General features: G+C 54.3%; 1 protein-coding gene and 1 long non-coding RNA gene across 5 annotated transcripts; both read right to left on the reverse strand.

Annotated features, from left to right (window-relative positions):
- Positions 1 to 1,099: 1,099 nt before the first annotated feature.
- ATOH8 (atonal bHLH transcription factor 8) lies at positions 1,100 to 36,107 on the reverse strand. 4 transcript variants are annotated; one of them, XR_010934404.1, is made up of 5 exons: positions 34,544 to 36,045; positions 24,787 to 24,978; positions 17,466 to 20,489; positions 16,549 to 16,716; positions 1,100 to 2,166 (listed from the first exon to the last, which is right to left on the reverse strand). XR_010934404.1 is itself a non-coding variant. In XM_067704493.1 (3 exons), the coding sequence occupies exons 1-3, from the start codon at positions 35,297 to 35,299 to the stop codon at positions 2,161 to 2,163; spliced, it is 954 nt and encodes a 317-aa protein (XP_067560594.1). In that variant the 5' UTR covers positions 35,300 to 36,024; the 3' UTR covers positions 1,100 to 2,160. The 4 variants fall into 4 exon arrangements, 2 of the variants coding, with proteins under 2 accessions (XP_067560594.1, XP_067560595.1); XR_010934403.1 differs by having other exon boundaries at positions 16,549 to 20,489; XM_067704493.1 differs by lacking the exons at positions 16,549 to 16,716; positions 17,466 to 20,489 and having other exon boundaries at positions 34,544 to 36,024.
- An 8,098-nt stretch (positions 36,108 to 44,205) lies between these two features.
- LOC137205997 (uncharacterized) lies at positions 44,206 to 55,421 on the reverse strand. Its single transcript, XR_010934405.1, has 3 exons — positions 55,167 to 55,421; positions 51,188 to 51,289; positions 44,206 to 44,384 (listed from the first exon to the last, which is right to left on the reverse strand). It is a non-coding gene; the product is annotated as an uncharacterized lncRNA (long non-coding RNA).
- Positions 55,422 to 60,327: the final 4,906 nt, after the last annotated feature.

Raw genomic sequence — 60,327 nt, forward strand, 5'->3', positions numbered from 1 at the left:
ATAGATGCTTCAGAATGGAAGGGAAGTACGTAATGAAGGCCTTGAGCAGGAGAGGGGTGGGGAGTAGAGACCATTATTGTTTCTGGGTAGAAAGGCCACAGGTCTGCTCCCTTGTCAGCAGGATGGGGGTATCTCCCCAAACCGTTTGTAACAGGGTCCTCTTATGTCAACAAGTTTGATGCAGGTTGGTCCACATTTCCTGCTTCCCTAGGAAATGCCACCAGTGTTACTCAGAGGCTCAGAGGGACACCAGAGTGAGTCTGTCATCTGTGCCTAGAGGCCTGGGGTGACTGTGACCACCTCCCCCCCACTCCAAGCCCACTCTACCTGGCCTGTTTCCAGGGCACTGTTGCTCTGAGGAGCTCCATGAGCAGCCTGTGGCCCCTGCTTCTGCCCCAGATCCAGGACCAGCCCACACAGCTCGGTCCTTGGCCAGAGCCATGTCTGGAAAACACTGGTGCAAGAGGAGGCGCAGACACTGCAGCTCCAGCCCAGGAGCCCGGGAGTAGACAAGAGAGGGTGACACTGGGCGGAACCATGGGACAGGTGTGTATTCTGCAAGGGCACAGCCTCCTTCCCTCATCACCTCCCCTCTCCTGGGGCAGCCCTGCCCCTCCTACACAGCCCTCTGGCCTGACAGTCCTTTCCTTGTCCTCTTATTAACCCTCCCCCATCCCCACTGAACCATTATTGCCCCATCTTAGGCCAAGGCCACACAAAGACTTCGGGCACGAGCTGGCCTATGGGGCTGGAGAGGCACTAAGAGCACAGGCAGTGGAGTGAGGCCGCCCTGATGTGAGAACTGTTTCTGTCACTGCCTGGCCCTGTCTCCTCCCCGCCTCAGGTTCCTCATCTGTACAATGGGATTAAAACTTCAGTCCCCACCTTATAAACTCACAGTCTGGAGTGAACGAGGCACGTTCCTGACCTGGCCTCCTGGTCACTAGTCCAGGCCGAGGCCATGGCGAGGGCCCCACCCCCTTACACACATACAGCTCACTTCCCGAAGGGCTCTCAACCTCTCCCTCCCCCCACAGCCCTCTCCAACTGACCGGCCAAAGTCCTGGTCACCCACGGAGTCCATCAACACAAGCAAGTGTTTTCGTTACATGTTGGGGCTTTTACTTCAATTTGAAGCAGATGGTTGAGCACAGATGTGAACAGCTTTGGCCTTGTGCACAAGGAAGGAACAGGCCTTGACTTTGAACATGCCCGCCTCCCCACATACTGGCCCATTCCCCTGGTCCCTTCCTCCCCTCCGCCCCCCTGCACAGCCATCACAGCCCGCCGGCCCCCAGGCAGGGTGCCATCTTGTGTGCCCAGTCAGGAGGGCGGGGCCCTGGCAAGGAGTGGCTGGCTGGACCGGCTGGGGGTCACCTTGGGGCAAGTCCCTGGGGTGAGGTACGGGTGGTCAGTATTGCCCCCCACCCTCCCATTCACTTCTCACGATGCTTAGGGCCCAAGAAGGAGCCTGCGCCCAGGGAACATGGGAAAATCAGGGTCAGAGGCCTGGGCAGCCAGTGGGAAGGAGAGGGGGGCCGGGATCTCAGACCTCACTCCCCACAGGTGCCCCCAGCCTCCCTGTCACAGCCTCCCTATCACCGATAAGCCAGAAGGCTTATCTGCGTCCAGCCAGCTCGGGGCCCAGCTGTAGAAAGGGAGTTCCGGGTCAGAGGGTCAAGCGCTTCCAACAGTCACCAAACGTCCATCCTTTCCACGAGTTCCTAGTGGAACTGCTGACTCTTCTTTGGCGTGAGATGGGACCCGGGCAACAGGAGGAGTAAACATCACAGAGCAACAGTGTGGCTTTTCACTATGGGGTCTTCTCACCCCATTTTGTTCAGTGTCTCTGTCGAATCTTTGGCAATGAATTTCTGCAGCCAGACGGTGGGCCTCAGGCCCGGGCAAGGGGAAGGCTTTGCTCTCCCCGTCCCACCAGGCAGAGAGCAAAGTGCAAAGTCACTGTGGAGTGGTTGCGGGGTGGGGCGGGGGGAGAGGGCGAGAGGGGGCAGGCAAGCTTCTGTCCTGAGAGGTGGTGGTCTGAGCATCCGGTGGCAACTTAGAGAGGACGACAAGGCTGGACTTGGCGAGCTCACCTTCTCCTCAAGCTTGACTGGAAAGAGGGCCCACAGCAGCGTCCTTGGACAAGCCCATGGCCGGTCACTCCTGAAAGAAACAACCAATGGGAGGAGAGGGAGAAATTAGGAGGTTGGGATTAACATATACACACTACTGTATCTAAAACAGACAATCAACAAGGACCTACCGTAGAGCACCGGGAACTCTACTCAATACTCTGTCATAACCTATATGGGAAAATAATCTGAAAAAGAATAGATATCTGTATATATCTATATATAAAACTGAATCACTTTGCTGTACACCTGAAACTAACACAACATTATAAATCAAATATACTCCAATATAAAAAAATAAACTAAAGAAATAAAGAAACAGCAGCTAAGACCCGGCACAGCCAAATAAATAAATAAATAAATGTTTTTTAAAAATAAAGAAACAAACAAAAAATAAAATAAATAAGCTAAAAGGATATGTTGTATAGCACAGGCATTAGAGCCAATATTTTATACTAACTTTAAATGGAATATAATCTATAAAAATTTTGAATCCCTATATTATATACCTGAAACTAATATAATATTGTAAACCAACTATACGTCAATAAACAAGCAAACAAACAAAAAGAAGGGCTTCCCCGGTGGCGCAGTGGTTACGGATCCGCCTGCCAACGCAGAGGACACGGGTTCAAGCCCTGGTCCCGGAAGATCCCACATGCCGCGGAGCAACTAAGCCCGTGCGCCACAACTACTGAAGCCCACAAGCCTAGAGCCCACGAGCCACAGCTACTGAAGCCCATGAGCCCGTGCTCCGCAACAAGAGAAGCCACCACAATGAGAATCCACAAGAGAAACCACCGCAATGAGAAGCCCGCGCACCGCAAGGAAGAGTAGCTCCCGCCCGCCACAACTAGAGAAAGCCCGTGCGCAGCAACAAAGACCCAACGCAGCCAAAAATAAAAATTAAATAAATAAAAATTTTTAAAAAGCCAAAAAACAAACAAACGAAAACCAACCAATGGTCAGAAGTAGCCCCTACTGGTCCTGACTCCACAAGGCCGACCTGTACCAGGTGCCGGTGCCCATGGTACCTCCTCTTACTCGATCCTCGCGGCTGCCCGGGGAGGGGCTCGGGAGGGACTCGTATGGCCCAGGCAGGGACTGAATCTTGAAAGGTTCGGTAAGGGATGGAGCCAGGATCTGGACCCAGGACCGGCTGCTGCCAGAGCCCACGTCGTCCCCTTACTCCCCACCCCTACCTTGCTGCATTTCAGAGCCACTGCTGATTTTGCTGGTTTGGGGGATGGGCGGGGTTGTAGAGGAAGCTCAGGGACCCCTGATCCTGATACCACAGTCCGCCAGGTCACACCTCTGAGGGATATCAGAGTCAGCCCTGTCCCCCCACGGGAATGGCATCCTTACCTCCTTCTCCCTACACCAGGGGTCCCCAACCCCCGGGACCCCTGTACCGGTCTGCGGCCTGTTAGGAACCGGGCTGCGCAGCAGGAGGTGAGCGGTGGCCGAGCCAGCTAAGCTTCGTCTGCCGCTGCCCATCGCTCCCATCACCGCCTGAACCCTCCCCTCCCCCATGGTCCGTGGAAAATCTGTCTTCCACGAAACCGGGCCCTGCTGCCAAAAAGGTTGGGGACCGCTGCCCTACACCCTTCAGACAAGACACTACACCGGCAGCCAGGAGGCTGACTCTAGGTGCAGCCCATCCCCCCGCCAGCTGGGCCTCAGTGGTCTCATCTATAAAATGACAGTGTCTTCATCTATAAGAGGACAGTGTCCTCAGCTGTAGTAGAAATGAAGTCTGACCTGGGAATTCGAACCCAGAAAACAGATGAACACGGTTCTAGTCTATTTGGATCGGGAGAGTACAGGGGACACAGAGAGAGGGGAGCCCAGAGTCTACAGTATTCCTTCCAACGTGGAGCCTGGGGTGGCTGTGAGAACCCAGGTGCTCTGGGGCAAATTGGGAAACCCCTAGGTTAGACCGTCTTTCAGTTCCTTGCAGTCCTGACCTTCGGAAACTTCACACTGGCAGCTGAACTTGGTGTTGCTCATGAGAAAACTGACCAGAGGCATGATTTTGCTACAGGAAGGGACAGGAGATGCGAAAAGGTCCTGGGGCTGCCGGGCTTTAGCTTTGGAGGAGGTCAGAGCTGGTGGGGAGGCTCTTCAGGGGCTCCCAGTCCACCCAGAAGACGCAGGAGAATAACAGCCATCCGCTAACTGGGCACAGCACAGCCCTAATACCGCAGTTCCAAATCCTTCTCTCCCGTTTCCTGCAACAACCCTGAACAAACAGCTAAGCACTTATTTTTGCAGCAAAACATCTGTCAGGCACCTCTGACATGCCAGGGCGCTTCTCACGTCCCCAGCTCAGAGGTAAGTGCTACGAGTTGGCAGCACCACGATTCGAATCCAGATCGGCAGTGTTTATTCTACCACAAGGAGCCTGCTCCTGCTGAAAGGGAGGCTCGGGGAGCCGGGCTGCAGCCAAACCACGAGGCTGGAGGGGCTGCTAACCACAGGCCCTAGTGAGCCTCAGGCCTGGGCGGCGCTGGGCAGGCAGCCAAGGTGCGAGGCCCGGGCAAGGCTGGAAGTGGGGTCCAGGGAGGGCGAGGGAGCCCAGCCAGGAGGAGGGAGTGTCCTCCAGCTAACAGAGGCTAAGAAGGGGAAAAGGAAAAGTGAGAGGAGGTAGCATCTTGATGTGGTGAATCCAGGCTCACATTCTCCGAGCCCATGGTGCGTGGCTGGCCCCAGCAGGAATCTGCTTTTTGTTACCGAGTCTGAGGAGGATTAAGAAGCGGAAAGGAAACCCGTGGGGATGGCACTGGGTCTGTGGTCCACGGGGTGATTTACAGCCGCGTCATCCCGGCGCTGGCTGCCTGGGCGGGCCCTGCGGAGGACTGGCCCGGAGTTCCTCCCTTGTTCAGTCTGCCTGCGGTCAGGGAAGGCACGGAAGGCTGGGGCAGCTGAAGCCATCCCACTGGCTGCCCTGTAAAGGCGGCCGCCTGGCCGGGCCCAGCCCCAAGCCCTCCGTCGGCTCTCAGACTCCACTGAAGCCATGGCTACCACCCAAGAGCAAGGGAGACAGGGGTTTCTCTCGCCAAGGCCCGACCTGCAATTCTCAACCCCACCCTTTCCCTAACGTCTACACTGGACCTGCGTTCCCACCACCCACCTTGGTCCAGGAATGCCAGCACATGCATCATCCGTCCAAGGAAGCCTTATGTCAACTGGAGCGTGGTGGGAAGAACACTGGGAGGCCTTAGGTGCCACGACCTTTTTTTGCAATTAACCAACTGTGTGACCTTGGGGAACTGACTCTCCCTCTCTGTGCTTTAATTCCTTCACCTGTGCGGCAAGTGCACGCACGTGGATTAGCGCTCCCCAAAGGGTGCTCTTCAGAATACTAGCCAGGTGAGGTATATCCCATGAGTTTGGGAAACATCACAGACCTTGGCCCGACTTTGGAAAGTCACCGTGTATATGAACATATTAAAGTCTCTGAAAAGTCCTACAGTAAAGAAACTCGTGTGGCTTTACTTACCCAGTGTTTCCCCAACCCATTTGATTGTGTGACTGCAACCGCATTGTGAGGAGTAGAAACTCCCTCTACTCTTCCCGTTATTTAAGGCTGCACAAGGGCATTTCAGAGGGGCTGGGGGAAAGTCTCAGGAAAGCTTGTTGAACTACGGTAGGGGCAAGCTATGGCCCTTCCCTCCAGGTACCTGCCAACATCACTCAGCCACCTCCAGGCTCTGCTTCTTTCTTGCCTGTCTGCCCATTGGCCCAATCTCTCAGCATCCCAACCCCGAAGACCCAGTGAAGGCAGTCAGTTGGTCCAGCCTCGGTCAGATTCCTTCCCCTAGACCAATCTGGTGTGGCTGAGAGACAGGAGACAAACCTACCTATGCCATCCCTTCAGAAGAGGTGGGGTATGTGTGTGTGTGTGCATGCGCGCGCGTGTACGTAAGTGTAGGTGTGGATGTGTGTGCACGCACACATGCAAGCATAACTGCAAATACAGGGGAGAGGGCTGGACACACTCCCCACTGTGACAACCACACCACAGACCCCCTTCTCATGTAACTCCTGGCAACATCCTGCTTGGGTCCATGTGAGAAGCACAGCTTGAAAGGGCCTCTTGCGTCCCCTCTGGCTCTGGCCTTCTGTGGGTGGTGTTCCCACTGCGGCCAAGCCTCTGATTATGGCTGGGTAAGGCTCTCACCGTCCTGAGGAGCCCCCTGCAGCGTGACCCCTCCACACAAAAGATGTCCTTTAAACACAGGTCTTGCTGCTCACTAATACAAACTTTAAAAATGACTAGACAAGATGCCTCCCAGGTCCCTTTCAGCAGGTCTGACGTGCTGAGTCCGACTGAAGTGATTTGGTCAGGGTGACAAAGTGTCTGGGTTTATCACATTCAGAAATCATCTTTTTTTCTTTTTTGGCCACAGTATGGCATTCAGGATCTTAGTTCCCCAACCAGGGATCAAACCGTGCCCTCGGCAGTGAAAGTGCAGAGTCCTAACCACTGGACCGCCAGGGAATTCCCAGAAATCATCTTTTTATCTGCTCACTCATTTGTGGTCAGAACGTCAGCTCCACAATGGCAGGGACATGGTCGTTTTGTTCGCTGCTATAGCCCCAGAGCCTAGAACAGTCTGGACACACAGTAGCATCTCAATAAATATTTGTTATTTGTCGGACGTCTGAATATTTCCAGTTACCAGGCATTTTATTTACTGTAGCATTTAAGTACCACCAGATACGTTTCCTATTTCAAATGTAACACTGAGCATTTTTGTAACTGTGCCTATGTTTTAGGGGAACTTTTGGTAATTGTTGTGAACCCAGGAACAATGTTGTATCTGTCTGGTTTTGTTCACTTCCAGTTTTTAAATTTCTAATTATACCTCCTCTGCTTACTAAGTTTGTCCCTGGCTTTAAGTGGATTGGTTTCCTCTCCTCGTCATTTCTATGTGCTTCAGGGTAATTTTATCACTTGAGGGCATTTTTAAAAAAACGATTATTTCTGCCTATAAGTTATTTTACCTTTTAAGTTCATTTTCAGTCACTTCACCTATTTAACCTTTTTGTTTGTTTGTTTGTTTTTTGTTTTTCTGCGGGACGCGGGCCTCTCACTGTCGTGGCCTCTCCCGTTGCGGAGCACAGGCTCCGGACGCGCAGGCTCAGCGGCCATGGCTCACGGGCCCAGCCGCTCCGCGGCATGTGGGATCTTCCCAGACCGGGGCATGAACCCGTGTCCCCTGCATCGGCAGGCGGACTCTCAACCACTGCGCCACCAGGGAAGCCCTATTTAACCATTTTTGACTGTTTTCAAATCATACATCTTTCTGTTTTTAAGCAATTTGTATAGAGCCTTCTATGTGTAGAAAAAGACGTCAAATGGGATTGAAATCCTGAGTTTTTTGCTTTTTATGGTTTGTCCTAAAAGGAGCAGTCAGATTGCAATGTTACTTTAAAACTAAAATATGAAAGACAAGCAGGGAGGGCATGGGAGAAGTATTCTTCAAGCCCCACACTATCAGGCATTAATTTACATTTCACTTTTACGTACACCAATATATGGGCTAGAAAGGGTTTGGTTCTAAATGCTGACCGCTAGGGTTCATCTTGGCCCCAAAGTCAGCGGGACTCTGGGGCCCTGGGCAGGCTGGTTGATCTCTCAAAGCCTCAGTTTACTCATCTTTAAAATGAGCACAGGGGAGGGATAAACTGTGAGATCGGGATTGACATATACACCTATTATATATAAAATAGGTAACTAATAAGGACCTACTGTACAGCACAGGAAACTCTACTCAGTCCTCTGTAATGACCTATATGGGAAAAGAATCGGAAAAAAAGTGGATATATGTATATGTATAACTGATTCACTTTTCTGTACACCTGAAACTAACACAACACTGCAAATCAACTATACTCCAGTAAAAATTAAAAAGATAAAATGAGCACAGTAATAGTATCCACTTTCTAGCTCAGTTGCAAAGAATCAATGGGACGAGAGAGCCACACTCCCAGCAGGGCCTGGCACACAGTGTAAGCACCAGCTCCCATTCCTGCAAAGAGCTGGGTCCTTGGTGTGATTCACTGGTGTTTGAAAACATAAAATGGCATCACAGGCTGAAAGGTCTCAAAAGAAGTAACCAGAAATAGTCATATGGAACCAACTGTCATCTCGGCCAATCTGCTTTAGACGAATTCTTTTTTAAAAATAAGCACAACTTTTAAATTACTTAAGTCACATCCATGACGAATGAATAACCAAAGTGTGGTATATTCATACAATGGAATATTATTCAGCCATAAAAAGGAATGAAGTACTGACATATGACAGAACTTGGATGAACCTTGAAAACAGTACGCTAGGTGAAAGGAGCCAGGCACAAAAGCCCACGTATTACAGGATTCCATTCCCATGAAATGTCCAGAACAGGGAAACCCATAGATTAGTGGTTGCCTAGGGCTGGGAGGGAGGAGGTTGCTAAAGCATATGGGGTTTCTTTGGGGGCTGATGAAAATGCTCTAAAATTGACTGTGGTGATGGCCACATTTTAGTGAAAAAACTAAAAAATCATTGAATTGTACATTTTAAATGGGTAAACTATAATCTCAATAAAAATGTTAAAGATTTTGGGACTTCCCTGGTGGCACAGTGGTTAAGAATCCGCCTGCCAATGCAGGGGACACGGGTTCAATCCCTGGTCCGGGAAGATCCCACACGCGGCGGAGCAACTAAGCCCGTGCACCACAACTGCTGAGCCTGTGTGCCACAACTGCTGAAGCCCACGCACCTAGATCCTGTGCTCCACAACAAGAGAAGCCATCGCAACGAGAAGCCCGCGCACCGCAATGAAGAGTCGTCCCCGCTCGCCACAACTAGAGAAAGCCCGCGCACAGCAACGAAGACCCAACGCAGCCAAAAATAAATAAATTAATTTATAATTTAAAAAACTGTTAAAATTTTTGTAAACGCCTAAGTAGTATATGTTAATTATAGAAAAGTTAGAAAACACAGAAGAGTGAACAGAAGAAAACCATTTAAATCACCTCCATCTCCCCACCGAGAGAAACCATGATAGTGCTGGGTGATTGCTGTTCCACATACTTTTCCTTTTTTTTTTCCTAGTTGATACACAATGCTGTGTTGGTTTCAAGTGCACAGCAAAGTGATTCCGTTATATATATATATATATATATATATATATATATATATATATACACACACATATATGTACATATATATATATATTTTTTTAGATTCTTTTCGATTATAGGTTACTACAAGACATTGACTATAGTTCCCTGTGCTATACAGTAGGTCCTCACTGTTTATCTCTTTTATATGTAGTAGTGCGTATTTGTTAATTCCAAACTCCTAATTTATCCCTTCCCACCCTTTTCCCCTTCGGTAACCATGAGTTCGTTTTCTATGCCTTTGAGTCTGTTTTTGTTGTGTAAATAAATTCGCTTGTATCATTTTTAAGATTCTACCGATAAGTGATATCATATGGTATTTGTCTTTCTCTGTCTGACTTGCTTCACTTAGTATGATCATCTCTAGGCCCATCCATCCACATACTTTTCCTATGCGTAGGCAGACCTATGTTGGATTTCATGGAGTGAAATCAGCTTGTGCAAACTGCACGGCAAGCTGGTGTTTGTGTTTTCTCCAACACTCCAGCCCATACATCTTTGCATCTGGCAGATCTGCTTCCACCTCTCCAAGGGCCAGGCTCTGCTGAGGTTATTCTGGGCACGAGCATAGGCCTGGGCTTCTGGCCTCCAAACTTCCCAGGGAACTGGAAGCAGGTATGGACCAGCCCACCCCCAGCGCCTCCCGCCTCGCCTGGCCTGGGCGCCACGGGTGACAGGCAGGAAATTTATGAGCAGTTGGAGCTGGCGGCCCTTTGCTAAGGGCAGGAACACGGTGTGAATCAACGACCACACTGTGTCCAGGCTGGGAGGGCTCTCCAGGTGCCAGGATCTAAGAGCTGCAAAGTTATAGCCAGAGCCCCTTGTGAGCCAGGAGAATCCGCCTGGGGACCATGAACTGGGGGAAAACTTCATTCAGTCATCAAAGATTTATTGAGTTCCTCCTGTCAGCTCTGTGACAGGCGTCAGGGTTGGAGGCCCTGCCCTGCAGCAGCTTACAGTCTAACCCCAGGGCAGAGCAGAAACCACCAAAATGCTATCCTGGTAGATGCTGTCGAGTCACCTCTTCCCCCTACCCCCCGCTGTGTCCCTCCAGGCCACTCATCAGAGAAGTGAATATGATTGCCAGGAGCTCCCGGCTACGGGGTGCAGATAGCTTCCTGTGATGCTAGGAGGACGTCCTGCCCTGCCGGTCCAGGTCAGGAGCAACAGTGGGTCCAGCAGTCTAAACCGCTCGCTGACTGGGGCCAACATTTATGTTCAAACCTCAGGGTCAGTCAAGGACATACAGAAGAACTTTCCTAGCTGTAGGAAACAACCACTGAGTAACACTGGGGACCCCTCCTGTGCTAAGATGCTGGAGCTGAAGCTGGGACCCAGGCACCCGGGCCAGCACTGAGAGCACCGTCCAGTCCCGGGCGTCCCCTCTGTTCCAGTACAGCCTTGCGCGGAGTACTTCCACCCACGGGAACGGAGGCTCCAGGAGGGCAGGGTTCTGCTGGCTGTGTCCCTGCTGTGTCCCCAGTCCAGGACAATGAGGCCTCCAGTCCAGCTGCCTGCCCCGAAACCCACCTCACTGCAGTCTGGGGAAATGTGTTTCCCCTCTGAAGCCTCCAAGCACTTCATACCGACTCCTCCTACACCCCTCTGTGCTCGAGTTATGGCTGCTGCAGCTGCCATCGCCCACTTGCTCCCCCCACACGGCTCCACCACGGGCTCCTGAGACAGGGGGCCAGGTCATCCTCCCAGGCCTGGGGACAGTAGTCCGTGAATCGGCTGAGGGCGGCCTCGTCCGGAGCCCAACACACTCCTTTGCATGTGCGGTTGTACAGTCCTTGGGAGGTGCTGTCGCTGCTTCCATTTTGCAGATGGGGAAATGGAGGCCCTCGGTCACACGCTAGGATGCAGCAGAGCAAGGCAGACCCCTCAGTCCCTAGAGGATTCAGCTTCTTCACTGGCAATCGGGACTAGAAAGTCCTCAAGCCACCCCCCCAGCTGCCACCTCTCTTGGTGCTAAGAAAGCCTCAGTCTTCATCCCCTGGGGCCTAAGGGAAGGTGGGAGGCCCGGCGCTTGCAGAGCCGGGCCAGAGCTCAGAGGGAGAACCCACGCCTGCAGGGGACGGGCAGGGAGACCCCAGGGGCCGCCGGGCCGACCCTTCTCGGGCTGCAGGCTGACCATCTCTGCTTCTCTCTCCGTGCTCCCGCCGCGTCTCTCTGTGCCAGCTCTCTCTTGGCCTCCCCTCTACTTCTCTCTCCACGTCTGTCAGCCTATCTGCCTTTCTTGGTCCCCACCTCACCCCACCCACAGCACAGGGCACGGCAAGGGCCGAGCTGGCCTGGGTGAGGCCTGAGGCCCAGCTGCTGCAGCTTCCCATCTGCTCCCCGTCCTGTGAGGTTGTCCAGCCAATTCCACTTCGCTGCACGCTGCCCTTCCAGATCCCAGAAGCTCAAGGAGCTCCTGCCCTTGCCCCATAGCCAGAGAAGGCACCCGGGCTGGAGGGCAGCAGATAGCTGGGCAGACACGTGGCCCAGCCAGGTGAGGAAGGCCCTGCTCCCTGGAAGCGTCCCTAGGGCCCCGACTCATGACCCTCACACACGCCCCCCACCCCCCGCCAACACTACCCATATACACACACCCCCAACCACAGTGTCGGGGGTCCCCGGGGGCCCCATCATGCTTCTGCATATCTCCGTGCCTCCCCTCTCCCCAATCGTTTTTTTTATTTAATTTATTTTGGCTGCATCAGGTCTTGGTTGTGTCACACAGGATCTTCGCTGCAGCACGCGGGATCTTTAGTGCTGGCCCGTGGGATCTAGTTCCCTGACCAGGGATCGAACCTAGGCCCCCTGCACTGGGAGCGCGGAGCCTTAGCCACTGGACCACCAGGGAAGTCCCTCCCCTCCCCTCCCCAATCCTTATAGCAAAGCGACAGCAGGAGGGAGGGGGCATCAACCAGACAAGCCAATTCATGCTAAAGTGCCGGCCCACAAGCCTTTGCAAAGCCCACAGCATGTCTTCAGGAGACCCCCAGTCAGAGTCTAGCTGTGGATAGTTCAGGATCAGTGGAGGCGATAATGGGGTGGCTGGGAGAGGCCACCAGGCCCCTGGACAAATGATTTCTGAAAAAACAGTGTGCAAACCCCCCCTCTGGCCCCTCCCATCGTCCCTAAGCCCCTCATAGCCAGACTCTGGAGATACCGTGGGATGCAGGAAAGGGTAGGACATCTCTGATCAGGGCTCTTCACTCACCACCACCCTGACCGTCAGTGACACCACAACAGTACTGGGAAGAGAAACGGATCTTTCACCCACACACACACTTAAGTGCACGTACATACGCTCCCTGACGCACAAGCACCCTCACGGACGCAGTGCAGCGGAGTGGCTAAAGGTGCCGGCTGTGGCATCACACAGCCTCTGTTTGAATCCTGACTTCCCCATTCCACCAGCCGTGGGACCTGGAGCACTGACGTCACCTCTCTGTGCCTCGGTTTCTCCACCTATAAAATGGCAATAATAGTAGTCTACTGTCTGAGGCTGAAGAGAGGATCAAAGGTCACAAAGGCTGCGAAGCCAAGCACTCAGGGTGAGGCAGCCACATGTCAGTACACACACGTGTGTATGTATGTGTGTGTGGGGGGTCTCCCCCCATTTGCATGTCAGCTCCTCAAGGCAGGAACTGTGTCTCCCCATCAGGTGGCCAGGGCCCCACTGGGGACACGGCAGAGAGGAGCTAGCTGCCCATGAGATAGTGTGGAAGGCAGCTAGAAACACCTCACTTGCTTGGGCTTTCACGCTTCCATTCATTCGGCAAGCACGTACTGAGTGTTCAGACTGTGCCCGGCTCCATTCGGAGCACGGGGGGCCCCCCCACCGTGAGCAAAACAGACAAGGACCCTGACCCGCCCAGCGCTGCCCCCGCAGGAGAACAAGCCCCTGAGCAGGAGTGACTTTCCCTAGAGAAAGGAAGCCGTGTGTTTTCTGTGCCCAAACAGCTTGGACAGGTCCCAGTTCCCAATAATTGATGCACTTCCCTGCATTCTCCGTCAGACGCTACTGGATGAACTTCAGCTTCCCCTTGACAACTCAAGGTCAAGCCTGGGAACGTCAGTCTACAGAGGACTCCCCAGGTCCTTGAGGCTCCCGGGGCCCCTCACCCCGACACTAAATGGCTCCAATCCCTTGGCTTTTCTGAGCCCCTGGTGTTGCCCTCTTTGTTCTCTGTTTCCTCCCACGCCATCAGGCCACTGGCTGTGATTCTGGGGGCTGTCACTGCACCTGCTCCAGGAGCTGGTCTCCTGGTTGTTTCTGCTCAGCTGCTCTGACCCGAGCCTCCAGGGAGGCAGGCTTGTAAGAACTGTGCACAGAGCTAAGCACAGTGGGCTGCGAACAAGGTCCTGCAGGGCTCTCCTGTGAGCTTTCCTGCCCGGGCTTTGTGTCGTTCAGCCTGAGTTCCAAAGGGTGGGGCCTTTGTTTTGTTCTCCAGAGTGACCCAGCACCTAAAACAATGCCTGGCACATAGTAAACACTCAAAACTGTTTATTCTTAAATAAACGTACAGCGTCCTTCGAGCTTAATTCATCTTTTTCTGCTTCTGTTGAATAAACGAACCACCACTGCGTGTAAACGTGGAGGGGGTGGGTGGGTGCCAAAGTGGATCCTGACCCCTGGGGGAGAGGGGAAGCTCTGAAACCCTTGAAGACCTCCGGGCACCTCCCCAGTGCCAGACACTCAGTCCACCATGTGGGAGGCCCTCCGTCTGATCCTGGCAGACAGTGCCTACAGATGCCCCAACAAACCTGTGCACATACACACACACACACACACACACACACACACACACACACACACACACGCAGCAGAAGGACGGACTCGGTGTCTGCTGCCTGGCAACAGAGTCAAGTCCACCCAGTCTAAGTCCCTGGGTGGGGAGGGGACACTCAAGGTCCCTCTTCCCACCTTCCGTATGGACAGCAGTGTCCTCCAGGAGCCCCAGTGACTGCGTAGTGCAGCCAGTTGACGTAGCCCTTTCATGGCCATCATTTCCTTGAACCCTCCTCACCCATGGACATTTCTATCCACGTCTCATGAGGAAAGCGAAGCTTGGAGAAGGCAAGTGCTCGAGCTGACAGAGCTCATGAGTGGCTGTGCTGAGACAGACCCGCGTCACTGCTAGACCCCCTCACCTTGGGAGAACAGAGGGCAGTGATGGTCTAGATTCAGAAGCGCTTGTTTCACGGGGCTGGATGAGCCTAGGTCCTGCCCGGCCCCACCCAGCTGTGTGGCACTGAGTGACTTCACCCCCCGGGTCCCAGCCTCCTCGTCTAGCTCCCATGGTTAGTGACGTGGATCTCAGGAGGTCACTGCAAAACTCAAGAGGATAAGAGGCATGAGAAGGCTCTGCAAACTGAAAAGCACTGTGCAGAGGAACCAGGTCACCAGTGGCCTAGTCACCTAGGTTCCCTGAACCTCAGTGCTGTCAACTAAAACAGGGCTACTGGCCCTCACTTTGCGGGGCTGGGGGGAGGAGTAGGCAAACTCGCAGAGATGGGGTTCTGACACTGTGGTTGAGGTTATGATGACATCCGTCAGCCCCATTGGGAAGAAAACCACTCTGTCAAAAATCAGGGTCAACTTTCCAGGGATGAGCCACGTGGCCGTTTACCCTACTGTCCTCCCAGATGAGAGGCCCCAATGTCCTCCTCAGTTTCAGGGAGAGCACCCCTTCTTCCAGGGCAGGTAGGGGATGGCTGGACAGGACTGACTGAACTGGTGAGGAGAAACGCTCTTCCCAGCAAGGCCCTGCCCTGCCTTGGATGTAGCGTGTGGATGAAGTACTCAGTGCTGTGGCAGCCACTGTGCAGTCATGAGGTAAAGACCAAGAAAGAAGCCCGAAGCCTTAGCATCACCAGAGCCTTGGAGCCAGGGAACAGTCTCCTCACTTCACCTTTCCTAACTGTGAGAAACAGGAGCCCTGTTAGTTTAAGCTGCTGCTAGAGGCGTTTCTGTGATCTGAAATGCAAAGCTTTCTGCACTGATTCAAGGCAACAAGAGCCCAAACTCCCCAAACAGGAGCCTGGGGGAGCCCAGGGGCACTTCCCTGTCTGTGTCCTAAAGCCCCTAGTTCACGCTTCCCTAGAGTCTTTGCCTTCAGCTCAGGAATATTCAGCCCCAGCGTGTGTGGATTTTCGTGGAAGGAACGCTGTGCATTACTTCGCAGCCTCCTCTGTGCCAGGAGCTGGGACACAAAGATGAAAGGGCTGACAGTCTAGCTAGAGAGGTGTCCTAAACACACATTGTGTGACATAAGGTAATGTAGTACAGAGTTTTAATATCACATAATTTATCAGGTAACATATCACCTAAAAATACAATAAAATGAGCTCTCAAATATCACATAATGGAGTATCACATAATATATCATGACTTCATACTGTATCATAGGATGCTCTCCTGAATTAGACTCTACACCCCCCTATGGTAAGGGCAGGGAGGTGGCCATGCTATGGGGCCCTGCGGTGGAGGCCGGGGTAGGGGTCAGGGAGGGCTTCCAGGAGCAGGACTTAGCCAGACAGACAGGGTAGAAGGGCATTCCAGGCAGAAGGGACGGCGTGAGCACAGAGGCCAAAAATAGCCCCTCTGGGCGAGGAGTTCTGCGTTGATGGAGTGTAAATTGGGACACCGGGAGTGACCGGCTGGAGCCAGGTCACTTAGGGGGAGGGGCAGGTGCCCTGTAAGGGAGTCTGGCCTCTACCCTTGGCCTGTGGAGAGCCCCTGAGGGGTCCTGAGCAGGGGGAGTGAGGCAGTCAGACCTGGCTTTCAGCAGAGCTGCTGGGAGGGGCGCAGGTGGGTATGAACTGAGCCAGGGAGCAGCTGGGCGGCAGGGCCAGGCCCCAGGTGGCCGTGAAGTCTGGGCAGAGAACTAAGCACCGTGAAGGCAGGAAAGGCTCCTGCTTCGCCCTCTAGAAACGTTTATACTAGGAGGTCAGGAAGGCAGGGATTTATACCTTCCCCTAGAACCAGCCTCCAGTCTGCAGGGGGAGGTAGAAAAAGGACAACCAGGGCCTGCTGGCGCCCCCTGTGCCAGGCGATCCACTGTGCCAGGGGCAGGGGCTCAAGAATGGGCAGTGGGAGGGCAGCCCTGCCCTCCATTCTCCTCCCACTGCTCCTCTGGAAGCTCCAGGTCTGGAAAGCAAGTTCTGGTCACTGGTCGGACCCCACGTCATCACCAGGGGCCTGGGGCCAGCGGCCACGCCTCCTTCCCCAGGCCCTCCTCACCTTCGGCTCCACGGGGACCAGCTTCTCAGGCAGCAGACACGGGAGGGAGGACAGAGTTCACAAAACAGTTTCACATCCTTTGTGCCACTGACCCCTGGATAGGTGGGCAGTCAGGCTGGCATCTCCCGGATACAACACTTGAGCAAGGCCACCCAGCTACGCAGGCCCCTGGGCAGAGACGAGACCAGCCTCAGAGTCCAGATAGGTAGCTGCCCACCCAGGCCTTAGCAGGGAGGGGGGACCTCGGCCCATGCCCAGCCCTGCAGACGGGGAGACGAATGGCCCTGAAATTGTGATAAACTTATATATATTTTGTCCTGCCAGAGCTGCCACTTCTCCAACCGAAACTGGGAAGAGAGGAGAAAGGAGTGAAGTACGGCGCCTGAGTAAAGCGCAGAAGAAACGCCCTCCGTAGCCCGAGCCTCAGCGTGTGAGGACCGGCCACCCGCGGCGATGTGGACGACAGGCTTTTTCCACTGCCGGGGTGAGGGGCAGCCGAGCTGCTGGGTCTCACGGGACAGCGCTGGGGCAGGCAGTGAAAAAGGGGTGCCGGCACTGAGAAAGGAAAGGGGAAGCCCCCAGTCCCCTGCCCCTGCCCCGTGACCCCCCCATGAGGTCACGCCCATCTGACACCTGGGAGGTGTCCCTCTCCCCACCTCCACCTGGCAGCCCTGGGCCTGACTCTCAGCTCCCCCTCAGGGGTCCAGGGGGTGTGAGGAAGGTGGCCAGGCCTTGCCCTCCCCTCCCCACCGCCGCCAATGCTGGCCTCCCAGCTGCCAGCCCTGCCCCAGCACAGCCCAAGGGCCCCACTCAGGCCACCCGGGGACTGCTCCCAGGAGGTGCCCAGATTCCAGGCAGACGTCTCCCAGAAGTTTCTGGCGGTGGCGGCGGTTCTTAAAAAAGGCTTCCTGTCATACTGCAATCAGCTGGGGCGCCAGGCGCTGAGCGTTTCATTAATGCCACTGCTCTCCCAGAGCGTCTCCGTGTTGCCTTCCGATGTGTTGATGGCAGTCTCCGCGCTCTCTCTGCCCCCGACCCTCCCTCGGGTTGACGACTTTCTGCTGCCCTGCCCACACTGTGCCCTCCCGGGCACCTTCTTTCTGCCCCGTCTCCTCCAGCCCGGGTTTTATGACAACAGTCACTTCTAACCGCCTCCCGTTTTAAGAACTTTGGGAAGGAAAAACAGTTCGGCAGCGTCCAGGATACCTAATTAGGTGGCCTTCAGGCACCTTAGAGGAGGAAGAAAAGTCACAACTGGTGCAAGAAGGGGAAGAAACACCATTAAAAGAAAACAAGGGGAAACCAAATAAAGAGCAGAGATAAAGAGTCGGGAGAAAACAGCGGCGCCTGAGAAACACGGATTCCAGCCGCCAACTTTTACGGCGTCCAGCCCTGTTATTCATAAGCGAGTTTCCTCTCTCACAAAGGACCTTTTGCACGGTTTTCCCTGCTGCCTCCAAACCAGCTGCTTGTGCTGTTGTATCCTGAGTGATGATGAGGCTCTGAAAGGGTTTTTTGGGAACAGATGGCCAGGGGAGAGCTGGGGAATGTGCCAGCAGAGCGCTGGGCGGGCTGCCAGGGCCTGCGGTGACTGAGTGCTTGGGCTTCCAGCTCGCGTGCTTTCCCTGCCCTCTGCCCTCCGTGGCGCCAGCAGGCCTTCCCAGCGAGCGCTCGGAACATCTGGAGTCTGGGGCTGCCAGGAGGGGGGGCCGCGGCGGCCGGGCGGGGGACCCTCTGTTCCAGCGGAGCTCCCAGGGCCTCGCCACCAGGCCCGCCTTGTGGAACAGCTAATCAAAACCACAGCGCCCGAATGGGAACCAGGCGCGCTCCCAGCTGCAGCCAGAGGCCGCCAGGGCAACTTAACCCCGTGTCAGGCCTCGCTGGCGGCGGCACTGGGGGCGGGGGGCTGCTGACACCACCACCCCCACCGGCCCGGCCCACCCCTTGCCACCCCCAGCGGTCTGTGGGCTCCCCGCGGCTCAATGGAGCCTGCAAGCGCCACAGCCTGGCTGCTTACATAAGAGCTGCTGCTCCTGACAAGGCCCTGCACCCGCATTTGCTGGGGGTCTCCGGGCTCAGGCCACCCTGCTGGGCGGTATGTGAGCTTCAGGGCCCGGGCGCGGCTGAAGAGCTCGGAGTTTGGAACCAAAGAGACACGGGCTCAAAGCAGCTCCACCACTTCCTCGCTGCATGGCCTTGGGCAAGCTACTGCCCTTCTCTTGGCCTCAGTTTCCCCTCCGTGCAATGGGGAAGTGGTGCTAACTTGTGGGGTCAGCATAAAGGGTAGAGATAAAGTATGGGAGGTGCTCGGCACGCAATGGGCACCCCCCGCTCGGTCAGCACGACTGTTGGTGAGAGTCTGTTTATTAGCATTATTACCACGTACAACCACACGTTATGCATGTTCTTTGGTATGAATCCGTGAACTTTGAAAGCCCAGGGATTTCTGGACTGGCTAGGTGCTCGCCCCCCTTTAAGGATGCAGGGCCAGGGGGTTTGCCCCGAACGCCGGACAAACAGGAGTCCCCCATTCAGAATTATTTGCCCTTATCTGCCCTTTGTCTGGTCATTCATCCATTCCAGGCACTGCCCTTTGCTGAGATGATCCTTCCTGGGATTCCATATGAAGTTGTTACCTTGTGGCTGTAAATTCCTGAGATTTCCCTCTGGCACTGAGAAAAGGCCAGCCCTTTCTCATACTGGATCTCCTTTAATCCTTCCAGCAAGGTGGCGAGGAAGGTTTATAAGCTCACACTTTACACACGAGAGAACGGGGGATCAGAGAAGTTAGGTAACACACCCAAGGTCACATGGGTAGGAAGTACCAGTGCCATGATTCAAACCCAGGTCTCCAGCACCAAAGCCTACACTTCCCCTACTTCGTGGTCTTGCCAAGGGTCTCCCTGTTGTATGTGCCTTAAAGTTAAATGACAGCACCAGAGAGAACTGAAAGGAACTATAGGGTTCTCTCAACTCAACACCCACCTGTAGCATCCTGGACCACTGAGCCTCTGAAGGGGTTTCCAGAGGGGCACTGGCTCGAAGAGATGCCCTGGAGGTTAGAGCATCAGAGGGGACTTTGCACGTCTCTGACTTTCTGAGCAGGAGAGGTTGGTCCCTTCTCACTGTCCGAGACCCCAAGTTTTCATTCATACACAGCACGGTGGGGAGAAGGGTGGGGTCTGTGAGTGCGTGTCAGCGGGGGAGAGGAGGAAGAGGTGAAGACAGTGTGAAAGGAGAGGGGAAAGCAGTGCCCCAGTCTCTCCCCCACCTCGGGACCACCCGGCGAACAGCAGAGGGCCAAGTTCTGCGTTCCAAGGAAGCTAGCCTGGGGGGCTCCCCAGCCCACGACCCCTCCATCCCAGTCCCTGCCAGCCGTGTGGACTAACGGTGTCAACCGAGAGAGGAGAAACGGCAGCTGAGAGAACACTCCGTGTTAGAACAAACAGCTGGCGACAAACGTCTATGTAATTGGAATGCCAGAAAAAATAAATTGCATCCACTTTTATGACAAGAAGGGAATTTAATGGTGGTTTCCCACCCACCCCCCTTCTCTCCCAGCATAGACGGACTCCATGGGCTTTGAAAGCACATGGTATTTAACTCAGTAACATGGCTCGGAGGATGTGGAAACAGGACCTCCTCTCACCACCCCATTTCCATGCGGGGGGCGGGACAGGGAAGTGATAGGAGCCCCGGGCACCTCTCCTACTGGCCAGTTCCTCGGGCCTCTGAGCCTAAGATTCATTGTTCCTGGGACAACGTCAGGATCCACCTTGAAGGGGTGGCGGGAGGAGTCGACGGGGTGATCTGTCAGAAGTACTAAGCACCCAGCACCTCGCCTGGCGTGGGATCCAGGCTCTAAGAGCGTCAGGCAGTATCAGGATTCTCCGGGCGCACTGCACTGGGGTCCCGACAGCCTCTGTGAGCAGCTTTCAGATCTGTGTGAAATGCCCATGATGGGCAGAGGGGGGGAGAGTAAACGCCTGTTGTCATTGAGACGGAGAAAGGAGCTGAGGTGACCTCAGTTCGGAAAGTCTGACCAGAAGGGGCCGTAGAAATCACTTCTGGGGTCAACTCACCTTACAGAAGTGGAGACCAAAGCCCCAGTGGGGGTGACTGCGTACGTGGCATGTGGGGACACAGACAGGACAGTGTCCCTCAATGGGGACTCTGGGGATGCAGGAGACCCTGCACACGAGGGGCTGGATCCAGCCAGAGCAGGAGCTGGAGACTGCCTCACATACTCTGGGGCTCCGGAACAGACCACAGAGAGAGCAGGTGCCACCAGGTCCTGTCCGAGGCCTGGTTTCAACCACCCAGACAGAACCCTCTCGGCTCCCACTGACCCCCCAACCCAAAACCAATGTGCTACCTCAGCTGGCCCCCAGCACCAAAAGTACAGAAGTCTGCACCCAAGATGTTCTTCCCAACAGGGGTCCGGCTACCCTCGAACCTGCCATCACCACGAAAAGCCTCCCCCACCCAGAAAGCAGCAGGAAGAGAGAAGATGCGGTCGAGCTATGCCAGCCTCACTGCCTCCTCTGGCACTGGACCACCCACAGGGTGAGAAGCAGCCTCTGGCCTTGCAGAGCCAGCCTTCCCTGCCCAGCTGGCACACACGGCTACAGCCACAGCTCTGGGGTCACCAATCGGTGCCCAGGTGTCTGGTAGGGCCCTTAGCTCAGCCCACCATAATGAACTTATCTCTCCCCCCACCCCACCCCGCCAACCTGGGGCCTGTGAGAAACCTGGCGACAGGAACTTACTGGCCATTTACTGCCAGGGCTTAAGCTATGCCATCAGTGTTAGTAGCTGCTGCCGCTGTCATTATTATTATTATCATTATTCACTGGAAGGCAGGGCCCTAGACTGTGGGAAACTGCTCGTCTCCTATCCCGCAGGCCCGGCAATGCCCACCCTGCCCAGGTGTGGAACAGTTCTGCTTCTCTTCCCTTCTCTCCTCCTCAGAAGCTCCCAGGAGTCGCTGCTTTAAAAACAGGAGCTGCGGAAACATGGCCCAGAGCCAGGTGCTTAATGTGCATTATCTCCGGCTGCAGCCGGAGCTCGAGCTGAGCTCTGCAGAGCCCTCCCACTCCTCCCACCTGTCTCTCCGCTTGGCAGCCTCCGACGAGCCTCTCTGCACGACCAGGGCTTCCAAACGGACCCTGGACCCTCAAAGTCACCTCCTGTGAGGTCCAGATATAGAGGACTCACCCGTCAAGGTCCCCACCCCCAGCAAGGAAGGGCTGAGACGGGCAAAAGGATGTGCCTGGGGCCTAGAGGGTAAGGAAAGATCACTTTAAATCCCACTCTTAACACAGGTCTGGAGGGACAAGGCAGCTCATCAGGGAACACTGAGTACAGTCTGTCAAGGTGGTGTTCTGGAAAAGGGTCGCCCAGCCTCTGGGGCACATGAACGGTGAGAGAGCCACACTCCGTGGGACAGCTCAGAGCGCCATCAGCGGCACTGGTGATGACCATTTATGAAAGACTTCCTTTCAGCTGGTCACTGACATCAGCATCATTTTCTAGTTTCTTCCTTTCTTTATCCTCCATTAGAATGTAAGCCTGACTCACTCCCATCCCCAAACCCTCAGGCCGCCCTGAATGGCTGCAGGGGAGGGGCAACAGGGGCTTGATTTGAGCCTGACATCCACCTGCCCCGTCCACAGGGACTAGGGAGGGTCAAGCCCGCCCCATCGCAAATACCCGTCACAGTGCCCACGTGCTGAGGATGGGATTCCCCAACACGGAGCTCACTGCCGCTGCTCGATAGACACTGAACGAATGAATGTATGAACAAATGAAGGAACGCGTCTCCAGGGACACCAGCTCCCTTGGTTCTGGTTAACAAAAGGATGGCCTATCCCAGGCACTCAGGGCCACTGGGCGGGTCACTGAAGTCCACCCCTGAGGGCATCCCTGAAACTCACCTACCTGCATGGTGACAGATGCAGGAAGGCACACACACCAGGAGTGGGGTGGTGCTGTGATCCGCCAATCTACCAGGGCAGTTACAGGGCCCAAGAGGCCTCAGATGCCCCAGCAGCCCCAAGACCCTGTCCCATCCCTCCCTCTAAGTCCTCTGGGCAACGGTGGCTGTGCAGGCATGGTCCTCGGGAGATGGCAGCCTCAGGACAGCCCGCTCGGCAGGAAGGGCTGCAGGATGCAAGGGGCCCCTTGCTCTTCAGAGGTGAGGCAGGACCTCTGCTCGTAGAGTCAGACTAGAAAGGGCCTTGGACATCTCTGATGTTTCCACCATCCCCGTTTATTGAGGAGAAAACTGAGGCAGTAAAGAAATGGGTCCAAAATAGTAGGTGGTGAGCCAGGCCTTGAACTCGGGCTGTTTGATGCTCTTACCCACAATCTAACACCTCAGTCTCCCAATCTGGACAATGGGGAGGCTGGACCAGATAGTCTCTAAGGTGTCTTAGATTTGATGTGATTTCAGGGGAAGCCAAAAGCTCGTCTCTGCTGGGCATCGTCACCCCACCACCCCCCTTCTTCCCCCTCACCTCCCAAGTGTCTAGTTTCCTCCCCAGCCCAGGGCACTTGCTCCAATCAAAGAACAGGGAAGGAGGGGGACCCAGCACTCTGGCCTTTGGTGGCTGACGGGAGGACTTGGGGAGGGGGGATGAGAGGCAGAGATGGAGGAAATGGCGCTTGTCCATCCTGCCCATCCACACCTCCGACCGACCACCACCGAACGCCAGGGGAAGTTCACCGAGAGTTTACAACCCTCCTTTGTCACCGAGCGCTGCATGGGGCCATCAATCACGCCCTTAATTTACCCGCGTCACCTTCCAGAGGAAAAGCCGCCCTGCGAGCAGCCAGTGGCGCTTCCTCTCTCACCCACTTGAGGAAGATTTCATCTAATTGGTCCACATTAAATCACTCCCAGGATCGCAACGTGCCATCACCGCAGCAGCGGCAGTGGCTGGCGGTGGGGATGTGCCGGGGCCCTCCCTGCTGTGGGCAGGAGAGTCCACAGAGGGCCTCCCTGGCTGGAAGCCTCTTGAAGGGGCCCCTGGGAAACCTGGAGAACCCAGAGAGGGGCCTCCTTGAAAGGGGGGCTGGGGGAGGAATGTCAGGGATGCGGGGAGGGGCCGGCCAGGAAGGAAGGAGGAGGTGGTAGGAAGGAATGAATGGAGGATGCCGGAGCCACTTGGCTACCCCCCCCCCACTCCCCATCCCTGGATGCCCAGGGGAGTCAGGCATCTCTAACCCCTACCCTCTTCATGGATGCAGACTGGGTCCCACCCTCTGTCTCTCTCCCTCTAGCCTCGTGGGCACAGAGATCCAGAGGGTTGCCATGAGCCTTGCTCCGCACAGCCTGGCAATGACCCCCAACTGGAAATGCTGGGAGCCTAGGCCATCTGGGAAGCGTAGCTGTGCCCGACACCTTTCCTCCCGCCCGTATTTCTCCAAACACATCAGGCTTTGTACAGGCTGTTCCCTCTGCCTCAGATACTGTTCCTGCTTCATCTGCCCGGTGACCTCCTTGTTGTCCAGCTCAAACACCACTTACACAAAGATGACCTTTCCAACTCCCTCGGGCAGGAGAGGTCACCTGTCCCTTCTCTGCCTGGCCTTCCCCTGCCCCAGCACAGGCCTCCAGTGCCTCCTTTCCTACACTCTTCTGCTCTTATCCACAGGCAGGAGGGTCTCTGAGCATCCTGTGAGCTGCAGGGGTGCTGCGACCGTATGTGTATCATTTTTATACCCCTGCCCGGCAAGCGCGGCACATGGCTGGGGCTCAGCAAATTTCTTCAGAACAAATGAATGAATATCACGTGCCTTAAGGCGCGGCCTCAGGTAACCCACAGGCCAAGTCACATTACCAAAACACACCAGAGGGCTCTCCTGGGCTGTTACCAGTTCAGGAGATCTCCCTCGATATGACATCCATCAGGGGTCGCATGGGGGATTCATCCTAAGAGCACGTAAGGCCAGAAAGAGCTTCAGAGATAAGCTGTCCTCCTCAGTTAAGTGATGAACACACGCAGGCCCAGGGTGACTGTCCCAGGTACCCAGCAGCCCCGTTCCCAGGAGCAGAGTCACACACAGTCCCAGGGGTCTGAGGAGCCCTGAAGCTGGCGCGAACCCCAGCAAAGCTCCTAAGGGCCGAGCTCACCAGTCCCTCTGGAAGCCTGGGGGGAGTGAGGGGCTCCCCAGGCTCCCGTCCCCACCTCTCTGTCTTCCCAGGAGGCTGCCGCCTGCGTGGCTGGCACGTACCTTGCGCTTCTTGGCACGGCCCTCGGCCTGCAGGGTGCGGGTGCAGCGCTGCACACACTCGGAGAAGCTGAGGTTGCTGTGGTCGGCGCTGTAGTCCAGGTCGGCCAGCCGCGCCAGGGACAGGATGTAGTTACAGGCGATCCTCAGGATGGCCAGCTTGGACAGCTTCTGCCCATATGAGTAGCATGGCACCTGGAGGGTGAGAAGGCGTCAGGAGGGGCTGCCAGGCTCTCTGCTGAGAACGGCCTGGGGGCACCTCAGCCAGGCAGGGGTAGGGCCCCTCTCACTGACATCTGCACCGCCGGGCAGGGGACTGCAGGGCGGCAGAGGTGGCCCATCGAGTCCCTCAACCCGGATTTTATTCCCTGTTCTGAGCACCCGCCGTTTCCACACTCACCACCTTGGGAGGCATCCACGTTCCCACGTCACAGGGGAAGTAACCGAGACTTAGCTCTTGCCCGAACGTCAGTGCGCACGAAACACAGTGAGTTCCCCCAGGACAGAGCTCCACCCCCCTCCCTCCCTGAGAAGGAATCTCTCAGAGAGAACCGATGTTTTTTAGCTCTGAGGGTCTATTTACTCATTCAGTGGCACTTGTCTTGCTGGGCACTTGGGGTCCGACCACAGATAATAACTCGGGTCTGCCATCAGAGAACTTACACTCAAGAGGGATGTTATAACGTCAGAGCAGAGTTAGGTGCCCCGGACTCTGGGAACAGACCAGAAGCAAAGTGTCAGTGCTCAGCTGGGGGGCCCACACACGATTGGCTTTCTTTTGCTTTTCTCTTTTTCTTTCCGCCCTCTGGACCTGGGGCGCTGCTGGGCATTGCAACAGGACAGCCCCAACCAGACTTGACAGCCTTGACGTTCATCACCAACTAGACACTCACTAATGGCACAGGGATCTGTATGCGTGAAGCGATGGGGTCTCTAACATTGTCCACCAATGCTCCTGCTGCTTGAGCAAAAAGCTACAAAGACTGCAGCAGAGTTCTGTGTCGTAACATGGAGACATCACCACAAAGTCCACCCGACAGGTGCTAACCAATACAGCTGCTCTGACGCGTCGTTCACCTAAATGGCCCAAACGTACACTGCAGCCAAGGCTGCGGCATCCTCCTCTCTACGGCTCTCCAGGATCTACACGCAGCGTCCATCCCCACCACGGATACCTGGTACGAACCCTCAGCCCACAGAGAGTGGGGCGCCTTGCAGGGACCACTCAACAAGCACGCCGGGCACTGTTCTGAACCAGCGGTTCTCAACCAGGGACAATGTTGTCCCTAAGGGGCAGCTGGCAATGTCTGCAGACACTCTTGATCGTCACCACCGGGGAGCAGGCGGGGAGGGGCTACTGGCCTGCAGAGGCCAGGGAAGCTGCTAAACATCGTACAGTGCTCAGGATCCTACGGTGCCTCCACAGCAAAGAATGACTCAGCCCAAAACGTCAGCAGCGCTGTGGTCGAGAAAGCATGATCAAGAGAGCCGCTTCAGATGAGGACCCTAAACGCGTCAACATCTTGATCTCACGTTAAAGCTCACTTCGTCCAGCAGCTTTCCCTGACCTCCCACCCAACCCTACCCCGGGGACTAGGGCTGCCTCCCCTTGATGGTGCTCTGATAGCCCGCCATCTGTCCTTAACTCCTGATTACTGGGACTCATTTAATGGTCAGTCTCTGTGTGAGCTGTCAGGGGAAGGCCTCTGTATGCAGAGCCTAGCCCTGGTCCTGCCCATCACCGGCCTCCAAAGGGTTTGTTGACTGAGGGAATGAATGAACAAATGAACGCTCTCCCTCCATATCTATCAGGTGACTCCAGAAGGTTTAGAACTGGGTTCAAAAACCGTTCTCTCTCTCCCTCTCTCTCTCTCTCTCTCTTTTTCTTTTTGGCCACACCGCTCAGCTTGTAGGATCTTAGTTCCCGGACCTGAGATTGAACCCGCGCCCCCTACAGTGGAAGCATGGAGTCCTAACCACTGGACCGCCAAGGAATTCCCAAAATTCTCTGAGGATAAAGATTTAGTTATTTGGTGCAGAGGTGAAGCTCATACACCTTTTGGTCACCTGGGCTAACTCTTGGCTCTAGCTACAAACCCTGGGCAAGAGACATAACCGTTCTGAGCCTTGGTGTCCTTGTCATATTGCCAACAGGACTGGCCACAGAGCGTGGTAAGGACTAAAGGAGATGGCATATGCGCTGCACATAGTAAGGCCTGATACAAGTCAGTGGCATTATTACGGTGGGTGTTGCAGAGGGTCTCTAAAGAGGGTCTCCAGAGAGGGTGAGAAGCAAGAGATCTGGAGCCAGGACATACTGCCTGCTCATCCCCCACCCCCTGGGGGTCCTGAGGCCACAGGCCCGAGGTGAAGTTTGCTGTCACCTTTCAAAAATCCTCTAGCACACATATATATGGAATTTAAGGGAAAAAAATGTCGTGAAGAACCTAGGTGTAAGACAGGAATAAAGACACAGACCTACTAGAGAATGGACTTGAGGATATGGGGAGGGGGAAGGGTAAGCTGTGACAAAGCGAGAGAGAGGCATGGACATATATACACTACCAAACGTAAGGTAGATAGCTAGTGGGAAGCAGCCGCATAGCACAGGGAGATCAGCTCGGTGCTTTGTGACCACCTGGAGGGGTGGGATAGGGAGGATGGGAGGGAGACGCAAGAGGGAGGAGATATGGGAACATATGTATATGTATAACTGATTCACTTTGTTATAAAGCAGAAACTAACACACCATTGTAAAGCAATTATACTCCAATAAAGATGTTAAAAAAAAAAAAATCCTCTAGCAGCCAAGGAGTTGTCCTTCACCAGGCCAGGAAACGCAGGGAGGGGCAGGGAGGTGACACAGGGACCACCAACTCCTGTGCATTCCCCTTCCCCCTCCCAGTCCTGGCCACAGCTCCAAACCCATCTGAGAAAAGCCTGCAGAACAATGCACGTTGCCTGTTCTCATCCAGAGTCCAGAGAATCCTGCTTTATCAGCCTGAACAAATGAACAAGGTCTGTGGCACAGAAAGGTTCCCTGGGGCAGGGGCATGGGTCTCAGGGACCAGCCTAGCACCTGTGCCTCCCCTGCACCCAGGGAGGGAGTGCCTGCCTGGTGGAGGCTCTGGACACCGGGCACAGCTCTGTGACACAAGCCCTAGTGTGTTGTTACCCAGAGGCCATGCTGGGAGTTACCCAGCTCTTTGAGCCCTGGGCCCTGAGCAGCTGGGCTTCCCTGCCAGCAGGGAGCAGGGATCTTGGAAGGGATCTGCACATGGGGATCCAGGGTCATTGCGGGACCACCGAGCAACAGGTGAGGCCAAGGCTGACCTAGGGACTCCCGTGCCAAGTTCTGATTCAGTTTTGCCCCAGATCTGTCACTCTGTCCCACTGCTTGTGTCAAAGTCCAGGTCTAACAAGAAAACCATCTATTGAGGGGGCTGCCCTTGTGGCGCAGTGGTTAAGAATCTGCCTGCCAATGCAGGGGACACAGGTTCAAGCCCTGGTCCGGGAAGATCCCACTTGCCACGGAGCAACTAAGCCCATGCACCACAGCTACTGAAGCCTGCACGCCTAGAGTCCATGCTCCGCAGCGGGAGAAGCCGCCGCAATGAGAGGCCCATGCACCACAGCGAAGAGTGGCCCCTGCTCGCCGCAACTAGAGAAAGCCCTACGTCACGCTGCAACGAAGACCCAATGCAGCCAAAAATAAATTAAGAAGCAACTGTGGAGTTTAAAAAGAAAACCAACCCATCTATTGAGCTCTGGTTGTTTACCTGGCACCGTGGTCACTATTCACAGGTAGTTTCAGCCCGTTGAAACTTTCCCCCAAATAAAGATTGTTACCCCATCTGCACATGAGGAAACAGAGGTGACATATTGGGCCCCAGGTCACTCAGCTAAGACCCGGTTGGAGCCAGAAGCTCGTGTGTTTATCGCCCAAGGAAGGCGGGCTCCCCAAGCTCCCACCAGGGGCTTGGCCACTGGGCTCTCCAAACTCCCACCACCAGCGGTGGTGATGCTGGTGCCCACGGCCCAGGATGCAGGAGCTGGGCCCCCAAAAGCCCAGCTCAGAGGCACCCTGGCCTATGAGGATCTGATTCTAGGAGGTTAAGGTAAGGCAGAAAGAGCTGGTCTGAATCCCAAACATCGGGGTGACTTTGGACAGGTAGCTTCACCTCTCTGAGCCTCAGTTTTCTTATCTGGAGAGCGGGAATGATGCCTGGGTACCCTGGATGACTGTTGGAACTAGGTCATCCCCTTGCTGTCTCTTGTGATCTACTAAGGCCAGGCAGAGGGCTGGGTATTGTGAATATAATTCATCTTTCGACAGCGCCATGAGGTAGAAATGACGACTTCCACTTTACAGAGAAGCATTTGATGCCCAGGGAGCGTAAGAACTTCCTGTATCTCTCAGCTGATGAAAGATGAGCTGGGTCTTGAACACACACCTTACTTAGCTGGGCTCTTTCCAATCAGCCAGAAGCGATGGCTTGGGGGTTTGGATGAGCATCTATAGCCTATGGTGGGGAGGTGGGCAGCCCCCCCTTCTGAGCAGGGGATGGAGAGTCCTGGACTCCACGGGACCCCAGCCTTAGTGCATTACCTCTCTGAGCGTCCACAGCGTGGCCCAGAGCCCAGCCATCCCACCACCTGCCGGAGACCACACAGCAGTCATCTGCTCAGCCTGGGCAGGCGACAGAAGCCAAAGGAGGCAGCAGGGCCGCTCGGCTCCAGCTACCGACAGGCAGCAAATCTTCCTGTAAAGGAAAAGGATCTGCCTCATGCTCACCCCACAAGAATCGTTACGCTTCAGAGGAGCAGGTGCAGTATGGGGATTTTTCACCAGGTCCCAAGTGCCCCTAAAAGACTCCATCCCACCTACCCCAAGCTGGACCCTCTCCTGGCTCCAGCAAGTGGGAAAAGGCAGGAAGGGCACTGGCCTGGGATTCTGAGGACCTAGCTCTACTCCGGGCCATCCACGTGATCTTAGGTCCGCAACCATAGGGGACCTCAGTTTCCTCACCAATAAAATGGGCATCAGAATACCTGCTATCTCAGAATGGAATCGCCATGGGCAGATGTAGGGAGGCGCTACAGAGAAGCAAAGCCAGGAACCAACCAGCCAATGCAGGGGAGGCCTGGAAGCCCTCCACCCTCTTGCCTCTGTGCCAACTCCTACCCCACCCTTCAGACCCAGCCCAAGACGCCCACCAAGACTCCTGGACCCACACAGCTCCAACATCACTACATCCCCGGCACACAGCCGAGCACTTGATCCCATCTGAAATTTTTCTCTAATCGGCTCATGTCAGTGAGTGCTGGCTCCCTGGGATGAAGCTGCTCTACACAGGCTGTTTAAGATCCTTGTCAAGTTCTATTTAAACAAAATCCCAACCTGCTACACAGCAACGAGGCTGGACCCTGAGAACCTGGGTCTGAGTGGTTAAGAGCCATGGCCCAGGGCCAGACAGGACAAATCCTGGTCACTCGCTCCACCTCCGTAAGCATCCCCATCTGTGAAATGGGAAGGCGGCACAACAACAGGGCCAGGTAAGGCACCTCGCCCCGTGCAATGAGGCTCAACAAGCTACTGTCGTGGTGACTGTGGATGCGAGGGGGCAGGAGAGAGGCTTTTATCACCCTCTCCCATCTGGATGCAAGCAGGTCCGTCCCCCATTCCCTGAGGAAGGGGGTACAGGTTGCAGTGGGGCCATGGGCCCCTGGCATCCTGTGGCGTCTGAGACTGAGGGAGGTGCTGGGCTGGGGGTACCGTCCTCATGCCCCCTCCTGGGCCATCCTGAGTTCACTTGCTGAGGACCCCCTGGGACACTCCAGGGGCAGCAGAGGAGGGGCCGCTGGTGTGGTACTTCAGCAAGTCCTGAGGGCTCCTCCTTGCCGCCCCAGGCCTCTGCCTGGCTCGGCTGCCATTCCTCCATCAATGCTGAGAGGAAACCTGCAGCACACACACCAGATGCCCCGAGGGTGAGCACAGCCTGTGAACCAGAAGGTTCTGCGGGGGAGGCCGAGGCCCACAGCTCTGGCCCCTCCCCTCACCCGCCCAGCAAGGCCAGGCTTTCCCTTGGACCCTCTCCCACCCGGCCTGGAGCAGCCCTGCACATGGGCCAGGCCCAGCTATGCACACATGGCCTTCACGTGAGGCGGCGGGGGGGGCCCCGAGCAGCTGGGCTGGTGGCATGTGCTGCGGCCTGACCATCTGCCCCGCATACGCACCCCCTGGCCCCGCTGCCGGGGGCCTCCCTCTCCCCCACCTGCACTTCTCATGGCCAAGCGGCCCCCCACCCCATTCCCTTCCTGGTTGAGAGCATGACGGGTTGGACAACACAGAAGACTGTCTGGCTTCCCCCTGCTGGGGGTGGACAGCTCCCGGGTGGTCACCAGGCTGAAGAACGGGGCCGTCAGGAGCCTGGGCCCTGGAGCGACTCGCTGACTCCGATTCGAATCCAGGCTCTGCAATGACAGTGGCACACAGCCACGCAGGCTGTGACTGCACCATGCCCGGGAGGGCGCCGGCACCCCGAAGCCTAGTGAATGGCAGGCCGGGGAGGCATGCAATGCAAACCCAGGAGGCCTCATGCGGTGGCCAAAGGCTGCGAGACCTCCACCAACTTGCAGAAGTTCCCTGAACCTCGGCCTCACCATCCGTGAAACAGGGGTGGGAATGAGGGCGGGGGGGTGGGGGGGTGGAAACGATACCTACTTCATTAAATGAACTAATACGCATAACACGCTTAGCACACGACCCAGTACAAAGGAAGCATCTGATAAATGGCAGTTTCTATGATTCTTATTAAAATGATTACAGAATTCTTATTTCTACATCTGTCAAGGCCTTTGCCCAGCCCTGAGGATGTTGCAGACGTTCGAGAAATGTTCATTCCTCCTACGGCCCCCATTCCTTTCTTCATGCGCTCTCTGCAGAGAAGCGGTGTATGAGGTAAGCATTAACACCGTTTTCCAACTTTAGCAACTGAGGCTCAGAGAGGGAAAGTGACTTGTCCACGGTCACACAGAACGCATACAGCAGAGGTATAACTCAAACTCCAGCCTCCGGACTCCCCGCCCAGTGCTCTTTTCACCGTACCAGGAAGCTGCTCAGAGAAATGAAGCCCCAGACCAGAGCCACAGCCCCAGACCTGACCTCGGTGCTGCAACAGCCATGGCCTCATTTCAGGAAAAACCATCCTTCTTCCTCACCCTCCTTTCCCAGGGTCCATTTCAGACAGTCAAGCCTACGCCTAGATCCAGAGTCACAGCCTGCCTGGATAAGGGCACACACACACACACGCACACGAGTGTGAGTGTGTATTCACGTGCGCACTTTCTACAGGTGGGATACTGAGGTCCAGAGGAGGAAGGAGTGCCTCTGAGACACAGGACTTTCCCCATCGGATGGAGGCTGTGATGTGGACATGGTGAGTGTGCCCTAGCGATACTTCTTTCCCTCGCAGACAATAGACCGGTGCCCACCAGCAGCCTTTTTGGGGAAGGGACAGATGGACTGGGCAAGGGGGGGAACAAACCAGAGGAGGCGCTTCTGATCACGCATTTGTGTGTGCTCTTGGGCACTAGTACTGATCGTGTGTATAGGTACAGCTGTTTGTACCTGTGTGTGTGTGTGTGTGTGTGCACACTTTCTCCCTGAATTTGTCCCTCTTATATAGAACTTCCGCACAAGAAGGGTGGAAGGGAAAGGAAACCACGATTAACCATCTCATCTCAGAGAGTCAGCCATGTGTACACCCACCTTCCGACTTAACAATACTGCGAGCGCAGGGCCCACAGCGCTGATACAGCTGACACTGTGAGAAGCATTTGGCCAGGCGGGCATTCCAGAAACTTCTGTCACCTTCCCTAACCCACTAGGCGATCTTGGAAGCGTTTCCTTCATTCTTTCTCCAGGCCCCAGTTTTCCATTCCATTAAATGGAAAGCTAATTCAATCGACAGGGATGTTAAGATCAAATAAGATGGAATTTATTACTGAAAGAAGTTAAAGCCACTGGACAAATGAGATGTAGTTGAACACACAGAGACCGTGAATACTTTCTCGGAACTGAAAGAGGCAGCTGGAGGAGTAAAAAGGACGCTGAACTGTCAGTTAAAGGACCTAGGTGCCAGCCCTGACCATCCTCTCACCAGCTGTGATGCTCTGGGCACGTGGCCTCCCCAATCTGAGAGGGGTTGCCCTAGCTGCAAGGTGAGCAGGTGGACAGTCATCTCTCTGCCATCTCATCCTTCCATCCTGGGCGGTAGGTAGCAGGATGCCCTCCAGGCTGCCACCCTCTGACACAGAGCCACTGCCTGAGGGTGAAACTGAATTCTCCACTGGGCCCACTGCCCAAGGTCCCAACTGTCTATGACAGTTATCTGACTCCTCCACTCCACTCCACCTCACTGACCAATCATCTTACTCAAGCCCAAATGTGACACTTTGGCTCAAAAGTCATAGAAACTCTTTTCCCCAGGAGTTTAATTCCCTTCCCATGGATGGACACAGGCACCTTCCCTGCCCCACCCACAGGAGGAAGAGGAGAGTGTGTGATCCAAAAAGAAGATCATGTTTTCTGAAATCCTTTGTTGTTGGCTAAAGCCCAGAGAGGGTAAGTAACTTTCCTGAAGTCACACAGGAAGTCAGCTGCAGAGCAAGCAAAAATCCTGACCATTCAAACCAGTCACATCCACCACCCCCAACCCTTCCCCATGCCCTGTGTGGGCTGGGGGCAGGGGGCACTTACTACACTCTTCTTAGATCTCCGCTCTGTGAAAATGCCCAGCCTAGAATCCCGGGGCAGTCTCAATCTTGTCTAAGTGGAATTGTAAAACTGCCACTCCCCACTATGGGTAACTCTTGGACAAATATTCTTTCCCATCGGCCCCAGAAGACAGTGTCTGGTGAGGACAGCCCCCACCTGCCCCAAACTAAGAAGCCCCTAACCCACCCAGAACTAGTTTCTGAAGATTCCCCAAACCAATCAGTCCCCTCAGCAGACCTGCCTGCTTCAGCATGCGGCGGGCGGCGAACGGCAGCAGTGGAGGGGATCTCCTGGAAAGGCCCTCTCCAGCCAATTCCTGAGGCCGCCCCTGCAGAGGGGGCTCAGGCTTGTACCCCGGGTCCTTAAGGGACACCAGGAGCGAGGGGTGCAGAGCGCAGAAGCAACCTGAGTTCAGGGGCATCCCTGCTGGGAGGTGGGGGCTGAGGAGGTGCTGACAGGTTCCCGCGGGCTGCGGGACCCTTATGTTCTGGCAAAGCCAGGACCACCCCTCCGCAGCGTTCCGGGCCTCCAAGACCACGCCAAATTGCCAGAAGGGTAAGGGTCTTCCCCCTTTCCCCGCCGGAGACAGATTCCCACATTGCCCCTCTCCACTCCCCACCGCGCCCAAGGGACCCCGGGAGACGAATATTCGCTGCCATAAAAGTGAACTATGAGGGGTGAAGTCAGACGCGCAGACAGGGTCACCCCAGGGGGGACGGGGGTGGCTGTAACCAGGGCGTGCCCGAGCCAGAGATCTCGAACCTTCACCCCGACTTTGCAGACTAAGAGCCGTACCAACGCTGTGGCAAAGGTCACTGCCCCAGGAGGACCCAAACCTGTCTGGGCCCTGGGGCCGACCGGGCGGGGACAACTTGCCGGTTACCCACGCCCTCATCCTCCCTAAAGTCCCCCAGCCACTTACCCACCCACTCCCGCAGTCATACCCGGGCGCAGTGAGGGTGTGTGGCTGGGAGCCGGTACCTGCTTCCTGAGCGCCTCGAAGGCTGCGCTGATGGTGTGCACCCTCGTCCGCTCCCTGGCGTTCGCCAGGAGCCTCCGGGTCTGCTGCAGGGCTTTGATCTCGGAGGAGGCGGCGGTAGCTTCGCCTGGCCGTTTCCTAGGCGACGCGGAGGAATCCGGGTGGTTATTGTAAATTACGTGTGAAATTGACGAGTAAGAACTTTCCCCAGGGCGCGTGGGGGGAGCCGGGCGCACTGAGGGCTCCGGGGGAGCAGGGGCCGCCGAAGGCGTGGGGCGTGCTGGCGGTGCGCACAGCAAGATGCGGGGACGTAGGCCGGGCTCCCGGAAAGGCTGTGCCTCGGGACCCCCAGGTACCTGGCCCTGGGGCGCTGGAGGCGGCGGCGGTGGCGGCGGCGTGGGGAGTCCCGGCCCCACTGCGCCCAGGGCGAAGCCGCGTTTCCGCGCGTCCAAGACCTCCGGAGCCCGGGCGCCCCCGCGCTCCCCGGCCGTGTCCGCGCCCCCACCTGAGGGAACGGCCGGCGCCACCCGGGCTGGCACCGGGGCCGGGACCGGCTGCAGCCGCTGGGTCCTGTCCCGCAGCCCGTCGGTGGCGGCGGCGCCGTGCTCGGGCGCTTCCAAGTCCAATCGGAAAGTTTTATAGCCGTTCGCGCGCCGCGCCGGCTCCTTGCCTTTCCTCTTGAGCTTCTTGAGGCCGTTCAGCTCCTTCACACACACGGTCTTCCACGGCCCGTCCTCGAGAACCGGGATGTGCTTCATGGCGCGGGCAGCGCGCAAGGCAGGGGCGTGGGGCTGCCCGGGAAGCGCGCCCGCCGCGCTCGCTCTACACGCTGCGCGCCGGCTCTGCCCGGGCGGCCGCGGCGCTCAGCGCCTCGGAGTCTCCAGCTCTCCCCCTGCTCGCTCGCTCCCTCCCTCCCTCCCTCCCTTTCTCCCCCTCGTCCGGGGCAGCTGCGCCGCCGGCTCCGCGAAGCCGCCAGGCTGTCCGTTCCCGGAGCGCTCAGAGTGTCATCTGAAGTCGCTGCCGCCGTGCCAGCATTTCTGGAGAACGCCCGCTGCGCTCCATCTGTGTTTGTTTAGCCTCAGTTTACACAGAAGCCCAATTCGCGAGATCAGTCAGCGCCGCCGCCCGGAGAGGAGGCAGCTCCCGCCGCAGCCTCCCCAGCCCCGGCCGCCCGAGCCGCGAGCGCCTTTAAAGAAACAGGAAGCATTTTTCAAAACAGCTGGGCTGCTGGCCGCCTCCTTTGTCCGCGTCCTCTCCACCTCCCCCCACCCCCATCCCTTCTGCCCAGAACCTGGTCCTCTGACTCTCCCTCCCCGCCCCCTCCTCAAGTCCGGGGCGCTTCTCTGTCCCCAGAGGACAGTCCGCTCCCGAGCACGTGCCCTCTAGGCCCTTCGGCCCTTCCCCAGATCAGAGCCGGGCCTTGTCTCCCTGGCCTTAATGACCTCTCGGTGACGCAGCGTCGCCTTCCGCACCCAGCACCTCCACGTCCAGCCCTCCACCCCAGCTTGCCAATCGAGAAAGAAACAGAATGGCGACTTCTCCTGGGGGGCGGGGGTGGGGGTAGGTCGACGAGGGAAGGGAAAGGCTCTGGGGTTGCCCGAGACCCTCACTCCCCCTGCACCGCATCCCCATCCGCTCGGGTCACTTGCTGGAGCAGAGAGACCAGGAGCAGAAGGGCTAAGCGCCAGGCAAACTGAGGCTCTGAAAAGGAACGGGCTTTCCCACGGTCACGCAGCGAGTTAAAGAGGCCGAGCAGCGTGGAAGCTTTGGTTTTAGACGCAGCATCTGGGAGAATCTCAAGTCACCTCACCGCAGGTTGCCCGCTGCGTTGCTGTGGGGAATTCAGCCCCAGGCACATAGGGGGTACCAGTCAAATGGAAGCTTTGGTTATTATTAATAACAGAGGCAGAATAGCTTCTAGAGGCAGATTTCCTGGGTTCCAATGCCAGCTCTGCCACTTACAAACTGAGTGTCGTTGGGCAAGTCACTGAACCTCTCTGTGCCTCCCTTTCCCCATCTGTAGAATGGAAGTAACAATTGTACCTTCTTCCCGAGGTGTTGTGAAGATTAATTGAGCATATATGTGCAAAGCGTTCAGAGCTGCCTGGCACAAAGTGAGAGCTTTGCAGGTAGGTGCCCACTGTTATTGGCAGGGGACAGAGGTCGACTACCCAGACCTTCGGTCCCAGTGCCATCCCACTGGAGATTCTGGGGGAAAATAAAGAGCAAACTAGTGGGCCCTCACCCGAGCCCACCTCCCGGAGGCTGCCCTGAGGACCAGCACACGGTCCTTCACTCTTCGCGGGTCCTTTCTCTGTGGTAGTAAGTTCCTCCTTGGTGGTGGTTGCTTTAAGCAGTTTGAGAGAAGATAGACCCTTGACCCTGGCCTTGGGCTCTGACCTCTGCAGCCACTGGAATCTTCATCTTTCTGGTTTCAGTCCTTCACTCCCATCCCCAGACCCACCAAACCCGGTGGGGTTTTTCTGGTGAAAATGCAGGTTCATCAGAGTGCCTTCTCTCCTCTAGGGGAGAATGCCCTGGGGGTGGGAGGAGGCAGATGACATGGTGACCTGTGCCATACAGTGTCCTGTGAGGTAGGATGGGGGTCCAGGAAGAAAGTTCAGGGACAAGAGCATAGATTGTACTTGGCTTTTCAACTCTCAAGCTCCATGACCCTGAGCAAGACAGTTCATCCCACTGGGGTTCTGAATCTGTCCTTGAGGATGATATTTCTGTCCAGCCAACCTCTCAAGATAGTTGGGGAAGTAAAAAGAGATCACAGATGTAAAAGGACTTTGACATAAGACTTCAAACATCCCTTCACACGTCAACATTCACACAGGGACACACGCAGAGGCATGCAGTTTTCTGATCAATGCAAAACCTCATTTTTTCCACCGGGATGGGTCCCGGCATCATGAAATGTGTGCTGCCTGAGGCACCCCCTTCCCTGGGCACTCAGCATCTTCCCATACCTTATCTCTCTCCTGAAGACCAAGGGTAAGCCCCAGAGAGGAGTCCCCATTCTCCTTCTGTTTCCCCCACCAGCCTGGGACCCTCTGAAGAGAACACTCTTCTCACTCTTTGATGACTGGCTCCAGTCTCCCCTCCTCCTGTAAGCCTCCCCTCCTGCTGTAAACCTGGCTGGTCAGCACAGCCCCCTGTCACTCTTGCTGGCCTCTGCATGTGGTCACTCACAAGAATTGCTGCAACTTGCCCTCCACTGAGGTCCTGCCTGAACCCCTGGGTTTGTGAGCTCCCGAAAAGCCACTGTTTCCTTCCTCCCTGTCTTCCAGGAAACTTTTGCTGAAGGCTTCATGCCCTTTACATTCTCCAGATCACAAGCAGAAGCTGAGACCCCCGCCTACCCACTCCTCACGCACCCAGCCAGTCGGTGGCAGAGTTGGGGGGAAAGCCAAGACCCCCTCTCCAGAGCTGCTGAGGTCCTCTCTGAGCCTCAGTTTCCCCCTCTGTAAAATGGAGATCGTAATATTGTCTCATTGGGCTGGCATGAGGATTAAATGAGGCTGCAAGTACAGCACGGAGCCTGGTAGGTAAGTGGGATGACGGTGGCCTTACGCACCCTGGGTTAGCACAGCTGCCCAGGCGCCTTGCATCCCAGCTTTTCCCCCCAGGCTCGGGGTGCATTTGCAGGCTGGGGTGTCCATGGCTAGTTAGGGCGTGCAGAAGTCTCTTGGCAGGACTGAAAATTGTCCCTAAAGAGGCCAGGCTGTGCTCCAGGAAAGTCACGTGTCTTGGTTGAATAGCGAAGGCTCCACACTCATGCTGATCCTGAGCCTGTCACCAACTCTTCCAAAACAGAGGAGAAGGTCACTGAGATCCCAAGGGGTGGAAGGAAGAGAAGGGAGTGGATAGGAGTGGCCATCTGCACTGAGTGGAGGTAGACGGGACTCAGACCCAGCCAGTCTCCCAGGACATGCTCCCTCGCCATGCTGCCTCTCCCGCCGGTCAAATCGCGGGGCCCAGGGGTTGGCATCAGGCTAGCCTAGTGCTTTGCCACTCACCAGCAGCTGTGTGGCCTTGAGCAGCCCCTTCACCTCTCTGAGCCGCAGTTTGCTATCTGGGCGTTATCCCCTTAGTCATAAGATGGAATGCCATGTACCAGAACAGGAGGGCCCAAGTGATGTGAAGGGTCCCTGTTATTGTGATTCTCAGCCCACCAGGTGGCAGACCTTCGAAGTCCAGGCTAACTGCCCAAGGTCCCCCAGCCTAAGGGCAAACCGGCCACCCAGGGCTCCCTTCCCTCAGTCTCCTGGAGAAGTGGAGGGAGACCAGCCTGCCAGCACCCCCTGGTGGTATGTACACTGTCTGGACTACACACAACATAGCCGTCTCCCCACAAGGATTTAGAGCCAGGAGTGGTAGCCCTGCAATGACAGCAATTTGGATTTTGTGAATTCATAGAATTTCCAGGATAGAAAGGCTCTCCAGGCTCTAGGTGGTCTCACCCCCTGTTTGGAATGGGACAACACAGACATCCAAAGAAAACCTATGCCCTACATTAAAAACATCCCCCACTGAATCAAGTGTTTGTGGTTACTCTGGGCTAGCATGATCGTGCCACTGGGAGGTTCCACATCCCCTGTATGGCCGGTCCAGGGAATAGGAATGAAACTAGAAAGGGAAGTGAAGGCAAGAGCTTAGAGCTTAGGCCACTGGGAACAAATGTTAGAAAGCCAGGCAGCAAAACTCACCACCACACAGGGAGTGACTACAGGCTCTAGTTCACTAAATCCTTATAACAACGCAGGGAAGTAAACCCATTCTACAGATAAGGAAACTGAGGCTCCTAGACCAAAAAACAAAACAAAACAAAAACTTGCCAATGGAAAGGAAATAACAGAAGTGGGAGTTGAACCCAGGCCAACGGACCCAAAGACTTAAGCTTTGAACCATTGTGTTTTGCTGCCTCCTGAGACCTCCGTGAGTAGCATCTGGGGAGGTGAGTCACTGGGCCATCTACAGGGGTGGCCTCTCTGGAAGCCTGGCTGTCCCTGCATGTGCCACCAGCCTGGGTGAGCTTCTTGCTATCCTCTTCTCAAGGGAAGCCACTGTCCTCCTTTGGACCAGCTCAATGACCCTCCAGCTCCTTCCAGGTCAGAGTCAGATGGCAAGGGCAGTGCCTCTGGACATTTGATGGTCTCAGGCATATGGATCCCAGGTCTTATCCAGGTACTGGTGCCCTCCTAGCATTGCTGGGTGGAACCTGCCCAGCAATTCCTAAGTGCATATGCACCACCCATGGGTGAGGACAGGATAGCTCTGCAGGGCAACATCTCAAGATTGCCATCTTCTTGGCCAAATGGGATGGAACCTTGGATACTTGCTACATGGAACACTACATTCCTGAATCCGGAGTTCCTATTTCCGGCTGTCTAGATTGTTCCAAAGTGGGTGTGTCATCCATTCGAGAAAGGGAGGAAGAACAGAAATTAGACTGCCAGAAGGCATGTGATCGGTGCCTTCCAGAGTTGTGCTCATAGCCACCCTGGATAGGACCACCCAAGGGAGTGAGCAGAAAGCAGAATACAGTCAGCCTGTGGCCCCCAAGGCCCCTCCCTACCTTTCAGTCGCAGTGTCTGCACTGCCCCCATTAGCCAGCAGGATGCTGGATCCAGGAGACAGGAATGAGACATCCAGGCAGAGAGCTGTTCCAGGCTCACTCTCCAGTCTTCCTTCCTACCTCTCTCTATCCAAGTGACCATCCCCGCTGTGGAAAATTCAGAGAGCCTTTGGGGCTGGGAAAGGGGCTGGATAAGGGCACGGCAGGAGGGAGCGAGGAAGGCCTTCAGCAGCCCCTCTCTGGGGCTCCCTCTCTGGGGCTCCCTCTCTGGGATGGGCTAGGGTGCACCTTCTCAGCCCTGAGCACATGCTCTGTGGTTAATGGAGCAGTTTCCCCTGCAACAGGCAGAGCCCGTGGGGCGCACTTAGTCCTGGCTCCTGTGGTCAGGGAGGAAACGGCAGGGTTGGCTCAGGAGAGGAGGGGTTCAACAAGCACCAGAAGGAGCCTGGCACAACAGGCTGGTAGGTGCCAGGTTCCCACACAGTTGGCCAGATGTCCTTTGAAACCTAGGACACATCATGTCATTCCTCTGCTCAAAACCTCTCCGTGACTTCCTATTTTTCTCAGATGTGTTAGGAGCTGCCAGCAGTCCTCGCCCCCTGCAAGCTTGGAGACGGGGGTCCGTCCCCTCACCCTGGGAACCCGGATTGCCTTGGCTAATGGAGGCCTGAGGGAGTGGAGGTGACACCGTGCTTTCAAGGGCACTGGCTGTTTCAGCTTGCTGTCAGTGGGAGCCCTGAGCCACCGTGTGAGCAGTCCAGGTGACTCCGCTGGAGAGAGAGGCCTCGTGGGGAGCACCGTGGTGCCTGACCTGTGAGTGAGAAAGGCGCCTGGACACCTGGCCCAGGGGAGCCTTCAGACACCTCCAGCCCCAACCTCTATCTGGCTACAGCCACATGGGAAAACCTAAGCGAAAACCGCCCAGCTGAGCCCGGTCAACCCCCAGAACCATGGGAATGAATCCTGAATTGTTGTGTTAAGCCGCTACATTTTGGGGTGGTTTGATATGCAAGCAATAGAGAACTGGAACATTCAGACAGGAGCCAAGGTTGGCATCTGGTCCTCCCTTTCCTCTCTGACTCATCCCCTCAGTCCTCCCCCACCACCCGCCCCATCCCTCTGCTCTCACCGCACTGGGCTTCTTGCTACTCCTTGAACTTACCCAGCAAGCTCCCTCCCGCCTCAGGCTCTTTGCACTGGCTGTTCCTGTGGCCTGGAATGCCAGGTAGCCCAGGTAGACTCGTGGCTTCCTCCCTCACCCCCTTCTGGTGTTTCTATGTCACCTTCTCAGGGAGGTTGTCCCTGGGCACCCCATAGAACCTCCTCTTCAATATCTCTACCTCTTCCCTGCTTTAATTTTTCAAGTACTTACCATTATCTGACATATTATGTTTGTAGGTGTATAACTGGGTTTTTTGTTTATTTGTCTCCCCCACCAGAGTGTCAGCTCCATGAGGGCAGGGATTTTTACCTGCCTTGTTCACTGCTATATCCCAGGATCTAGAACAATCCTGGTATACAGTAGGCACTCAATAAATATTTACTGAATGAACGAAGGCTCACTGCTCAGTTTGGACCAGGTCTTACTCAGCTAGTCAACCAGCTGCTTTAACAGAAGAAACCAGTGGATCCAGAGTTGATCATGTCCCAGGGACAGCTGCTCTGACCACCGGGAACTGGTGGTTGGTCCAATTCACTCTCTTTTCTCTGGTTTCGTGTCTCCTGGCCTGATAAACAAAGTGGGGGACAATGGGTGCAAATCACCAGTCATTCATTCACTTGACAAACCTTGGACCGAGCCAGGCCTCACGATGGGACTGGGTCAGAGAGATGAGGTGTGTACCATCAGGAGCGCAGGTGATTCCCATCTCCAACTTGGTCCACCTGTGGCAATTCAACACACATCTGTAGACACCTACTGAGGCTGTCTACACCTACAGCACAAAGACAGCTACTGAGGGATACAGCAGTGAACAGAGCAAAAACCCCTGCCTCACGGAGCTAACATCTGGTGAGAGGGCACGAGGTATCCGCCTCAAGGCATTCCAGGTCCAGCAGAGAAATTACACAAATCTGTTAAGAGCCGTAAACACAGCACGAAGCGATACACTCTGTAGGGAAAGCTGTGGGAATCCTGAGCACGGCAGAACTGCTCTGGGAGACTTCCCGAAAGAAGAGGCATTTGAACCAGGCTGGAAGGTCCATGAGATCTGGCCAGGCAGACCCCTGGCCTGACAAATGCCCATGGCTCACTCCCTTACCTCCCCCCAGCCTCCTGTTATGTCACCTCCTCATTAAGCCCTCCCCTCACTACCCACTTACAACTGGAACGACCACCAGCCCTTTTCTCCTTGTCACACGCTTACGCATCACGTTTATGGTCTGCGTTGCCACCCACAGGAGATAGAAAGTGGCAGGAAGGAGCAACGCCTGCTTGACGTTATCCATCATAACTCCATGCTGTTAATGTGAATTTTATCACCTTTGTAGTTTTGTTTATTAATTCATTGACTTATTTCCATTTATAGTTACATAAGAATTAAAAGCATAAAGCATAAGTGTATAACTATGTCTCAGGGCTCTGTGACAGTGTGTCACCTTTTGAGACAGGAGCACACGTTACCCAGATTCAAGAAATTCTGGGCAGGACATTAGCAGACTTGTCCTGCAGCTTTGACTTTCTGGTCTGGGAGTCGAAAGATACATTCTCTTCCCAGGACCAGCTATGTACCCTTCCCTTGGTCACCTGCTTCCCCTGTCCCCTGCCCCCTGCAAGCCTCACTTTCTTCTCTTTTCTCTTTTGGCCACACCGCGTGGCTTGTGGGATCTTGGTTCCCGACCAGGGATCGAAACTGCTCGCCCTGCATTGGAAGCGGAGAGTCTTAACCACTGGACCACCAGGGAAGTCCCAAGCCTCAGTTTCTTCATCTATAAAATGGGAAGAGTGAGAAGGTGATGGCACCTGCCTACCCCGAGATCTTCCCATCCCCAGCATCTTAGCATTTGTCATAAGCCTCTCCAAAACCCAGAGCACAATGGGGGAAAATGAAACATTCACTCGCTAGAGAGAAAACTCTCCTACAGGTCTAACCCCTATTGCAGGCAAGAGAAGCTCTGTCACGAAGCCATCAATCCCACTGGAACACCGAAGCTGGATCAGCCAGGGGTCGGGCGGGGAGCGAGCCAGAGGCCCTTTAGTGCTTTCCTCATCAGGACCTAGTTGTCAACAGCCTAACAAGACCTGGCTTAAGCCAGTGATCTCCCGGGAGCTGTTACCAATCCTCACAGGCGTGCTCTGTGGCTAGATGTGAAACCAGTGTATGATAAGTTCTTCTTCTTCTTCTTTTTTTTTTTTTTTTTTTTAGGAAAACAACATTAAATTCCCCAAGGAGCACATTCCTTCATTGTGAAGTACTCCCTACCAATCTCCCCCATTCCCTCAGAAAAGAAAGGAAACAAAAAAGGCTTGGCTACTTCTTCTGTACAGGCTCCTTAAAAAACTATTTTTACAGCTCTCTAGAAAAGTCCCCTCTGATGGCGGCAGCCGGAGCACATGAGGGGGCAGGACGGAGCTGACGCAATGCACATTCATTAGCAATGTGGAAAATTAGAAAGGTACTGGCTCTTCCACGGCCCAGCTCAAGGGCAGGGCCACAGACCTGGGAAGCCCCAGTGACAGCTGTTGATCTGGTGGTCTCCAGGCTGAGTCCTCAGACGCCTCATCAGTTGCAATCCTAGATTGGCACAGCTGGAGGGAGGCTTGGAGACCATCTAGTGCCCGGGGGCCAAATACTTTTTTTTCTCTCTCTTTTTTTTTTTGAATTTTATTTTCTTTTTATACAGCAGGTTCTTATTAGTTATCTATTTTACACATATTAGTGTATATATGTCAATCCCAATCTCCCAAAGGACAAATGCTTTTTATCATGCATGCCAAATCTAATTGATTGGTAGGGGCTGCTTGAAGCCCTGTGTTGAAAAGGATTCTGAGGCTGGATCTGGGTCCCATGGGAATGAGTGCTGTAATTGATTAGCAATGTCTGCCATGGATGAAAGAGGAAGAGGGCAGTATTCATGCCATGTGTTGGCCCCTCCTGGTCTAGTCCAGTCTTCCCATTTTATTGATGGGGGAGACTGAGTCCCAAAGCCCATTGTTTGTAGGGTCTTCCCCAGCCTTCTTGGGGGCTGGCTGTTGTTGGTAAGTGGCAGGGAGCTTAAATATCTCTGAGGTCCAAAGATGTCAGATCCGAAGACCGTCTCTGAAAACCCAAAACAATGATTGAGTTTGGTTAATACAGTCAATTGCCTGTTTCCTGGAAATAACTGGTACAATCAGTCATCTCACAGGATTAAGTCAGTTCAACCAATGAAGACGATCTGGCAGGCCCAGGTGACCCCATGCCAGTGTTTACCTAACACTAATGGTTAGATGGTCAAAAAGAATCAATGGGTGAGACTCACCAACTATTTGGCCTCAGGACAATAAAATCCCCAAATGGCCAGTGGAGTCGCTCTAATCAAATGGACAGCTATCCATCTGGTCTCTACCCGACGAGCTTGGGTCTAACCATCCTGTCCATTACTCCACTCCCTCACCCCCATCTTCTCCTCCCTGCCAAGCCTGGCTTATTTCCTTCTCCTCTCCTGAGTCTGGGAGAGACCCTGCCATAGACTCTGCTTTCTCTGACCAAGAATCCTTCTGAGGTGGGTCAGACACCCACCCTCCCACCAAATACCTGGATATCAACTCTGCATCTTAGATTCTCTCCTCCCGTCTATGACAGCTCAGGGAACATACAGACCACTCCTCAGGGGACAGACTCGCTTGACATCACTGAGAAGTACCGGTGCCACTGGGTCCCCCGACTCCAGCTCTTGGGTCATGTTCGTTGCCCTGGATAAAACCATTCTGTCTGGTCCACCTGGGTTTCATGCTATCAGACTAGCAGATAACTTCTGAAGACCCCTGAAGGGGGCAGTCCCACGGTGAACATTTGCGGTAGGGAAGAACTTGGCATGTGACGGGGGTATGCCGAGGAGTGCGGGAGGGGACACAGGTCATTGATAAGGTGAGCCAGGCTACTGGGGAGGCCTGGCTTGCCAGGCACCCTGGCAGGACTGCCAGCCGTCACCTCCTGGGAATGGTGAGGCAAAGCAACTTCCTCTCGGATCTCCCAGCGCTTGTCACACTGCCCTCTGGAAAGTCTACCTTGGCATCTTAGATCCCCAACTCAGATTGAACAGTTCTTTTTCCAGGGACAAAAAAATAGAAAAACAAAGACAGGCCCTTACTCAGAGAACTTGGCTAAGCGGGAAAAGACCCTCGACGGTGGGGAGAAGTCATGCTCTCATGTAGGACAGCTCTGAGCTGAACCCGCCTGACCACGTACAAGCCAGGGGCTTGGCCAAGTTCCCTAATCGCTCTGGGCCTCAGTTTCCTCCTCTGCAATGTCGGATAGAAAGATCCATGACCCTCATGGGTTGTTGGGAGGATAAGGGATCGTCACTGTAAAGGGCTCGGCACAGCCTTGGCCCATGGCTGCTACTAACAGTCTCCTGCACACCTCTCCTTTCCTTTCAACACAACACATACGGTCCCTGACTTTCAACGGTTCAACTTAAGATTTTTCGATTTTATGACGGCGCGAAAGTGATACACATTCAGTGGAAACTCTTCTTGGAATTTTGAATTTTGTTCTTTTCCTGTACACGCGGTACATACTCTCTTGAGATGCTGGGCGGCATCCGCCGCAGCTCCCAGCCAGCCCCGCGGTCACACCAACGCACAACCATTCTGTACCCAGACGACTTCTGTTTTTCACTTTCAGTCCAGTATTCCATACATGACATAAGATAGGCAATACTCTATTATAAAATAGGTTTTGTGTTTGCCAGAATAGGTTTGCGTAGGCTGATGGAGTGTTCTCAGCACGTTTAAGGTAGGCTAGGCTGGGCTGTGATGTTTAGTAGGTTGGCTGTATTAAATGCATTTTCAACTTAACAGCACTTTCAGCTTCTGATGGGTTTAGTAGGATGTAACCCCATTGTAAGCAGAGGAAGAGCTGTACTTCGTGCTTCAGGGCTGGGACCCTACCACACCTCCTCCAGGAAGCCTACCCTGAACACCCTCAGCCATTCATGCAGCCTGCTCGGGGGAACTTCCAGGCTGGCCTGACTGTGTCCTGTACTGGGAACCTTGTTTCTCCAAAGAGCCTATGGGTCACCGGGGGCCAGAGTGGTCTGCACCTCCCCTTGCTCCCGAGAGCCCCCAGCTTTAGGCAGAGAACACAGTGGGTGCTGGATAAAGTAGCCACACAGATCCTGGCATCCTCTTCCCCCACCCACCCACCCACCTAATCTCGCTGGTTCCCCTGATTTTCCAAACCTCTGTCTAGTTTCTTCCTAATGATTCTGTCTCCACGTCTCCAGGGTTCTGTTTGCATGAGGGAAAGAAGTCTACACACACACACAGAGCTCAGAAAGCATTCAGTTGCTCCCGGGCGGGCTGCCAGCGATTGAGTGACCTGCAGCTTCCCCCCCAAATCACATTCCACTGGCACGGATCTTGCCCCGCCTGACGCCAGCCTCCGAACTCGCCCCCAGAGCAAACATTTCCAGTTGGCAGCCCGGCCTTGTTTTTCTGAGGCCCTGATTCAGGCTCCCTTGTAGAAAACAGAAAACAAAATGCAAGGGACCAAAAAGGAATTCAAATCAAATGTGAACGGAGGGGGGTGAGGTGGGGAGGCATTTGCTCCAAGGCACAGGGAAAAATAGGAGCTCGGGGATGTGCAAAGATTTTCTAAGAAGCAAACGCACATGCTCACAAGCCCTCCTTCCCTGCTGGCTTGGAGGCTGGGATCAATTCATTTAGGCCACTGCCTCCTGCTAAAAGACTTACTCTGTTCTCATTCACAGCTGCGCGGGGAGGACGGGGGTGGGGGGCGGCAGGCTGCGGATCTGAAAGGAGAGGGTGGTCTGTGTTACAGGACTGGTGTTTGTTCTAAAGGGGAAATTAAAGGAAGAAAAATAAACACGGCCAGCCGGATTTTCACGCCAGCGCGTGTGGCGTCAGGGCGAGGAGGGGTGCGTGTGTGCATGTGCTGGCGTGTTTGCCTTCTCCAAATAAGAGCCGCTCAGTGGAAAGATGTCATAACCCAGGCTCGGGTGCTGGGGGACAGGCCAGCCAGGGGGAGCTGAGGCTGGCGCCCGAGTTTACCCATGGGGTCAGGCAAAGGCCAGGTGTCAGGACAGGGGCGCTCAGCCAGGACCCATTAGTCAGGGCTGGGCGTGTGGGGACCAGACTTGGAAGGTCAGCCCCAAACTGGGGGCTCGGTCCCTGGGGAAGAGGTGGGCTGAGGAGCGTTACTAGGGAAGGATGGACTCGGGCCTGGAATCTGGGTGCTCATCTCAGTGGGAGAGGACCACGAAGCAGGGAGGGAGGGATGGGAGAGGCCCAAGGGACAGGAAGGGGCTAGGTGGGGTGGTAGGGTAGGAAAGGGAGTGGTGAGGATGCTTAGCGGACTCCAGAGTGAGCGTAGACTGGCCACAATCTGGGTCAGCCACAGAGCCGGTCAGCAGGGCTGCAAACAGCCCCCTGCCCAGGGACAAGGGTCCCGTGAGGGCACCGGGGAGGAAAGAGGAATCCCAGGCCTGAGGGCCTCTCAGGGCCTGGGCTGGGATATAGGGTCCCAGGTCCGGCAGAGCCCGAGAAGTGTTGTCAAGAGTCAGGGGCCCTGAGCGAGCGGTCTGTCACATGGGAAGCTGTGAGAGGCAGTGAGGGCTGGCAGCTCAGAGCTCCCACTGGGACCCGTGTGGCTGTGTCCCTTCTCCATAGTGCCAGCTTTCCCACACAGGGAAGGGCCTGGCATCTTAAAGGCTTCACCTGGCGGTAACGAAGAGGTCCCAGGGTGAGGGGCCCGTGAAGTTTGCAGAGGCTGTAAGTGCTCAGCTGTGACAGTCCAGTGCTGCCGGAGCAGAAAGTCACACAGCCAGTAGAAGAGATTCAGGAACCGTGGTCCAGTGTTCCCCAGAAAATGTAGCAGGACAACCATGTTTGCATCACCTGGGGTGTATAATAAAATGTACATCTCTGGTATTCTTTCCACCTGCTGGACCAGACCTCATCTGATTGGGCTACCGAGGAGCTGCACTTTGGAGCCCAGGGGGGGTTCTCCTGCCCTCCACGACAGTTCCAAGATCTTTCTCCTCCAGCCCTTCTTCTCTGGCTGTACCCCTACCTGTTCAGACTCCAGGAACCATGGGACTCACCACTTTTCCTCTATCACAATCTGTGAGGAAAATAGTTAACAAACCTTTCCCAAGGTTACTCTGACTCCAATTCAGGACATTTCTAACCTCAAAGAAATGAGTCTCTAATGGTGGAAATTCAGGCCTGGAAGAAGCCAGAGGCAGGTTTGGAGAGTACATGGGAAGCCTTTCAACTAACCCTTAACTTCACTGTATCATTGGGATGCCCCACAGGTAGCTTTTTGAAAACTTTTTTCCCTTTATTTATCACTTCTCGGAATAGTGAGTTAGTTTTCTCTAAGCAGCCTCTGAATGTTTTTTATTATTATTATCATATTTTAATTCATAGACTTTAAAAAATATTTGACGTGGGGCTTCCCTGGTGGCGCAGTGGTTGAGAGTCCGCCTGCCAATGCAGGGGACATGGGTTCGTGCCCCGGTACGGGAGGATCCCACATGCCGCGGAGCGGCTGGGCCCGTGAGCCATGGCCGCTGAGCCTGCGCGTCCGGAGCCTGTGCTCCGCAACGGGAGAGGCCACAACAGTGAGAGGCCTGCGTACCGCAAAAAAAAAAAAAAAAATTAACGTGTTTCAATTCATTGCAGGGTTTTCGTTTGTTCAGTTTTGTATTTGATGCTCAAATGATCCCATTTTATCCAGGAGGAGCTCCTTCAGTCTGGCATCTGTGTCCTTTTGACACGACCTCAGTGGTGTTTGACAGCTGTCTTACCTTCTAATAAAAGATGCTCTGGGCTTATCTTATATAATTGTTGCTCTGGACCTGGAAACAGCCAGTTCTCCAAGAAGCCTTGGTTCCTTTCAGTGAGAAAGGATGCTTGGAGACCACAATTTGGTCACTATATGTGCTCAATCGAAAACAGCTTATTTTCTTTCAATCTCTCAATCTTCTCCAAGTAGGACTTGAGTCTGGGCCCAAGGGCATCTGAAGGATACCACACCCTGCCCCATTAAGTATGTCTTTCCTCCTTGGAGGTAAGCTCTCTACCCACCTGAGGCAGCTTCCCCCTCCCCTTATCTTCTCCTCAGAGATTAACCTTGGTCCCCCAGGCTGGCCCATCAGCCCCAAAGCCCACCTCACCATCTTTCTTGGATGTATACTATCATGTGAGGAGCATAGATACGAAAATCAGACCTCAAGGGAGTTGCCACAGTTTCTATGCCACAGTTCCTTCATCTGCAAAGTGAGGTCAAAAAGTATTTTAAATGAGATAATTCAGGCAAAGTTCTTAGCACAGTGCTTGGCAAATAGTAAGAACTGGAAAACTTCATAGATATGGCATTCCCTGCCGGGGAACCTCCGAAGTCTTCATGTGCAAATAGAGTTTCTCCGAAGCCTTCTTTGACATTCCCGAGGCAGAAGGGCCTGTAGATCCCCACCTTGCTATAACACAGAGACACAAAGATGGTTTGTACTGGTTTTAGGCTTTCTTTCTTTGGCTGCACCTCGCTGCTTGTAGGATTTTAGTCCCCTGACCAGGGATCGAACCCTGGCCCTCGGCAATGAGAGTGCGGAGTCCTAACCACTGGACCGCCAGAGAGTTCCCCACGTTTTGCTTTTGAGGAAGGGAGTCCCCAGGTGGGAGAGTAGCATTCAAAGGAAATAAGAAGTCCCAGGAGGGAGGTCTTAATTTGCAAGAAACAAACAAACGTACGTGTGGAGGATGATGGGCATTGCAAGGCACGTGTGGGACAAAAAGGGCGATGCAGGTGTTGTGTGAATACAGTCCACGGTGTGGCAGGGGCTCGTGAAATCTGGACCTGTGGGATCTGAGGCTGCTCTAGGGACCAGCTCCCCTCTCTGTGGATATCAATAAGGCTGCTCACAAATGCTCAAGCTTTTCCTCTTTCCACGCATACAGTAGCATCGCACGACTCTTCTGCCTTTAAAATTAGGCACAGCCATGAGATTTGCTTTAGCCAATGAATTGTAAGCAGAAGGGGCATGTGTCACCTCCGGACAGAAGCCTTAAGAGCTGACATATCATTGGCTGAATTTCCTTCCCCCACCTCTGCAATCGTGGAAACCCGGGTCAAAGTGGAGCCTCCGTTGGCCTGAGTTCTCACACAACCACAGTGCGCAGGGCCTTCCCTGCTCACCGGTGATGGACAAGTCGTGTATGGTCAGGAAAAAACCCTTGTTGGGTTAAGCCACTGAGATTTGGGGGATGTTTGTTCCCACGGCAGAATCTAGCCTATCCTGACTAATTGTTCTCCATCTCTTTCTCCGTAGCTTCACTCCCTCTGTCAGGGTGTCGGTTATTCTTTCCATGGACTCTAGGATAGCTCTTCTCTCCTTGTAGCCTCACCTGCTCCTCATTTCTGCTCCCTGAATAACTTTTGCTAGCTTAACATTCTCCCACGGCCCCGCCTCTGCTCCGTGGCCCTGCCTGAAACCATTTCCTTCTTCAGGATATCTCAGTTCAGAGAGACAAAGAAAGACTCTGATTGCCCTAGCTCGCCTCTTCATGTCAGGCCACACGTGGGTTCTTGCCCAGTGTCTAGACCGGCTCTGTGGGCTAGATACCAATTCCTGGTCCAAATAACTGTGGAGGAAGGAGACAAGTGGGGTAGGCTGTACCGCATGATACAAATCATAGCGCCTACCTGAGGATTCGGGTGGGACCTGACTATCCGGACGTGACTAGAGGTGGGCAGGCACCTAGATGGGGGGCAGGGGAGGGAGGAGAAAGGGGGAGTATTTGCTTTTAAGCATTAAATCCTGTTAACCCTCCATCTACAAGATATCCAACATCTGGCTGAAACAAGAACATTCGACGGAACATCTGGATACTTACTCTGCACAGTGTGAAACAGCTGGATCCTTGGCAGCATCTGTGTGAGTAACCAATGTGGGGTCTCCCCCGTGTGTTTAACGTCACATTTGGGCTTTCCTTTGCCTGTAACAGAAAACCAGACTCAAACTGGTTTAAATGTCTTAAAGGGAAATTCTTAGCTCAGTGGACTGAAAAGTTCTGAGGGGAGACTGGCTTTAGGTAGGTGTTAATCTAGCAGCTGAACAATATTACCAAGGACCCAGTTTCTTGTATCCTGTTAACAGCTTTATCCCCAAACTGACTCCCCTCAGAGGTCCCAAAAAAAGCTACCAGAAGTCCCATGGTTACATTTACCCTGTTCAGTCACAAGAGTGGAATCATGTCTGACCCAGCATCCCTAGCAAAAGGCTTGACATCTACTCTGATTGGACAGGAGGGGGGTCACACGCTACAACCGACCCCGTCACCGTGACCTAAGGGTACTGGAATGTGCTGACAGGCTTAGTCACATGCTCCACCCTTGGACCCTGAGAAGGAAGCAGCTTCTTCAGAACCCCAAGGACACTCAAGTACAAGCTGGAGAATGCTGGGAAGGGGAAAGGGGCATGGAAGTTTACATACTGCTAGACACAAGGTTGGGACTAAGGTGAGGCCAGTGAGGAAACCAGTGCACAAAGTCTAGGGAGGCACTCATTTTCAGGGTTGGGTTCCTCACTTGCTTTGCCCTAGTCCCAGCTCTGGCTGCACAACGAATTACCCCAAAACTTGGTGGCTTCAAACAATAAACATTTATTATCTCATAGTTTCTGTGAGAAAGTCAGGAGTTTGAGAGTGGCTTAGCAGGAGGGTTCTGGTTTGGGGTTTCTCAAACCCCAAAGTTTGAGAAGATGTTGGCCGGGACTGCAGTCGTCTGAAGACTTGACTGGGACTGGAAGATCCGCATCGAGCATGGCTCCCTCACATGGCTGTTGGTAGAAGGTCTCAGTTCCTCCCCACATGGGCCTCTTGGTAGGGCTGCTGGAGTACTCTCATGGCATGGTGGCTGGCCTCCCCCGGGCGGGTGATCCAAGAGAGAACAAAGCAAAACCTCCACTGCCTTTTATATCTAGTCTCGCAATTCACACACCATCACTTTTGCCATTTTCTGTTCATTAGAAATGAGTCACCAGGTCCAGCCCCTGCTCAAGGGGAGGGGCATATGCTGCCACTTTTTGAAGGAAAGATTGTCAAAGAATTTGTAGACATATTTAAAGACACCATGTGAGTCAATAAGATGACTGGGTCACTAAAGATACCCTGAATTATTGCTCCCTTACTTCACAGTATCTGAGGCCGAGATGACACATGCTTTATCTCCTGTGCCAACTTTGATTGACAATGACTGTCAGAGAAAGAGAGCTATAAGTGATTAGTAATGTCTTCCCTAAGCCTAACCAAAAGCCATGGCTCCCTAAAGCACGGTGCCCTATTCCTTTGATAACAGAACTTGTCTGTTGAGAATCCAGATGCAGTGTACTCAGAGAAGATGGGCCCCAGATGATGAATCATGATTGGCCTAAACCAACCATCGTGGGAAGGAGTAATCCCATTCCCCCTTGCCAGTACTTGATTGGGGGACAGAGATATAACCCAGTCTGGCCAAGAGGAGGGGAATTCTGATGGAGAGGTTCTGGGAAATGTTATCCTTTCAGATACAATGACACTGGTGAGGAAAATATTTCCTTTGAAAGCAATTTTGGGAGGACATAATGCTTGGAAGTCCAGATGCCATCTTATAACCAAACAGAAAAGCTATGAGAATTTCTGGAAAATGGAATCAGAGCGCAGACATCACAGAGCTATTGAATTAACCGATCCTGGAACTACCCTCCTCTGGACTTCTTGTTTTGGGAGATAATAAGTGCTCTTATTGAACACTTTGGTTGTGTTTACTGTTACTTGTGACCCAGAGCAACCTAGTTGATAATGTGAGATGGTCCCATGTCTTATGTACCTTCACGTACCTTGAGGAAAACTGGACAAGTTCCTTCCTTACATCCTGAAAGAGTTTGACTCAGTATGACTTATCACATCCTTCCCCATGACTGCCAGGTACACTCCAGAGCCTCTTCTTGGCTAAGTGGGAAAGCAAAACCCTGCACTTCATTTTCTTTCCTTTTATTAGATGCAGACCTTCCGCAGAGACTTCACTGAAGTAGCCACAGCCCACTTCAGATCTGGGCCCCAAAAGCAGGTTAATCAGTCTTTGAGAAGGGGAAGGGCTCCTAGCCCCCAAGGAACTTGCCTATGACAAACCCCTAGACCTGGTCACCCTGGGGTGGAGCCAGGTGTGCTGGGAGGTCAGGTTTAGCCACGAGTACAAGCTGTTCCAAAGGGTTTTGCCCTCCTTCCCTTCCTGTCCCCGCCCCTCCTCCTTCCAAGCGCTTCCCTTCCTTTTTATTTTCCTGCCTCTATATCCACTTTCCTTCTTTCTCATTCCTTCTACTCTGGATACGTGGATGCTCAGAACAAAGACGACGATTCCCGGCTTCTCTTTCAGCTAGATGTAGCCCTGGTGACTACATTCTGGCCGGTGAGCTGTCAGGGGAAGTGACGTGTGCAACGCCCACTTGGGTCCCTAAAGCGAGGGGCGTGCCCTTCCCCCACCCCTTCCTCCACGCTGCAGCTTGGAATTGTTAGGAATGGTGGAAAAAGAACGCAAGCCCTGGTTTTCACTCTAGCCCTGGACTAGCTCCCTACAGCTGTATGTAAGGAAAGCTGCCATCTTGTTTAAGCGTCTGTTGCCTGTAGCCTTCCTCGCCCCTCTCCTCCCTCTCTCTGTCCTCTCCTCTCTCACATCTTTCTCTTCCTTCTACCTTTCCCTCCTGAATTTTAGATCCCCTCACCTTCCCTTCCTCTCTTCTCTCCAACCCACTGGCCCCTTCCAAACAGCAGGCGGCAGGAGCAGGTGGCCAAGGGCCCAGATGGCTCTCTTGTTCCCCAGTCCCTGTGAACCCGGTCCTGTCCTGAGGGTCCTGACCAGCTGGGGGTTTGTTCCAACCCCGAGGTGTCTCCCACTGTGTCCGGCTGTGTGCTCAGCCTGGCCTGCTCCCGGGGAGGGGCAGAGCCAACCAGGGCACCACCCCCAGGCAGCCCATCCTGTGGCCCAATGCCCAGTGCCCAGTTCCAGTCTCATGATTCCACGGTGACCGCTGTGCTGCCTAGGACTGGACGCTTGCCTGGGCTGTAGACCATCTGGTTGTGCCCTCTGGCTTCCCCAGAAGGGAAGGCTCTTGATGTTGGGGAAGCCAAAGCCAGCCTGAGCTGGGGGCTGATCACTTCTAACTCTCTTATTCTTCAGCCCCAGGTCCGAACCCTGCACAAGTGGGTGATGGTGGCAGAAGAAGAGGGGGTAACAAGGGCGCTCTCTCCCCAAGGGCACCCCCAAACCACCATGACCTCCGCCTCCCAGCCCTGCCTTCTGAGCTCCAGTGCCAGCCTCCTGTCCCCGCTCAGCCCTCGGAGGCAACAGATGGTGCCTTGAAGACAAGCCCTGGGTCCGGGCCGGGCGCGGATGTCAGCTGTGGCAGGGCTCCCCTTTCACCCTCCGGCAGGCGGCTGGGGCAGCCCCAGCTCTTCACCTGGCTCAGCCCGGCTTAGCAGAGCTCGCAGGGCTGAGGCCAAAGAAGCCACATGCAGAGTGTCAGTGGCCCTTTGGGAGTGGAGGCCTGGCCTGCGGGAGGAGAGGTGGCCGAGGCCCCAGGTGGGTAGGAGAGCCGGAGGGCAGCCAAAACGAACCTCGCCCACAGCCGGGGATGCGAGGGCGGGGCCTCCGCTGGGCTCAAGTCACAGGAAGCGGAGGAAGGGCATCCGTTTGCCTCTGGGCTGGTCCTGGCGATGGTCTGGACACCCAGAAGGCCCCTCCCTGTGCCACCCCTAGGTTCCAGATCCCCACCCGCCAAGCCAAGCTCCTTGATCTGAGCTAGCCCTGGACAAGGGGCAAGGTTGGCAATGACTTCACCTGGCCTCTCCCAGATCGGTTACCGCCAGCGCAATGTCCTGACAGTGTGATGTCACGTCAGAATTCTCGAAACACTTTCCATCTGGAGTCAACACCATCCTTGCAGCTGCTCTGAGGGCCGCACCCCACTGCCAGCCACGGGATGGGATCAAGTGTCCTGGTGGAAGCCAAGCTTAGGGCAGGCTTAGGAAGAACAAAGTCGAGGCGGGAGCTGCTGAGGGAACAGGGAAGCCCTTGTGGGGCTCAAGTGCAGAAGCCCTGAGCCCACAGGGGAGCAGGGACAGACCCATAGAGGTCACAGCTGGGCCACGAGCCCTGAGGCAGGGGCTCAAGGGGGAAATCAGGGACCAAAGAAAGTTAAGCGAACATACATGGAGCCTCTTTCTCTGTCTGTCTCTCCGTCTCTCACAGACACATGCACTTTCATACCCGTACCGTCCTCTCTGTGCTTCACGCTCCCAAGCCTCTGAGGTTTGTTCACGTCGTGCTCTTGCCAAGAGTGCCCTCCCTCCGCCTGGCGAATTTCTCTCACCCTTCAGAGGACAGCTCCCGTGTCACCTGTCGGTGACGCACCTCCGCACACGGACCCCCTCTGCCCCTCATCCACTGGCAGGTTCGAGAGCCCTCCTCTGAGCTCCTCAACCACGCTGAGCTCACCCGGCAGGGCTGGCAGACGGGTTCACAGCCTACCTGCCCACTTCCTCCTCTGACGAGGGGCACCCCGAGGGCACGTCGAGGCAGCCTGGAGGAGCTCAGGCGTAACTTGGTCCTCCATAGACACGGGGTCCCCAGGGCCTGCCCTTGGAGGGTTTAGGGACAGGCATGAGGACACGCTGGGGGGTCACTCAATTGCCCCATGCTGAGCACACAGTTGGGGCTCAAACAAAGAGTTACCGACTGAATGCGTTTACACAGGCCTTTGTCATACACCCACACACAACTCACAGGTCTCTCCCTTTCCTTTCAGTGTCTTGGGGTTATTTGGGGTTTGGCCTTCAGGGTGGGGGAAAGATGCCGCAAAAGCAGTCCAGCTTTGTTGGAACAAACAAACGAAATGAAAGCTGCCCAGGTGTTTCCCACACCACAGAAGCCCCAGGAAGAAGAGGGAGGCCTGGGGGCCGAACACCAGAGAACCTCGTGGGAGGCCCGTTCGCCACTCACTCACCACGTGGGGCTAAGCCCCAGTCAGAGCCTCAGCTTCTTCCCTGGTCCAACGAGAATATCTATGGTAATGATATTCCCAGTGTTGTTAAAAGAAACAAAATGAGGGAACGTGTGACCAAAACATGTAACACATTAATGTCATAAATTTTCATTCAGCCCCAGCTCCCACTTATTTCTATTTATTTATTTGTATTTTGGCTGCCCACAGGATCTTAGTTCCCTGACCAGGGATTGAACCCATGCCCCCTGCAGTGGAAGCACAGAGTCTTAACCACTGGACTCCCAGGGAAGTTCCCATCTCTCACTTCTTTAATTTCTAGTTCTAGAAAACCGGTGGAGTAGGAATCCATTAATGCCCTAGAGAAGACAACACAGGGAATTTCCCAGCAGTTTAGTGGTTAGGAATCCATGCTTTCACTGCCGAGGGCCCGGGTTCAATCCCTAGTCAGGGAACTAACATCCTACAAGCTGAGTGACCAAAAAAAAAAAAGAGAGAGAGAGAGAGAGACTATATAAAGGTAGAAAGACTGATCCATATTAATTATTAAATATTACTAAATATTTATGGATGAGATTATATTTTAGAACGATTTCTAACTCCAAAAGTCTAAAATTTTTTTTTTTTTTTTTTTTTTTTTTTTTTTGCGGTACGCGGGCCTCTCACTGCTGTGGCCTCTCCCGTTGCGGAGCACAGGCTCCGGACGCGCAAGCTCAGCGGCCATGGCTCACGGGCCCAGGCGCTCCACGGCATGTGGGATCTTCCTGGACCGGGGCACAAACCCGTGTCCCCTGCATCGGCAGGCGGACTCTCAACCACTGCGCCACCAGGGAAGCCCAAGTCTAAAATTTTAAATGTACTAAGGGTGACCCTTATTTAACCAGAATGGCTTGGTTAACTGAACTCCAGCCCCTGGGCTGGTCCAAGCTCTTCTGCCCTCCCTGGGGATGAAGGACTGTGGCTGCCATTGTAAACAAAGGGTGGTAGGAGAGGCTGGGTCTCTTCCCAGCTAGCTTTGCTGGGTCCTGGAGCCCACTGACCTTGACAACGGACCCTATAACCACCTCCCTACTACCCTCCTCCACCCTCCCTCACCAGCTTCCTGAGCCCAGGTTAGGTCTGCTTCAACTGTCCCAATTCACACCCTGATGCAGGACTTAAGAGATGCAAACTTTATGATTTCTAGAACACTTGACATTCTCATCGCATCTAATATTTTTCAACCTGGGACCCCTTACCCTCTAGACCAGCATTCTCAGCCTCTTTCTCTGCTTCTACTCACGGGAAAGATGACTCCTACAGATGGGCACACTCCCTTGGGTTACCTCTGAGCTAAATCCCTAAGATATAATTCCAGCCCTCTTTCTCCCACTTTGTGCTGACGCCACATCTCACATGTATATGTATTATGGCAGTTTACACAGTGTACCTTGGTTATTTATTTGTGACAGTGTCCCCTGGGGGTAAGACCTGTTTGATGGGGTGTTTTTAAAATCCCAGCACCCAGCCCAGCATCACACATGCTGTCTGCAGGCAGTGTCCCTGAAGCCTTCTCCTCACCGGCCAAGATAGAACCTGTTTGAGGAAGATGGAAAAAGTGCTCTGTGAGCAGGATTGTGAAATGATAGGGATGACGTGAGGGGCTTTCGAAACCCTGGGAAGGAGCATCCACGTGAACTACAGCCCCTGGCTATTCTTGGCCACCGGCAGTTCAGGTTTTGAGTCAGGACAGCTGCCCGGAGCCTGCAGTCAACTGGGGACATGGCCGTCCTGGCCAGTGCAGGCCTCTGCTGCCCCCTGGTGGCCCCCAGGGCCTCAGCTGAGCAGGGTCTCCAAGGCCTCCAGCTTCCGCTCTCTGGGAAACTTCTCAACTCCAATGGAGAAGACAGAGATTTTTCACTGGACCCCCCACTTCACAGCTGTCTGGGAAATGCCTCTTTGCAACATGGTGCCAGGCACAGCTAAGAATAGAGCCTTAGGGCTTCCCTGGTGGCTCAGTGGTTGGGATTCCGCCTGCCGATGCGGGGGACACGGGTTCGTGCCCCGGTCCGGGAGGATCCCACATGCCGCGGAGCGGCTGGGCCCTTGAGCCATGGCCGCTGAGCCTGCGTGTCCGGAGCCTGTGCTCCGCAGCGGGAGAGGCCACAACAGTGAGAGGCCCGCGTACCGCAAAATAAAAAAAAAAAGAATAGAGCCTTAGGTGTTTTTCAACCCAGAGCTTTGCAGTTTCACTCATGGTGTGATCTTCCGTGGCCTCCTTCACCTATCGGAGGCTGTTTTCTCATCTGTAAAATGGGGATGATAATACAGATCCTACTTTATGTGGGTTTTGCGCAGAGTAGAGAAAATAATCCATGAAAATCGTTTCGCACAGTACCTGGCACACAGTAAAGACCCAAGGCAGTAACTATTGCTATTATTATAACAGAGAATCTTGGTGACTCTCTTGTCTCATTCCTCTACTCTCTCTGTCATCCCCTTTCTGCATGAGACCCTCTCTCCAGTAGTCTGTCTCCCCCAGCCCACCTCCTGCCTGCTACCACCTCCCAGTGCTGGCAAAGAATCTGCACCCAAAAAAATAATTAGGATGCCCATGGTGGCCTAGACATCTGCAAGACCAAAATATGATGACAAGTGAAATACACCAGGCCTGGCTCAGGGACTCCTGGCTTGGCTGGAGAAACTGAACAGAACTGCCACACTCCCCCCAGCCCACCCAGGTCCGCCTACTCAGGGAAATAGGGCCAGGTGCCAGTGTTTTGCACCTTGGATGCTCTGGAAACCCCAAACCTGGCCAATCTGGGGAGGTGGGGGTGAGGTGGTCGGTGGAAGGAGAAGGAAGTCAATTTAGGAAAAGATGAATTTTTCTGCACCACCTCCTCCACTGTTTTCCCTTTCCTTTGTACTTTTCCTCATTAAAAAATTTTAACTTACTGGACTTCCCTGGTGGGGCAGTGGTTAAGAATCCGCCTGCCAGTGCAGGGGACACAGGTTCGAGCCCTGGTCCAGGAAATCCCACATGCCGCAGAACAACTAAGCCCATGCGCCACAACTACTGAGCCTGCGCTCTAGAGCCCGTGAGCCACAACTACTGAAGCCCGTGCACCTAGAGCCCGTGCTCCACAACAAGAGAAGCCACCGCAATGAGAAGCCCACGCACCGCAACGAAGAGTAGCCCCCGCTCACAACTAGAGAAAGCCCGTGTGCAGCAACAAAGACCCAACGTAGCCAAAGATAAATAAATTAAATAAATACATTTATTTTTAAAATTTTTAATGTACTGTGATGATGAAATTAAACATGTTATTGTAGAAATTTTGGAATATACAGGAAATTATTGAGAAGAAAATCAAAACCACCTATAACACATTCACATATTTGGCAGATGTTTGTAAGTAGTGACAAGATCCTGGGAATGGAAAGGTGAGTAAGAGACCACATCTCAACCCTCCCAGAAATCACGCTTAGGTAAGGCAATCCCATCATCCTGAGACAACCAACTACAGTAAGTCCCCTACATGTGAACGAGTTTCGTTCCGAGAGCACATTCATAAGTCCAACAAAGTTAGCCTAGGTACCCAACTACCACAATCGACTATACAGTACTGTACTGTAATAGGTTTATAATACTTTTTACACAAATAATACATTTTAAAAAAACCACAAAAAATCAAGAAAACATTTAAAATCGTACAGTACCTTGAAAAGTACAGTAGTACAGTACAACAGCATCGAGTGAACAGGCAAGAAGAGTTACTGACTGGAGGAGTGAGAGGAGGTGGGAGATGGTAGAGCTGAAGGATCGTCAGCAATAGGAGACAGAGGACAAGCTGCAATTCCACTCACGCCTAACGTGATTGGACAGGCGAACACACGTTCGCATCTTTGAAAGTTCACAACTTGAAGGTTTGTATGTAGCGGACTTACTGTACTTATAATAGTCTGATGTGCTTCCTCAAGTCTTTTTCCTAAATATGCCTAAATATATATCTAGTTATT

Source organism: Pseudorca crassidens, chromosome 14 (assembly GCF_039906515.1).
Source record: "Pseudorca crassidens isolate mPseCra1 chromosome 14, mPseCra1.hap1, whole genome shotgun sequence".
Taxonomy (NCBI): Eukaryota; Metazoa; Chordata; class Mammalia; order Artiodactyla; family Delphinidae; genus Pseudorca; species Pseudorca crassidens.

Coding starts and splice junctions, on each gene's coding strand:
- ATOH8 (XM_067704493.1), bottom strand. CDS start 35,299: ATGAAGCACATCCCGGTTCTCGAGGACGGGCCGTGGAAGACCGTGTGT. Junction 24,979..34,543: donor TCGAGGCGCTCAGGAAGCAG/GTACCGGCTCCC, acceptor CTCACCCTCCAG/GTGCCATGCTACTCATATGG.